Consider the following 72,089-nt stretch of genomic DNA (forward strand, 5'->3'; position numbering starts at 1 on the left):
CCAACCCTGGCAGTTCATAGCAGGGTGATAAAATGCCCACCTCTGCCACTGCTCCCAGAGGGAACCACTAGCCTATCCTGTGGGGCAGAACTACTTGAGTTTTTCAACCCGCAACCTCTGACTACTCTCTAATAGTGAACTGTTCTTTTGGCTTCCAGACTAATGCATGCATACTTTCCTGTTACAGTTAAGAAATGAATGCTCAATTTGATACAACTGTATAATAAACCAATAAAGATGTCTTTATTTTTAATGCTAAAATAAAAGTACTGTTCAGATGCATACATACCACATGCTTCTTGCACCTGCGCCAATCCAGCACCATGGGTTTGTCCATTCAGTTCTCAGTCTGTGATGGCTGCAAAAAACATAACAGAACAGAATACCATTATGAATACCAATCCTGACTATATCCATCTGTGGGGTACCCCCAGTCCCACATTCCTTGATGCAATGATCACGGTTATCCCTCTTCCTCATCTGGAGGTCTCTGTAGTGATTTGTACATTGTTCACCAGTGTGGGGATACCAGTAGCACCTGTCAAAACCCGGGCATAACTATTCCATACCTTTGACTTGTAATCTGAGCCTCAATAGACCATCTTCAAAAACATGGGCCCATGTTCAATCACTAGGAGTCCAACAAACATTTTGGACTCCTGGATACCCCATCTTTGAGCACAGAATCACAAAACCTCTCCATGAATGCCTGCCATGCCTACCACAGATCAAGACCAATGTAGAATGATGTTTTCCCAGCAATTACAGGTATTGCACTTACTGAGAGTGCACACTTTTTGGTTTTAAACATTTGAAAGTGTTGTGCATCCCTTACCATTGCACATATACAGTAGGCAAGGGTGGCACTGCTGGCCAATGTATTTACGCAATGACCGACAGTCTTAATTGACTGCATCCCATCTGATTTATGTTTGTTGCTGTCTGGGTCCTGTCTGCTACCTGATGGGCCATTAGACCAGTTTGTGCACTGCAGCTGTGCATGCAAACCAGATAAAAATAGCCAAACATGTTTGTGCTAAGCTACACATCGTGCAAACAGTGTCCCCTCAAAAAATAAATAAATAAAATAAAAATAAAAAAAAAATAAATAAAAATTAGAAAGAGTTGAAATGAAGAAAATCAATCTGTGGCATACACAGTAGAAATTGTTAGTATACATGAGATATGTCTATATAGGTCTGGATCCCAACTCTCACTCCAATGCACCTTCAGAAAACAGGGTGGGTGCCTTATCCATCTTTGTCACACAAATAGCTTTGCAACAAAGAAATAAAGTAATTCCTTATACAACCAAGAGGAAAAAAACTAAATGAAATCTCCAACCAAACTACAACTTTCAATGAGTGACATCCCAAACCTCCTTTAACTGAGGCATATGGGATATATGCAAATGACCCCTATGAGCATCAGGTGTTTCAGCTATATGGTGATTCTGATTGCCCATGACTTTTACATTTGAAGTTGTTTTAATGGACAATATCAGGCCAATAAAGCCAAAGCACACTAGCTATGGATATGCCTGTAGCACATACACAACCAAGTGCAACTGAATGTACACTGAATGTACATAAACTGTTATTTGTAAATTTATTACATTAAATATATTTGAATGTAGTACACTTAGTGATCACACAACCTGTTAGATGATTATTCCTTGCAAATATACAGCTCTGTCTTACCTTTCTGTGTTTCTTGGTCATTCCTCAGTTATCTGACCAGTACTCAGAGACTTGCAGTGTGTAAGCCAGTCTATATCATTTACCTTAAAATGTGTGAGGATATTAATTAGGAATACTATCATATGCAGTTTCCATCAAATGAAGGGCAGGTTTGATGGCAGAAAGAAGCATAGACTGCTCTTTGGGGGGACAAAGATGATCTCCTGTTATGTCACATGCAAGGGTACACTGTTCTTTTGAGGGGGTGGACCTGGGCTGAGCTACTGTTATGGCACAAACATGGACATGTTGTTCTTGTTACTCTCCTTGTTTTGCATCCTGCCTGTCTGATCTTGTAAGGGTTGTGAAATTGGAAAATGCAATGTGTCTCTTTACTTTCTAACTTATCTCTGTTATTTCCCATTACAAATATATGGAGCTAAACTAAGGGCATACAATGCTCATCAGTGATTATCAGTAATTTGTAGAGATATCAGTGTTTGAATCTTTGATGCCTGAGGCCTTCTCTTTGCTAGTGGATACATACAAGTTGGATAACTCTCTGCTGTCACTTGTTATGTTAATTTCTGTACAAATCTCTTTTACTTGCTTACTGTATCAAGTGATGAAATATAAGGACATGCCATACTATTATTATAAAGTACAATACATGTTCAGGACTTACCTTGTAAATGCAGCAGTTGCCACTGTGTTGGTTCAGAAATGACTGTGATGCAAGCAGTACACAGCCAATACATGAGGAGGCAAAGGCTCTGGCTCTGAGTTGAGGCCGGCAGAGGTTGCAGAGTTCCTGTATTGTGTCCCTCTCCACCCTGTAGCACACTACAATGTCCATGTTGTGTATGTTGTCATAAGTTAATGTGGCCTGAAAACTCTTCTCTGTTTCAGCCTAGGCATATTGACAGCAGCAGCATTACCTGCAACCTGTAGCACATACAAATGGAGTTAAGCAGCAGCAGCAGCTCCTAACATTATGTCTGTGTAGACTTTCTGTGTCTGTACTCCACTACATTTGAAATCCACAGGATAAAACAGCATCAAGTTTACATGGTTGCTTTATAACTTGCTGAATAGCTCCACCAGATTGGTTGATTAGCATGCATTTCAACTGCTTATGCTCTAATGAGCATCTCTGAAACACAGCCTAGACAGATGCAGTCCATTAATAATATATTCCATTATAAACAGGCAAATGTGTAGCTTGCCAAACTGATGGTGAGGAAACTTGCTACATGTTTGCAGGACTTCACAAAAGCAGATTTATTCCAAAGATATCTTTACAGAGAAGTATTGAACTCCTGGAGATATGCTCCCATTTTGTTACCTACATAATGCATTTGCTGGAGTACATTAATGAGTAAAGTGAAGCAAAGGCTTTTACACTTTATCTGTATGCATTTGTAAGAAGTGCACTGATGGTATGGCATTGTTTGTCAAGCCATTTCAGAGGTACACATGATTGACAATACATGAAAGTAGAAACCTGCATGATACATATTTACAATTGTTTCTGGGACAGGTCCTTTGAAAGCACTTTTAGAAATTCAAAGATGTTTTATTAGCAAAATGGTTCATTTGCCTGTTATTTTGGGGGTGGGAGGAGCAAAGAAAAGTTACTGTTATGTCACAAACTACTATGGACTGTTCTTTTGGGGGGGCACAGTTGAGTTATTGCTATGGCACATACAAGGATATGTTGCTCTTGCTACTCTCCTTGTTTTGCATCCTGCCTGTTGTTCATATTTCACATCTGTAGACTGTTTTATGTTTATCTAGTGCCTACTAGTGACTACCTATGTTTACTGTTTTATTTGGAAACAGTTACTTTGTAGTTATGTGATACTTATGTGTATTACCATTCTATTGTGTTTTTGGACACAGATAATGTCAGTGAGGTGGACAGCCACATTCAGTGAAGTGAAGAACAATATCAGGTCAAAAGCTTGTTATTTTTCACATATTGTACTTATTTGACTGCCTGCACTTTTAAAATTGTTTTTTGTTAAATAATTTGTTTAACTGTTGTAGGCTACACACTAAAGTGCGATAGCCTTTTTTGATCATTTGTAGTCATTTAAAGCTATTTTAAGTGTATTTTGTACTGTTTTGCCTTATCTTTTCAAAAAAAAAACTAAAAAAAAATCCTTGTTTCCCGCCTTTCTAAGCTAGTATAGTCCAGTTTTCAGGCTAGTGCTGAATTTAGGGCTGTGTTACAAGTTTCTGAGTTGTCCATACCTTACTTGGATAGAAGGAAGGTTTTCTCTTCACCTGTGAGAGAGGAGAGCTTTGAGCAACCTATCTGTCCCTGGAGGAGTGGTTCAAGCCCAGGAGTTAGTAGTTTATTGGTCATTTTGGGCTAATTTCTATCTCTTTCATTTCCCTGCTATAAAAGCCGCGTTTGCATGGTTTTGTGCACCGGGCAGTGCCGGTTAGCTAGGGTTAAATTATTCCCGGCTCCACTAAGTTTGCTCTTCAGTTTTTCCCTTGAAACTAGTCTAACTCTCAACCTAAGCACTCAAAAAGCATCCTACAGCCCAGCACTTGCTCAGACCTAATAGCAAGCACTAATATACCCTGACACTTAATTGCCCAGCAGGGCAAGGCTCTTTATTCACCCCTCACCAACCAAGCGACTAAGCAGCTCAGCCTATTATTCAGGCATGACCAAAGGGCAATTTCAGGTGTACTCTCCAGTCCAGCTGGTGAATCTGGGTATCCTGAGGCAATGTTACAACTGTCTCATGTACACAGACAACCTTCTCCCCCTACCACAAAACACTAACATATGCGAGAGATGCAGTTATACAGCAAAACTGGAGGCTAAGCTGTATCCACCCAAGACTGGAACAGAAAGTCAAGCTGAGAAGGTTAACACTTACACCACATCTCCAGCCACACATAGACCTACTAAACCAGCACTGGCAAAAAATACACATAAATACACAAAATCATACTCGGAGGCTCTAAATAAAAACCTGCAAAAGCATCAGAGACCTCCAAAGCAGACACCCAAACAACCTGCACCTCCTGTCACAAACCAGACAACACATAAAACACAAAATCAGTGTACCACACAATCACAGCCCTTAAGGTGAATAACATACCTAACACACTAGTAATAGGTGACTCTATAGTCAGGCACACTGATGTCCCTCTCACTAGGCTGGACAAGCAGAAGGTTACTGTTAGCTGCCTGTCAGGAGAAAGAATCCGCCACATAACACAAGCACTCAGGTCACTCCAGAACAAGTACAAATATGACTGTCATTGTTCATGTTGGTGTGAATGACCTGAGACGTACCTCCATGGACTACATGAAAAGAGACATGGAAGAGCTCTATGATCATGTAGCCCAGGCTGGTATGACCCTGACCCTGAGTAGCATTCTGCCCTCACCAAGAATGATACCTCAGTATAAAGAAAAAATTATAAATTTCAACAATTGGACAAACTTCTGGTGTCATACAAAGGGGATCCAGTGTCTGTTAGGCTGGGACGACATGCTCGACAAGCCTCGTTGCTTCACAACAGATGGCTTGCACCTGTCACCCCTAGGCTTTCGAATACTGGCCAAGGCTCTTGCTGGCTCCATAGTGCCTTTTTAGGCAAGGCTCAAAAGTCAACCCCACCTTCATAAACAGCACAATTAACAAAAAACTGAGGGTTATGCTACTCAACGCCAGGAGTTTAAATCTCAAAATGCACATGCTCAAAGCACTCCTCAATATGGAGAATGTCGACATTTATGCAGTGACTGAAACCTGGTTCAAGGCTCCAGAGAACACCCCAGAACTACCGGGCTACAACTCGTACCACACATTTTGGCCAAAGAACATGGACCGAAACACAAATGGAGGAGGTGTATCCATATTCATCAAGGATACCTGCACCTCCAGGTTAGTGGAGCAGCTTGATACCTCTGAGATCATCCATGTTCAACTAACATCAGGAAAATCTGCAATGCAAATTGTGGCCTGCTGCAGATCACCCTCTATGACCCAGGACCACCACTCTACCTTTCTAGAGACACTGAAAAACATGAAGGTCCTACTGAACACCTATATTGGGTGATTTCAATTACCCTACCATTAACTGGGAAAACTACCCAAGTACAAACTCCCAGGCCCAGCGCTTCCTGGAATTCATCAACTCAAATACCCTAGATCAGCTGGTAAACTCCCCTACCAGAGGTGAAAACCTATTGGACCTGGTCATCACAAACATGGGCGACAGGAGGTCAATCTGTCAATGGTTAGATCAGAACATAAACTAATCACTCTGGATCTCCACACCCCGCCACCAAACCAACTAAGGAAACCACAGTAAAACACTTTTCTAAAGCAAACTTCACCTTACTTAAGGCAGTAAGTTTTACGGCCCCCACGCTATAGGATAATGCTGCCTTAGATGCAGAAACCTTTACAAATGCACGCTAGGATGCATGAATTGTGCCATCCATAGCAAAACCAAGACTCATTCCTCTAAGAGAAGGAAACCAGTCTGGTGGACTCCTGCTATAAACAGGCTATACAATAGAAGGAAGAAACTAGTTCAGGAAAAAAGGAAATCTCAAGAAGGAAAGACATCCTTGATCAGTATCAGTAAGAAACTAAAGTCCCTCATAAAATCATCCAAGGCTAACTTCAAAAGAAAAATAGCCAAGGATTCAAAAAATAACCACAAATCCTTCTTTAGCTATGTTAAGAATCTAAGTGGCAACTCACAGATATGCACTGAACTAGTGTAAAATAGCACACAATATACTGTACCTACTGATATTGCCAACATCCTAGCAGATAGATTCAGTGCAAACTTCACCCCCCTCTCACCCTCAAAAGGGCCCACAACAATACCGGAAAAGTGTAGTATCCCAGAAATCACAGACGCTCAGGTGAAAACAGTCCTTTCAAAAGCCAAAAGCACAGCATCAATGGGGCCAGATGGTGTCCCAGGCTGCTTCTTGCATGAACTGCAGAACAAACTAACCCCCCACCTAAACACGCTGTTCAACCTCAGCCTCTCCACAGGCTACATGCCCATAGAATGGTGCACAGCAATGGTTATTCCACTCCACAAAGGAGGGGCCACAACTGACCCCGGTAACTCTTGCCCCATAAGCCTAACTAGCCTGGTCTGCAAGGCTATGGAGTGCATTATCATGGAACTCATTAACAAAGACATTGGGAACCTACGAACACTTGAACCGACCCAGTTCGGCTTTGTTATGGGCAGATCATGTCTACTAAACCTGGTTGACTTCTTTGAGACAGTCACCAAGGCCATAGATGAGGGAAAGGTTTTTCACACAGCCTACCTTGACCTCGCCAAGGCTTTTGACACCATTCCTCACTTGGGTATTACAGAAAAACTCACCAGCCTGAACATAAACCCCTACGTCATGAGATGGGTTGCCAACTGGCTTACAGACAGAACTTTCATGGTAAGAATAGCGGGCTCCAGGTCCGACTCTAAACCAGTTACAAGTGGTGTCCTGCAAGGCTTAGCCCTGGGACTCCTACTGTTCAGCATATACTTCTCAGAAGTACAGGCAAACACAGGCGGACTTTGGCTAACCAAGTTCACCGATGACTGCAAACTGGGAGCCGTAATTGACTCTTCAGCTGATACTGACATCCTCCAAAAGGGCCTTACTGAGATGGACACCTGGTGTCAAAGTCATGGCCTCAAGCTAAATGCTAAAAAATGCATAGTCATCCCATTTGGGAAAAACAAAACACCCAGAAATTACCACATAGGTGGCAGGCCCCTGAATACAGAAGAGGTAATAAGAAATCTGGGGACCCAGGTAGATAGTAATCTCTCCTTTGACAATCATATTGCCAAAGTAGTTAGGAAATCCTTCTATGTGGCCCATCTAATTACTAAAGGGTTCACATCTAGAAATAAAGAAGTTATAGTGTCCCTCTACTCATCACTCATCAGACCCATCATAGAGTACAATGCCCCATTTGGGATGTACCTCACAAGACACTTCCAACAGCTGGAGAGACCACAAAAGTACCTCACCAAGAGGATTACTGGCCTCAAACAAATGTCCTATGCAGTCTGAATGAAAAAAACTCCGGCTGTACTCAGTGGCATATCACTTACTCAGAGGTGATCTCTGCCTGACTTACAAAGCCATGTCCAACTTAGAATTGATGGACATGCTCCACCTAAAGAAATCCAAGTCACTGCAAGCCACATGCTCTAGTGAGCTAAACCTTGCCACAACAATAAATAGAACATGCTGGAGGGATAGATTCCTTTCACAGAGACTCCCCATGCTTTGGAACAAAATTCCAAACAACATTAGGCAGAGCACCTCATTAATACTCATCAAGAAAAGCCTTGACGAGTGGATGGGTAACAGAAAATATACCCCTGGGATCACTTCATTGGCTCTGCATGACAGAAGATCAATTAATTAATCATTGGGGTGGTGAAAGCCGACACACTCTGGGTAGGCTTATAAATGCCATCAGTCAGATAGTCTAGTACCTACCTATGAACCTATTAACCTATCATTGTTGATGCTCTCCATCAACATGGGACATTTCTGCTGGGAAGGGATGGCCCAATATGAATGAAAGGCTACAAGTATGGCAGCAGATTGTTGCCAACATAAATTCTGTGAGTGGCCACAGCCAAACATATGAACAGATACACCACAGGGCCCCTGACATGACTACCTCTTCATGGAGGCAAGCAGCTGCTGTTGCCTGAGATCAAAGGGTAACTGGGGGAGTGCCTGCTACAAAACCAGCTCTTATCCCCAATGAAGAGTTCCTGGCAAATATCTTCCAACTTGAGAGCTCACAGGAGAGTGGATTACAGCATGTCCTTGATGTGGGCGCCACTCCTTCTGAGTCCCAGGAGGAGCTTTCAGGTAGACTTTCTTAAACGACCAGTTAAATACTATTGTATAGTAAAACGACTGAAATAAAATTACTTCTGTGTCACGTCTTTTTTTGGGGGGATTGAAGATTGCTACAGTGATAAGCTCAGTTTGTAGTTGTCAGCCACATTCTTGTTGAACATACAGTTACTTTAGATATAGAGGAGTACATATAGTACCCCCTGTCTTACTGTTAAATGTAATGATGTTGCACTTACCTCTTACTTAACTTATTTCAGGACGGTAAGGAATCCAGCAATGTATGCCTCCTGCAGATGGTAAGCCAAATAAATTTATTTCAGTACTGCAGGTCAATTTAGAGAAATATCATAATGTATAATTTTAGGCCTATTGTGTGTACTGCTGTACTGTCTGTAATAGTGGCAGCACTGTTAGTTATTTAGCATATATTTCACCATAGGTTCATAGGTTGGTACTAGGCTATCAGCCCTAGGGCCTATACAAGCCTAGCCATAACAATTCCCTGGCTATTTCTTCCCACACTATTTACTTCCCTGGACCCCTGTCTAACAGGGCGACTGATGTGATCCCTGGGGTGAATTTCCTTTCTCCCATCCAATCATCAAGGTTCCTTTTGAAGAGGGCCAAAGAGGCACTCTGCTTGACATGTATGGGCAATCTATTCCAGAGTCTGGGAGTCTCTGGGTCAGGAACCTATCCCTCCGGCATGTTTTGTTTATTGTGATGACAAGGTTTAGATCCCTGGAGCGTGTGGCTCTGAGGGATTGGGATTTCTTTAAGTGTAGCATGTCCAACAGCTCAGGGTTTGACATGGCCTTGTATGTTAAGCAGAGATCGCCTCTGAGTAGACGATATGCAACAGAGTATAGCTGGAGTTTTTTAAGGTGGTCAGTGTAGGGCATCTACTTTAGGCCTGTGATTCTTTTAGTGAGGTATTTCTGCAGCCTTTCCAAATGGGGCATTGTATTCTATAATGGGTCTAATGAGGGATGAGTACAGTGGGACAATTACCTCCTTTTTTCTGGATGAAAAGCCCTTAGTGATGAGGTGTGCCACATAGAAGGATTTCCTGACTGTTGTGGTAATGTGGTTATCGAAGATGAGACCACTGTCCACCTGTGTCCCTAAGTCTCTTATCACACTTTCAGTGTTTAGTGTACTGCCACCTATGTGGTAATTCAAGGATACATGTTTTTTCCCAAAGGGGATAACTATACATTTCTTGGCACTGAGCTTGAGCCCATGGCTCTGGCACCAAGCATCTGTTTCTGTAAGGCCCTTTTGTAGAGTATCCACATAATTTGGGGATTCAATAATGGCTCCCAGTTTGCAGTCATCTGCGAACTTTGTTAGCCAGAGTCCCTTAGTGTTGGCCTGTACTTCAGAGAAGTAGATGCCAAACAAGAGCAGTCCCAGGAGTGAACCCTGAGGTACTCCACTTGCCACTTGTCTGGAGGTGGATTTGGAGTCAGCTACTTTTATAGTGTGGGTACTATCAGTAAGCCAGTTAGCAACCCATTGGGTGACGTAGGGATTAATGCCCAGCTTAGCAAGATTATCTATGATTCCAGAGTGGGGGATGGTGTCAAAGGCCTTGGCAAGGTCTAGATAGGCTGTGTGGACCACCTTACCCTTGTCCATGGCTCTGGAGACTGATTCGAAGAAGTCAATCAGGTTCAGGAGACAAGATCGGCCCTTCACGAACCCAAACTGGGTGGGGTCCAGTGTTTGAAGGTTGCCAATGTCTTTGTTTATAAGTTCCATGATAATACTCTCCATGGCTTTGCAGATAAGGCTTGTTAGACTAATGGGACAGTAGTTTCCGGGATCCAAGGTGGATCCACCCTTGTGAAGTGGGATAACTGTAGCTCTGCACTACTTAGTGGGCACGAAACCTGAGGTGAGGCTATGATTAAACATGACACTTAGGTGAAGTGCCAGTTCATATTGTAGTTCATGTAGTACACAGCCCAGGATGTAGTGCAGGTATTAATGTATGCCTGTGTTTCTTCCTTTTTAGCACAGGTGATTTGATCATGATGGTGGGAGTGTGGGCCCTGTGCCATCTGAATTCAGTGTCTCATCAGACACTGATGATGATGGTAGCATAACTGAGGCACAGTCGGGGGTGCAGAAGTCGAATCTGACACAGAGGTTGACATCCAACCACCACCTTCATTTTCCCTGGATACAGCCTGTAAGCTTAGGCTTACCAAGCCCACTGAGCCCACAGATATTGGACTGGTGGAGGGTGAGGACATTGATCAGAAAAGTGTGGCTACTGTGGCTTCAGTGCATGCTGACTCTGGCTGTAGCCAAAGTGTAGGCAAGGTGCCATGCAGGAGGGTTGATAGCGGTGCTTGGAAGGGGCTTGCTGTCCTTTTTCACCTGTTGCAGATGTCTCTTCCTTGTCACTCACTGTATATTTAGGGCCATCATGGAGGCACAGGCACATTCAGAAAGGTGCTCCAGACAAATGCTCAAATTTTCAGATGTGGCACATTCTGACATATGCAACTACCTCCATCATGTTGCTGATTCACTGGATTCGATAAATGGCACATTGGAACAAGGGGTGTCTGTGATGGACTGAGTAGTGTCTGTCATGGAATGAGCAGTGTCTGTGATAGAACATCAGCTGGGAGGGGAAAGGCATCCTTGTGGGCATAGGTCAGTCACAACATCTGCTGATAGCCAAAGTGGCCATGACCAATCACACTCCTGTAGTGGCAGTACTTACACTGGTCCATCAGTGAGGGTGCTGTCCAAACCCAGATGTGTTAGGCCATCGGATCATGGTCCTGGGTGTTCCCATGAAGGGAGCTCATCCAGCAGACATCAGTCACATTCAGGTAGAAACACTGCATCTGACCTTGGGAGTGGAGGTGCCAGTGCAACTCCTTGCAAAGGCAGTTTTCGTGGTTGGGGTGACACCGGTGAACTGCCAGCTCTACCATGCATGGCTGTCACCTGTCTAACATATCAAGATGTAGAGCGAGCACAGAGCTTGGCTGTGTCCTTGCAGGCTATCACATGCCACTGTCACATGGAGGACTCCTACATACACACACAAAAGTTGACATGGTTCAGCCTGTCTGCTTCCCTTTCTTATGTGCATTCACCAACCTTTTGTGTCAGCCTAGGCCTCCTGCCCTCCCACACAACACCCTGAGCAAGTGATGATAACTGACATTTCCCTGTTTTCTCTCTTTTGGATATAGGGATACAAAAGGTTTGTGTCTTATGCACGGGGTGCATAACTACATTAGTGCCTAGTATATCTCCATTTGTGTTATTGAACTGATAATTGTACCTGTCATTTGTATTTGCCTTGCCAAGTTAAACAGTGGATAGCATTGTCATGTCAGCACTTTCTAGTGTATTTTCTTGAAAAGGTTGTGAAGTTAGGAACTGCAATGTGTCTCATTACTTTCTAACTTTTCTCTTTAATAATTTTCCACTATACACACACACACACACACACACACACACACACACACACACACACACACACACACACACACACATATATATATATATATAGTGCACATCATAAGACATGCCATCACATTCAGATCTCAGGATTGTATGACAGCACTGTAGTCAAATCTCAACAGAACAGTAATACAGTATAATGCTCTCTTTTGCATGAACCTTACCAGATACATGCAGCAGCTGGACAGACCACAACGCTTTCTCACCAAGATAACACAAGAACTACTAACCATGACATGATGTATGTGGATAGATTAAAAGACATGTCACTGTAATCTGTCTGGTATCAGATTACATTGTAAATATTATTCTAAGAGTCTTAGTTTTGGTTTATGCACTTGGGCTTCAGGCCAGTTATTTTACATTAAAAAGACTTGTAGTTTACATTCTTGTGGGAGGAGAGGGTAGCCTCTGTCCTTCTGAGCTGCAAATTGCTGGTTGAAGGCTTATTGTACCTGTTGTTCTAAGTATCTTTGTTCTGGTTTAAGCACTTGGGTTCCAAACCAGTTAATTTACATTGGGAAAACTTGTGGTCAAAACTTTTGTGGCAGGAGAGTGCAACCTACACCCTTCTAAGCTGGGAATTGCTGGTGAAGGCTTATTGTGCCTGTTATTCTAAGAGTCTTTGTTCTGGTTTAAGCATTTGGGCTCCAGACCAGTTATTTCACACTAGGAAGGTTTGTGGTATACGCTCTTGTGGGAGTATTCTGCTGAATTGCTGCTTTATTGAAACACTTTTTTTTTTTTGCTTTTGTGACTGAGATTATCTGCACTTTGAATTCCTATCTATACAGTTAGTGTCATTTGAGCACTAAAACCAGCCATCTTATGTTAAGAAGGCCCCTGTACCCTTGTGATAGAAGTGTGTAGCCAAGCACTCATCTGAGTTGGGAACTCCTGGAATAAGGCTTAGTGTTGGACTTTCCCTTTGGTTGCTTTTTTAAAATCATTTAACTTTGCTTGTATTTCAGCATTGTGTTTGGGTGGGTTTGATCTCAGTTTACTGAAGCTGCTCAGAGATTGCACTGCTGCCCTGCAAACAACTGAGCTGTGCATTGTGAACCACTGATGCAGTTGTCTATCCCTAACCCTCCATAGAATAACAGCTTTTTGTTAGTCTTACAGCAAAACCTGGTCCCTCTAGCCAACTCCCCACTAGTTACTACAGTATATACCTACCATAATGGATGGACAGTTCCCCACCATTTTTCCAGTCAGCCTGATTGACGTGCATCCTGAGGCAATGTAGCAATTGCCTCATGTATACTGACAATAAGTTACTTCTAAATCAACATGTGAGAGTTGTAACTATACCCAAAATTTGGAACCAGTTCTCTTACACAACAATAAATCAGATATCAAACAGGTTGTTAGCACACACACTTCACCTCCTGCACATAACAAGTTCACAACACACAAACCCACATACATGGAGATACTCATCAGAAGCCTACCTAAAGATCAGAGACCTCCCAAGCGCAAACCTACTGCACACATTGCAGACCCAACAGAATCCACTACACATAATAATAACACACACAACAGTGTCTCAGACAATAAGCCCCTAAGGCAAAACACCTCAAAACCAAATGTTTTGGTCATAAGTGATGCCATAGTGAGACACACAGATGTCTCCCTTACCAGGCTGGATAAGGAGAAGGTCATGGTCAGCTGCCTGTCAGGTGCCAGGATCCATCACATCATGCACACTCAAGTCTCTAAACAACAAGAACTGTTATGACTCTGTCATAGTCCATGTTGGAGTGAATGACCTTCGATGTACCTCACTGGACTATATGAAGAGAGACATGACTGAGCTATCAGATTGTGTCCCAGGCAGGTATATCCCTAGCCTAAGCAGAATTCTACCTTCACCCAAGATGATGCATCAATATAAACAAAAAATGATTGACTTCAGCAATTGGCTTAGCTTCTGGTGTCAATACCTGGGGATCCAGTATATGTCAGCCTGGTAATATATGGTCAACAGACCACACTGCTTGGCCAGAGATGGTCTTTACCTGTCATTTCTTGGCTTTTGGTTACTGGTAAATGTACTTTCCTCCCCCAAAGTGCCTTTTTTAGACAATGTCATAACAACAAAATTCCTGATGTAAAAATATTCACTAGAGACAAACTCAAGGTTGTGCTGCTTAATGCAAGGAGTCTAAATTAGAAACTCTAATCACTGGAAGCACTCCTTACCTTGGAAGATGCTGTGGTCTGTGCAGTCACAGAGACATGGTTCAAGGCCGCAGAGAGCCCCCTGGCCATGCAAGCCTACAATGCTTTCCACAAGTTCAGACCTCAAAATGAGCATGAAAGAACCAAAGGCAGAGGTGTATCCATCTTCATTAAAGACAAATACACCTCAAGACTGGTCAAACAGTATGACTCTCTAGAGCTACTCTAAGTCCAACTAACTGTAGGTAAAATCCTCTTCCATATCATTGTTAGCTATAGGTCCCTCACCATGAACCACAAGAACCACTCTGACTACCTGGACCTAATTGAGTCACTCACTATACACCTTGGCCATGGGTGATTTCAACTATCCTTCTGTTGACTGGGAGTCATATATGAGCACAGACACACTCACCTTAAGGTTCCTGGACTTTGTTAATACAAATGATCTGGAACAGATAGTCTGCACCCCCACAAGGGGCTCAAATGTCCTAGACTTAGTACTCACCAACATAGGAGGTCTCTGCACTACTCCCTGTGTATTGCCCTCTCTGGTAAGGTCTGATCATAATTCAGTCTTGTTTGAATTAACCCCCCTCAAGAGCAAAAAGGATGAAACATTTCTCCAAAGCAAACTATACCCACCTAAGCATTGGCATAAATAGTTTCAAACTCCCTGCTACTGCTGTAAAAAATGACTGCTACACAGATATGTACACAAATGCCCTTTGTAAACACCTGTACAAATGTATAGACTTGGTTGTACCTGAATGGATCAAAACAAGGTCCTCACAAAAAACAAAAAACAGTGGGCATCAAGCATAAATAGGTTATACAACAAGAGGACAAATCTAATGCCTAAGAACAAGAGGGAACTGACTCAGCAGAGAAATTACACCCTCCACAGCTGGAACAAGCAAATTAGATAAATTATAAAATATTTTAAAGCCAATTATAAATATAAACTAGCATTACTAGCTAAGGATAATCACAAAGCATTATTTAGCTATGTTACAACTCTAAAAGAGAAGGCCCAGCTTTGTGCCAAACTACTAGTGGATGGTACCCCTCATACTAACCCTGAGGACATTGCAAAACTTCTAGCAGGCATATTTGGTGTAAACTCCCCCCTCCATCCCCACCCAACATACCCAAAGCATATCTATCACCAGTTCTCTACCTAGTATCTCCAAAGAGCAGGGCATAACTGCACTCTACATGGTGAAAAACACAGCCTGTATGGGACCGGATAGCATCCCAGGCTGCCTACTAAATGGTCTACATCAGGACCTAATGGAACCACTTGGCACTCTCTTCAACCACATTCTAAGTACTGGCTTTGTCCCACCAGAGTGGAAAATAGCAACAGTAATTCCCTTGCACAAAGGGGGTCAAAAAAACAACACTGGGAACTATTAACCCATAAGCCTAACCAGCCTTATCTGCAAGGCCATGGGGAGAATCATAATGGACTTTATCAACAAAGACATAGGTGAACTTCAAACTCTTGACCAAGCCCACTTTGGCTTTGTTAATGGTAGATCATGCTTATTAAACCTGGTGGACTTCTTCAAGAATGTCACCAAAGCCCTGGATGAAGGCAAAACAGTAAATACAGTCAATATTGACTTAGCCAAGGCTTTCTTCCACTCAGGCATCATTGAGAAGCTCACCCAGCTGGGAATTAACCCATATGTTACTAGATGAGTGGCCAACAGGCTTGCCAACAGAATGCATGTAGTCAAAGTTGGGGATTCTCCTCTACCAGCAGACCATTTATGACTGGTGTATCACAAGGATCTGTACTGGGCCCCCTACTGTTTGGAATCTATTTCTCAGAAGTCCAGGAAAAATAAATGGCCTGTGGCTTACCTAGTGTGCAGATGACTTCAGACTGGGTGCAATCATTGAGTCCCTCAATGATGCTGATGTACTAAAAAAGGGCTTACACAGGCAAGTGACTGGTGCCAAAGCCACGGACTTAATCAACTCAAAAAATGCATTATAATCCCTTTCAGCAAAGGGGAAATCCCTGCAAATTACGATATTAACAGTACCCCCTTAGCTCAAACCTTGTGGTGAGAAATTTGGGAACACAGGTTGAAGCAAGCTTAACTTCACTCACCATGTGTCCACAGTGGTAAGAAAGGTCTTCTATGTTGCATATCTCATAAGTAAGGGTATCACATCCAGATCTAAGGATGTTATAACTCCCCTGTACTCATCCATCATCAAACCACTAATAGAGTACAGTGCTTCCTTCTGTATGTACCTCACCAGACACCTGCAGCAGTTTGAAAGACCTCAGAAGTTTCTCACCTAGAAAATTCAAGGCCTTCAACACATGACCTACATGGACAAACTGAAGGCCCTGTCACTTAAATCTGTGTATTATAGGGTACTGAGAGACGACTTGTGCCTGGCCTACAGAGCAGTCTCGAACCCTGCCCTAATGAAAATGCTGCACATCCACAAGCCACATGGGACAAGATTCACTCATTCTAGGGATCTTAACCTAGCCTGCAATGTTAATGCTGCAGAGACAGATATATCTATCTCGCAGAGACTGCTACTCCTCTGGAACAAACTCTCAATTCACGTAAAATAGAGCTCCTCAATGACACTGTTTAAGCATAACTTAGACAACTAAATGGGAGACTGTAAATTTACCCTGGGGTTGTCATCTACATCCCTCTTGGTTAAGGGCAGTCAGTGCTGATCATAGACCTGCACTGCAAATATAGGCCATAAAACTTGGTCAATAAGGGAACAAAGGTATAACATGGCTAGGCTTATAAAGGCCCCAGGGCCAATACCCTTGAAATCTCCTATAAACCTATGATCCTAAAGTGACATCTGCTTGGGCTCCAGGCCAGTGTCTGATCATGTCCTGGTGGGATGACTGCATATGCAATAATCTGAAATATCCAGTGACATCAGCATTGTCTGTTGAGCATATAGTAATAACAGTGTCCCACATGCTGGTTTAAAATGCTCTCTATAATGTCAAGTAGCAGCACACACACAAAGTTGACTGGAGTGAGAATAGAACCCCTACCCATCTAAGCACACAGACTACAAAACACAGCACCTTACATAAGCGCCACGGCACAAATCTGACTTTTACATGGCTGCAGGTCAACTTATAGTGGATGTGGATGACATCAGCAGACCATGTGGAAGATAACTGATTAGGAGGGCTGCATGAAATGGATTTGTAGGCTTGTGCAAGTACCAAAATACTGGCAAGCCATTCCACTGGAGAAGTAACTGTAGGATAGCACATTTACTCTGCTGAGTAGAGATGCACACACACATGATTTTGATTGCAGTGAGACCAGAACCCTGCCTAAGTGCACAGACTATAGAACACAGTAATTTAGACAAGTGCCACAGCCTATGTCTGACTATTATATGGCTACAGGTCAACTTATAGTGGATGACATCAGCAGTGCATATTATAAAGAAGACATTGGGAGCTCTGCCTGAAATGGATGTGTAGGCAGGTGCAAATATCAAAATACAGTCAATGTAATGGATTGGGGCAGTAACTGGAGGATACACACTTGTTCTGTCTAGACACACACAGTTGACTGTAGTGAGAATAAAACCCCTACCTATCTAAGTACTCAGACTTCAGTACTTCACACAAGTGCCATGACACAAGTCTGACTTTTATTTGGCTGCAGGTAAACTTATAGTAGATGACATCAGCAGGCCATGTAGGTGCAACAGGTTGGGAGGCCTGTACAGGTATATAGATTTGTAGGTTCATATGAGCCAAATAGCATAACAGCACTAGGCTGTGTAGAAGCCTAGCTATGTAAAAACACAAATGCCCTTATTGAGCATAGAAAGATGTTTGAGTTTAGCAGAGCAAGATTGTCAGCACCACCAACTGGCCCTTTTCATGAGGGAGCACACGTTATATATTAGTCTTTGTAGTGTGGTTGATATATATGTGCAAAAATACTGAGATCCAAGGGTTGTACTGCCTGGGGGAGGGGGACAGCACATGTATGTATTGTGAATATATGAGGTATAGTTAGAATCTGCCCTCAATTTGCAATGCTCCAGATGTACTTTTATGTCATACAAAGGAAATGGACAATAAACACCAATAAGAAAGCCTCACATATACAGTTCCATAGTGCAGTGAGCAGCGGATTTGCCCAATGGTTAACAAAGTGTACGTGTGTGCGAGTTATACCTATTTGTGCTTAGGTAAGCAATGCACAAACATGAGCCACATTGCTAACATCTGCTAAGCAGAATGCAACAGTGACAAGCAATTGCATGTATTGGCAGTTGTGTATGTGCTTTTTGCAAATGTTAAAGCCATGCTGATCAAGGTAGCATGAATGCATTTACAGGACTATAGCACACAGTATACCCACAGTCATACATTTGATCATAAATGTAATAAAACATAGATTACTCTATCAGTAAAAGTAATACTATATGGAATATGCTGTATTCGATCCCAGGACCATGTGTGCGGCAGTCCTACACTTACACTGCTGCCAGAAGAATGTTGAGGGAACAGTTGTCTATGTTACACTTCATTGCTGTAAACTGCAATGTCACAGCAGTAAAACAAAGATGGCACTCTCTGTACTAGAACCCAGTACCACCTGTACTCTAGGCCAGGTTTTCATGAGGTCCAAGGGCATTAATTGAATGTATCCTGTTTACATTTTTGTCTGTCTGCTTCCAAGGTGGTCCACACCACTTCACACAAACCAGATTAACACAGCCATTCCTCGCTTCCACTGTTTGCACTATGCAATGCATCACACAAAAAGTGCAATTAAAAATGAGAAGAATAAGAAAAAATAACTTAGTAATGGACACATATACATAAAATAAATGTTTGCTGTCACATGTTAAGGAACTTTCTATACAAATCCATCACTATTTACTTCATTGCTGCACCAAGTTAAGAAATACAAGGATATGCCATAATATTATTAAAGAATACATTTTAGGTTCAGGACTTACCTTGCAAATGCATCAGTTGACACAATTTTATTTCAAGCCTAAAATTTCCTTGTCTCTTCTCCCATGGTATTGAAGTATTCAGGAAAAAACAGAATGTAGGCTACATGGATGCTTTATACTCGTTGAATAGCTCCACTGTACTGAAAATGACCTGATTATGCTGTAATTAGCACCTTTGAAAAACATCTGCTGCTTTACTGAATATATCAACTCTGGTGATGCTCATTAGTGCTCAATGTGCACATATAAAAATAGGGGCAACTAAGAAATAGTACAAAAAAGGCAATACTTATGGATAAAAAGAACTATTACTGTAAACTACAGCAAACACATCAGAACAATCCCCAAAAATGTTGGTCTAGTATAAACAAACTCCTATCCCCAGGACACTCTTTAGGCAGATCCTCATACAAACACTAGCCAGTCAGCTAATCCCAGACAACTCAAGCCTTCTCACCACAACATTAGCTTCACTATCAACATTTAAACTGCAACCCATCTCTACTACTCTCATCTGTAAACTCATCCAAAAACGTAAGACTTACACACCTTCTGCTGGCCAAATACCATCAGAATACTTGCAAAAAGCAGCTAAGGTAATTGCATACCCTGTATCCATCCTCATTAACAGAACCATTAAGGAAGGAACCATTCCAGACATTTGGAAAATCTCAAGGTGGCAATTCAAATGATTACTCTAACTACAGGCCAATAGCTCTATTATCTCCTTTAGCCAAAATAATGGAAAAATGCATTCACCGACAACTACTACATCATTTATCTCAACATAACATTCTAGCAAACTGCCAACATGGCTTTAGGCCATCACACAGTACCACAACTGCCCTACTATCTTTTATAGATACCATCAACAGAAACAGCAATAACAATAACCTCTCATCTGCTCTCTTTATTGACCTCTCAAAAGCTTTTATAGCTACCATCAATAGAAACCGCAATAACAATAACCTCTCATCTGCTCTCTTTATTGACCTCTCAAAAGCTTTTGACATGGTCAACCATGCCCTTCTCATCAACATTTTAGAATCCCTTTCCTTTGACTGTCAGACTATTAAATGGTTTAGGTCCTACCTTAGCAATAGGCAACAAGCAGTTCTCTGGCAAAACAACATATCATCCCATCAGCCAGTTACCCTCGGAGTCCCTCAAGGATCCAGTCTAGGACCACTTCTCTTTTCACTATTTATTAATGACCTCCACATAGCAATCCCTTAAGCCACCTGCATACAATACGCAGATGATTCTACACTAGTATGCACAGTAAACTCCCCTTCAGAACTACATTCTCTAACCCAGAAAGTATTTAACATAGTAGAAACATGGTTTACAAATAGATGCCTCCTTCTCAATGCTAAAAAAGCTAAGATCCTTTTCTTTACACCCACAAACAAATTCTCACCCATAAATTTCTCTGTTTTTTCCAATAATGGCACTATTATACTTCCTGACACAACCACTAAACTGTTAGGAATAACTATTGACAATAACCTTACTTTTGACAGCCATATAAATAATACTATTAAAACTGTCTCATACCTTTCCTAACTCCTATAGCTAGAACCACAATTGCACTTAATCTCAATGCCACCTATATATACTAACCTAAAGAAAAATAATCTTACCAAACTAACAAATTCCTATAATTCCATCACCAGATTTGCCACTGGCAACCCCTTTAGAACTCACCACTGTCTGAATCTAAGGCAACTAGGCTGGCTTGAATTTCAAAACCAACTGATACTACCCCAACTCACCATTGCCCACAAGATCTTCTACCAACCCAACAGCACTCCTATACTTTCCAATCTCATCCTCCCTTACATAAATATGAATTCCCTGTGCTCTTCTAAGAAACTGCTTGCTTGCATATGCAAGGCTAACATCTTTTTCTAATACAGTGGGAAGAAAATGGAACCTACAGCCCAATGAACTAACATTACTTTCTTCCTTGCCTCTTGCAGCAACCCTGACTAACCATTTCCTTTTACTATTTATAGCTCCCTTTACTACTAATTCCTACTATTCTCGCTTAAATTACTAACACTCTTAATGCATTCTTACATGCTAATTCCTTGTAAGATAGACTAACTGATGCTTCCAAATTAATATGCCAACAAACTCTCTCTAGTATAAGTATTAAACGTATTAGAGTAACTTCCTACTCTATCATATTATTACTTGCTTTTTATTTCTAGGTAGTATTTCTTGTTGTACTTTTATTATAATCTTTTCTGTTAATTTCTAATTTTTAAATCTTTAAATTTTTAATTTTTAATTTTTAAATTTTTAGTTCTACCTCTACTGAAAATGGAAATATATCCAGTTAGACTAGCCCGGTTAACAAATGTAAAATAAAATAAATAAAATAAAATAAATAAATATGCATGGCTGTATGCACTGATGCTGAAATAGGGTTAATGCAGGTGATCTTATTACTTTTTTCCATTCCTGTGATATCATGCAAACATGCAGCTCAAAAAGTGAAGGGAAGGTTGTAGACCCTATACTAGAACCCTTCTATACCCCAGCCCTACACATACACATGCTGCCACAGGAATAGTTATGTGACAAGCATGTTGTAAGCACCACATTGCACAAACAATGACAAACATTAGAAAATAATTTTAACTTAAGGTAGACAGAGATGATACATTTTAACAAACAATAAAGAGGAGGAAGCAGAACTTGTGAATTGTGCACTGCTTACATGCACTTTTACACTTCCCAGACCTACATGTACACCTGTGTAAGTGTAACCTGACACCCCCGATGTCATCATTCACTGTTGCCATGCATTGAACACAAACACTGTGGAAGTGCCTACATGAAGTGAACATCCATACATGGTTACAATGTTTTGCTATTCAGCATTTCTAATGAGTTTTGACTTCATTTGCATCTTCACTGAGCTGACAGCCCTGAATCTACAAGGTTGATAACCCCATGTTTCACACTCAAGTGAGAGTTTTACTTCTGTATACAGTGGATATAAAAAGTGTACACACCTCTGTTAAAATGCCAGTTTTTTGTGATATAAAAAATGAGACCACAATAAATCATTTCAAAAGTTTCCCCACCTTTAATGTGACCTATAACCTGTATAATTCAATTGAAAAACAAACAAATCTGTTGGGGGAATAAATATAAAAAATAAAAAATGTCCAATAAGCTGGTTGTATAAGTGTGCTCATCCTTAAACTAATACTGGGGTGGGGGAGCAAAGCTGCATTTACTGTATGTCATGGCACTTAAGAAGGAACTGTTGTTATTGTTAATCTAATTTTCTAGCATTCACCATGTCTGATAATGTCATAATATGTGTGGGGTTACACGTTATGATCAGTTTTTTACAAATCTATGGACTTTTACTTGGACTTGTTTCCATGTAGACTCTTTTCCGTGGGTGTATTCAGAAAACTTTCAAATACATGGGCAACACGAGCATGGAGTCTACACTGTTGCTTTACTTTTTGTTGAATCACTCCACTGTGTTGATTTGCTTCATTAGCATGCAATTCAGCTACTTATGCTGTAATTTGCATGCCAGGGAAGTGTCAGTATTTGTGCATGGGTGTGCACCACTAAACAGAGTTTATTGAATCTAAAACTATTTGCAGCCATGTGCTCCTTGCACTGCAATGTGAACATAGTCAAAAATGACCACATAGGTTTTATTGAATCCCCCCTATTTTTATATGTGCTCTTCTCTCTGGGAGGTTATTTGTACACCAATGAAGATCTTGGCAGTAAATGTGCTAGATATATGAACCATGTTTGTAATCCTTAATTCTCTGAAAATCAGTGGAGGATCATGCATTTTATATAGTTTACTGATTTTTTTTTTCATAGTTGTGTGATACATCATTTTACCTCAGTGGCTTTCATTTCATACTATGTATGTATCACATATGTATATTATTAACTACAATTGCAGCCAATACTTTGTCAAATTAATATTTACTGTTTTAATACAATGTATATTGTTTCTTACCTTTGGTTGAAGCAGATCACATTCACTCCCTCATATGCTGAGAAAAATCACAAAGATTCTTTAATTTTGATTCTTGCAAAAAAATAGACATACATTTCAGGAAATATATTTACAGAGCGTCAGGTAAAAAGTCTGAAAAGGCACAAATAACTATCTGTAAAACGTCATCCCTTGTAAATTATTTAGACTTTCATCACAAGGTGAGGAAGGATTTTAATTTATTTAATTAGTAATTATTCATTGGTACTAAGCTAGAAATATAGATGTTTAATATCATGGTTTGGCTAGTTCTTACACAGCTCACAGCTATCTATTCCCATTACTACTGAAGAGATGGATTGACCCAGTATCTAGAATACTGTTTTCTACTGTTTCTTCTTTGGGAAAGAGGTGTCATCTCCACAAATCATGAAACAGTTTGGCTAATGTCATTAATGCAGGTGGTTGGAAAAGTACTGGACTGATAAAATGCATGTCTTACACTGGTAAATGCTCTTGTTATATGCTACATACACATGCATACTAAATCTTCATATACTGAAATAGAAATTAAGCACCTAAGATGAGGATGATGATGGTGATTATTATTATTATTGCCTATTTTTGCATTAGTAGACTTGGGTATCTTACATAATTATAAGTTTGTGAAGTTTTTATACTGTAGGCTTACACAATCATAAATCCACAAATTCTTCTGTATACTGTCACATTCAAGTATAGCACTTCATGTGAAATATGCATTTCATTCCTAAGGCATATGAAAGCTATAATACGCTCAGAAAATGTAACTTTCTATTCAGAAGGGAAATGCAGATGTGAACTATTTTGTAGTAAAGCTGTAGCAAGTGAAGAAAAATATAAACAATTCCCTAGAAGATAACCATGAAAAAGTATTGTTGCACTTACCTTTATAGAAAATATATAATATTTAAAACCTCATATGGGACTTATCACCAAAAATATGTAACTATGGGAACAGGGCATCTTCCAAAATTCAAAAGTGAAGCTACAAGAAATCCTATGTCATTCTCATATAACTATAAAGAGAAACTGTTAACTACAGAGATCCTGGATGATTATCTCCCTGGAGCAGACACAGAGAGAAAGAATTCTCTGTAAAAATTTTGAAGATTCTATTTTGATCTTGAAAGCTAGTGAGAGAAAGGACAAATACATCTTTACCCAAAATTCCATAAGATCTTGGTTAGCTGATTGTTAGAGATTGCATGCCATTTATTTAGAACTTTTATTTAAAATGTTTTGTAAGATTATTTCTGTTTGCATATTATTATACTTTATTTTATTTGTTTTGAATACATTGTTGTGATATCCATTTTTAAATGCATATGGCTGGAAATTTATTTTCTAATGAGCTTAAGTTTTTTTTTTGCATTGCACTGTAACAATTATTTTTTTTTTTAAAATGCATGTGGTTGGAAATGCATTTACTTATTAGCTTAATTTTTTTTGCACTGAACTGGCACAATTAACTGTTTGTTATTAACTTATAAAAGAACAACTGCTCAGAGCAAAGTTCTATCATTGAGCTATTTAAAGGGTAGTTTGTTCTAATGGTTCTTTATAAATACATGAAAACATACTCAGTGGCTCTAAATAAAAATCTGCAAAAGCAACAGAGACCTCCAAAGCAGACATCCAAGCAACCTCCACCCCCCCCCAACACAAACCATGAAACACGTACTTCACAAAACCAGTGTGCCACACAATCACAGCCCTTAAGGCAAAATAACATACTCAACACACTAGTAATAGGTGAATCTATAGTCAGGCACACTGACGTCCCACTCACTAGGCTGAACGAGGAGAAGGTTACTGTTAACTGCCTGTCGGCTGCCATGATCTGCCAAGTAACACAGGCACTCAGGTCACTCCAGAACAAGTACAAATATGACTCTGTCATTGTCCGTGTTGGTGTGAATGACCTGAGCCATACCTCCCTGGACTACATGGAAAAAGACATGGAAGAGCTCTCTGATCACATAGCCCAGGCCAGTATGACCCTGACCCTGAGTAGCTTCCTGCCCTCACCAAGAATAATACCATGGTATAGAGAAAAAATTAATAATTTCAACAATTGGCTAAGCTTCTGGTGTCATTCAAAGGGGATCCAATGTCTGTCAGCCTGGGATGACATGCTCAACAAGCCATGCTGCTTTGCTAGAGATGGCTTGCACCGGTCATCCTTAGGCTTTCGAATACTGGCCAAGGCTCTTGCCACCCCCACAATGCCTTTTTTAGGCAAGGCTCAAAAGACAAACCCACCGTCGTAAATAGCAAAAGCAACAAAAAACTGAGGGTAATGCTACTCAATGCCAGAAGTCTAGACCTCAAAATGCATGCACTTGAGGCACTCCTCAGTATGGAGAAAATCGATATATGTGCAGTAACAGAAACCTGGTTTAAGACTCCAGAGAGCACCCCAGCACTACCAGGCTACAGCTCATACCATACATTTCGGCCACAAAACCCGGAACGAAATACAAAAGGCGGGGGAGTATCCATATTTATCAAGGATACCCACACCTCCAGGTTAGTGGCACAGCACGATGGTTCAGAGATCATCCACGTGCAACTAACAATGGGCAAAACTGCTATTCAAATTATAGCTTGATACAGATCACACACCATCTCCCAGGACCCCCAATCTGCATTCCTGGAAACACTGGGAAACATAAAGGTCCTACCAAACACCCTGCTACTGGATGATTTCAATTACCCAAACATTAACTGGGAGAACTACTGAAGTACAAACTCCCTTGCCCAACATTTCCTAGAATTTATAAACTCAAATACCCTGGATCAACTGGTCAACTCCCTCACAACAGGTGACAACATATTGGACTTGGTCATTACCGACATGGGCGACTGGTATTCCAACTCCTCGCTGGTTAGATCTGACCATAAACTAATCACTCTGAATATCCACAATCCGCCACCACCACCAGTCAAAGAAACCACAGTGAAAAACGTTTCAAAAGCAAACTTCACATTACTTAAGACCGAGGTGGGAAGTTTCAAAGCCCCCATGCTAAAGGATAACGCTGTCCAAGCTGCAAAATCCTTTACTAATGCACTCTACGGGCACCTACAAGAATGCATGGATCATGCTATCCCAAACAAAACCAAGATTCACTCCTCCAAGAAAAGGAAACCAGTCTGGTGGACCCCTGCCATAAACAAGCTATACAATAGAAGGAGGAAACTAGTACAGAAAAATAGTAAAATCCCAAAAGGGAAGACATCCCTGATCAGTATCAGCAAGAAACTACGTTTCCTCATAAAATCATCCAAGGCTGGCATTGAAAGAAAAATTGCCATGGACTCCAAAGATAACCACAAGGCATTCTTTAGCTATGTCAAGAATCTAAGTGGCAATTCTCAGATCTGCTCAGAGTTAGTGTAGAATGGCACAAAATACACTGAATCGACCGATATAGCCAACATCCTGGCAGACAGGTTCAGTGCAAACTTCACCCCCTCTCACCCCCAAAAGGGTCCATAACTATACCAGAAGAATGTAGTGCACCTGAAATCATAGACACTCAGGTTAAAACAACCCTCTCCAAAGCCAAAACCACAGCATCAATGGGACCGGATGGTGTCCCAGGCTGCATCCTACATGAGCTCAAAGATGAACTAACCCCTCACCTAAGCACACTGTTTAAACTCAGCCTCTCCATAGGCTATGTACCCACAGAGTGGCGCATAGCAACGGTTATTCTGCTCCACAAAGATGGAGCCACAATGGACCCAGGGATCTATCACCCTATAAGCCTGACTGGCTTGGTCTGTAAAGCTATGGAGCGCATCATCATGGATCTCATTAACAGAAGCATTGGAAACCTCCAAACACTGGACCCTACCCAGCATGGCTTTGTTAAGGGCAGATCATGCCTCCTAAACCTGGTGGACTTCTTTGAGACAGTTACCAAGGCTATAGACGAGGGAAAGATGGTCCACGCAACCTACCTAAACCTCGCAAAGGCTTTTGACACCATTCTCCACTCAGGTATTATAGACAAGCTCACCAGCCTGAACATAAACCCCTATGCCATGAGATGGGTTGCCAAATGGCTCACGGACAGAACCCACATGGTAAGAGTTGCGGGAGCTAGGTCTGACTCTAAACCGGTTACAAGTGGCATTCCCCAGGGCTCAGTCCCAGGACCCCTCCTGTTCGGCATATACTTCTCAAAGTTACAGGCAAGCACAGGAGGACTATGGCTGACCAAGTTCGCAGACGACTGCAAACTAGGGACTATAATTGACTCTCTGGCTGACACAGACATCCTCCAAAAGGGTCTCACTGAGACAGATACCTGGTGTCAAAGCCATGGCCTCAAGCTAAATGCCAAAAAGTGCATAGTCATCCCCTTTGGAAAAAACAAAGTAACCACAAACTACCACATAGGTGGTAGCCCCCTAAATATGGAAGACGTAATAAGGGATCTGGGGACCCAAATAGATAGTAACCTCTCCTTTGATAATCACATTGCCAAAGTAGTTAGAAAAGCCTTCTATGTGGCCCACCTAATCACAAAAGGGTTTGCATCCAGATCGAAAGAGGTCATTGGGCCCCTCTATGCATCACTCATCAGACCCATCTTAGAGTACAATGCCCCATTTGGGATGTACCTTACAAGACACCTGCGACAACTGGAAAGACCACAGAAGTACCTCACCAAGAGGATCACTGGCCTCAAGCAGATGCCCTATCCAGCTTGACTGAAGAAACTCCAGCAGTACTCAGTTGCATACCGCCTACTCAGAAGTGATCTCTGCCTGACATACAAGGCCATGTCCAACCCAGAATTGATGGACATGCTCCACCTAAAGAAAACCATATCCCCTTGAGCCACACACTTCAGGGAACTAAACCTCACCACAACAATAAATAGGACATGCTGGAGGGATAGAATCCTGTCCCAGAGACTTCCCATGCTCTGGAACAAGATTCCAGTCTACATTAGGCATAGCTCCTCGCTAACCTTCTTCAAGAGAAACCTTGACGAGCGGATGAGAAACAGAAAGTTTACCCCAGGGATCACTTCAATGGCTCTGCTGGACAGAGGCACAGGGAACTAATCTAAGGGGGCGGCGAAAGCAAACACATTCTGGCTAGGCTTATAAATGCCTTTGGGAAGATAGCCTAGTACCTACCTATGAACCTATGGTCTGGCTGTTGTTAGCATTACCCCAAATTGGGAGATGGATGTTGGTTTAGTACACTTATTTTCCATTTTTCTGGAAAATATAGTGTGTGTGTATGTGTGTGTGTGTGTGTATGTATGCGTGTGCTCATATATATGTTTGTGTGCAAGTTTCAATTGCAATTGGTAAGATTACACTATAAGGAATGGGGCTCAGTCCAATGAGGGTGAAATCTTGAGCAGCCAAGGGTTATACTTCTGATATGCAACTGCAATATGTGTGTCATTATGTTTATTTTCTGTTTGTTAATGTAAGTAATGTATTGCCTGTTGCATTGTCATTATCTTTATTTTTGGTGAAGATTTAACTCCTTTGCTGTTGGTTGAGGTGCAACAGACATTAACAAAATGATTGATGCAGATTGTTGTACTTAATATAAATAAATACGACTGTTTTAAATTACTGCTGAAGCATACAGGAAAAAGTTTAGAGAACACAGAAGAACAAGAAAGGCAGATGGCAGCGTGATTTAATTTAAAAAATACATGCTTACACTACTGTGTATATGGGGAAAAAGGGGTGATCTCTATTTAGCCAGCAGGGCACAACAGAAAAGAATGAGGTACTCTCAATACCTACAGTATAAAGTAATTAATAGCGCAGTGGAAACCAAAGCATGTTGAGCAGGCAAAGGAGGAAATTGTTGGCTTGACAACGTAATGTAAAGGTCTTGCAAGAAAGTGCTTCCATTGTAACTTACTGTAGTCTGTGTGGTCTAAATGATTATAGTGACTGGATGGGGAATAAAACCACATGAGGGATTTAGTAGTAGTAGCAATACAAAGGGCAGAGTGTTGCTTGAAAATACAGATTCTTCATTTGCCATAGGGGAGGGTAAAGAAACCATTGCTTGCTAATAGGGATACTGCATTGAACAGTACTGCTACCAAGTGTGCAGTTGTTAGAAAAGAAAATGATTTGCCCGTGAGTCCACTCCAGATAGACACTAGCAGGGAAACTTTTTCAGATTCCATTGGTTAGGGTTCATTTGGACTGGGAGCAGGACGGAGTGAGACATGCGCAGGTGGCACTGTTGGATGTTATCTCAGCAGATGCTCTTATAGGCAATGTCTTTGGTGACACTTTACCATGTTTACATGCAATTAGATGCATCTAAGCATGGAGACAATCATATGGGGAAGGTATCACGGAGGGACCCAGCCAATAACTGTAACTCCAACAGAGGCTGATAAAGTGGCCATTTCAGGGAAAAAGCTCTGTAGTAGCAACAAGCCTGAGCCAAACTTATCAAAAGAAGCCAGATTTTTTTTTCTGGAAGGAGTTATGGAAGGGGAACATAGTTTGGTTTGTAATTGTATGTCTAAATCTGAGACACAGCTGTCAAAAAATACAAGACTTCCATTTGAAGCAAACCTTGGAAGGATCACTAAGATAGAGTTGAGGCAGGCACAGATCTCAGATTCTACATTGCAGGACTTGAAGAAGGTAGCCAAAGAGACTTATGATGTTCAGGAATAGAGGGGTCTGTGTACAATGGGATATTATACTGAGAATGGACTCCTGAAAGAGAAGTAGACAAAAGTGCTTTAACACTTAGGCATTCCAAGGACTTTTGCAGGGCACTTCTGGCTGTAGGCCATGGCATTCTTTTTGATAGGCCATCTGGGCATAAAGTGTACAAAAAGGAAGCTTATGTAGAAAGAATTCTGCAAGGAATTGCATGAGCTATGGTAGGGTACAGTAAGACATGTCAGTAGTGTCAAACAGTTGGAAAGGCAAGAGATAAGGCCAAAGCTACTTTAGTGCCATTACCTGTAACTGCGGAATCATTTCAGAGGGTACACAAATATATTGTGTGGCCTTTTAGTGCCCCAAATACCACAGATAAGAGGTATATCTTGGCATGGTAGATTATGCTGCTACGTACCCTAAGGCAGTGGCTTTCTCCTCTGCTGCGGCAGAAAAGGTGACAAATATGTTACAAATTTTTAGCAGGGTGGGTTTTCCCCCAGGAAATACTGAGGGACATAAGGGCTAATGTCGTTTCAGACCTGCTGACTTTTTTGAGGATGGATTTTGGGATAAAGCAGTTAAAAATAATACCTTACCATTGTCAAACAAAGGATTTCATAAACAGGTTTAAATTTACTCTTAAAACCATACTAAGTTCATAGTACCAAAATACAAAAGTAACCACCCCTTTCAGTCCATCTTGCTGTTTTAAAAATAGTAACTCTCCACTAAACCTTAACTTTTTAAACAGGTAAAACTCAAGTTACCTACTTTCATATCTAACTTCTCTAGTGCACACTGCAGAGTGCATTCTTTTCAATCTTACCTTTAAGCATCCCTGTTACTAGCACTTTCTCTAATACCTAAAAAGATCATCTCTACTTGACTCCAAGTAGACTTTTCTCTATCTGTTAAACCTAGCACTTGCTCCTACAGTACTTATTACCTTGATACGGCACTCTTATAGATAGCACCCCAAAAGGCAAACCCCCATTTCGTCACCCACATCCCCGGAATCTCTTTTAAAGTTTTTGTCTAGTCCTTCTAGCATGTCGAGGGATCAGTTGCTAGTGTCCTCTCCTGCTCAGCTGGTGAACCTGGGAATATTGAGGCAATGTTACAATTGCCTCATGTACACAGACAACCCTCTCCTCCTCCCACAAAACACAAATGCGAGAGATGCAACTATACGGCCAAACTGGAGGCTGAGCTCTCTCAACATAGGACTGGCAAGACCAGTCAGGAGGAGAAGGTTACCACACACACTATAGACCCAGTCTCACATAGTACCATCACAACCTCAAATCATACACATAAACACACAAAGACATACTCGGCTCTGATCAAAAATCTACCAAAACAGCAGAGGCCACCAAAGCAGACACCCAAACAACCACCACCTCAGAACACAACACCTGCAACACATAGACCTCACAGTCAGAGTGTCAAACAGTCACAGCCCTTAAGGCCAAACACAATGCCAGACACACTAGTCATTGGTGACTCCATAGTCAGACACACTGCACCAGACTGAGTAAGGAGAAGGTCACAGTAAGCTGCCTGTTGGGCGCTAGAATCCGCCACATAACGCAAGCACTCAGGTCTCTCAACAGCAGGTACAAATACGACTCAGTCATTGTCCACGCTGGTGTAAACGACCTGGACTACATGAAAAGAGACATTGAGGAGCTCTCTGATTATGTAGCCCAGGCAGGTATGACCCTGACCTTGAGCAGTATCCTACCTTCACCAAGAATGATGCCACAATACAGAGATAAGATGATCAGCTTTAACAATTGGCTTAAACTCTGGTGTCATTCAAAGGGGATCAATGTCTGTCTGCCTGGGATGACATGCTGGACAAGCCACGCGCACCTGTCACCCTGGGATTCGGATATTGGCAAAGGCTCTTGCCACCCCCATAGTGCCTTTTAGGCAAGGCTCAAATTCTAAACCTACCACCCTAGAACACAAAAGGAAAAAAACTAAGGGTAATGCTGCTCAATGCCAGAAGTCTAAATCTCAAAATGCAGAGGCCCTTCTCAGTATGGAGAACATCGATGTCTGTGCAGTGACAGAAACCTGGTTCAAGGCTCCTGAGAGCACCCCAGCACTATCAGGTTTTACCTCTTATCAGCCCCAAAATCCGGACAATACCAAGAAAGGAGGGTATCCATATTCATCAAAGACACCCACACCTCAAGACTGGTGGCAAACGATGCATCGGAGACCATCCAGGTGCAATTAACCATAGGCAAGACTGCTCTGCAAATTGTAGCATGTTACAGGCCACCCTCACAAACTCAGGAACCTCACATGGCCTTCCTGAAAACACTAGAGGGATAAATGTATCACCAAACACCATCATACTAGGTGACTTCAATTACCCTAATATAGACTGGGAACACTACTCAAGCCCAAACACCCTAGCCCAAAAGTTCCTGGAATTCATAAACTCAAATGCCATGGAACAACTAGTCACCATCCCCACAAGAGGAGAAAACATACTTGATCTCATCATCACGAACATGGGAGCACAATGTTCAACACCGGAAGTATACCCCTCACTGGTGAGATCAGATCACAAACTAATCTCGCTGGAGGTCCTCATCCCACCCCCCCCTGAAATAAAAAAACCACAATAAAGAACTTGACTTTACACTTCTAAAGACTAGTGTGGTCTCCTTTAAGGGAAAACAGTACTCAAGCCGCTGAATCACTTACAAATGCCTTCTACCAGCACCTGCAGGACTGCATGGATAAGGCAATCCCAAGCAAAACAAAGACTCTTTGTACCAAAGGCAAGCGTCCAGTCTGGTGGACCCCAGCCATAAACAAACTCTACAACAAAAGGAGGAAGCTACTACAAGATAGAGCAAAATCCTTAAAAGGTAAGACACCCTTGATCACTATAAGTAAAAAACTAAGAGCTCTCATAAAATCATCCAAAGGAAATTTTGAGAGAAAAATAGCTAAAGACTCAAAAGACAATCATAAGGCCTTCTTTAGCTATGTTAGAAACCTGGGAGGAAACTCCCAGATATGCTCAGAACTAGTTCAAAATGATGTGAAGATTACTGATCCTACAGACATTGCCAACATACTGGCTGACAGGTTCAGTGCAAACTTCTCCCCTCCAAAAGGAGAGATATCTATACCAAGTGATTGCAGCCCCCAAACATCTCCAAAGTGAGAACTGCTCTCTCCAAAGCAAAAACACAGCATCCATGGGACCTGATGGTGTCCCCGGCTGTGTGCTCCACGAACTCAACGAGGAATTAAACCCACAGCTAGGACAGCTGTTTAATCATAGTCTTACCTCTGGATACTGCAACTGTGGTCCCACTTCACAAAGGCGGTGCCTCCACCGACCCTGAAATTACCGGCCCATTAGCTTGACAAGCCTTATCTGCAAAGCCATGGAGAGGATCATAATGGACCTCATAAATAAAGACATAGGAATTTGCAGACTTTGGATCCATCCCAGTTTGGCTTTGTCAAAGGCAGATCATGCCTTCTAAACTTGGTTGACTTTTAAACAGTCACCAAAGCCATTGATGAGGGAAAGGCAGTCCATACAGCCTACCTCGATCTGGATACAATACCCCACTCGGGTATCATTGAAAAACTCATCAGCTTAAATGTTAACCCATACATCACAAGATGGGTTGCAAACTGGCTGAGTGACAGAACCCACAGGGTCAGAGTTGCTGGCGCCATGTCAGACTCAAAGCCTGTCACAAGTGGTGTACCACAGGGCTCAGTCCTGGGCCCACTCTTGTTTGGCATCTACTTTTCCAAGTACAAGCAAACACAGGAGGGTTATGGCTGACAAAGTTTGCAGATGACTGCAAACTGGGCCATAGTAGAAAACACATCTGACACAGATATCCTTCAGAAGGGTCTCGCAGAAACGGAAAACTGGTGCCAGAGCCATGGCCTAAAGTTAAATGCCAAAAAATGCATAGTCATACCCTTCGGGAAAAACAAGGTTACCCCTAGCTACCAAATAGGTGGCAATCCACTGAGCACAGAAGAAGTTATCAGGGACCTGGGGACCCAGGTTGATAGTAGTCTGTCATTCGACACCCATGTAGCTAAAGTAGTTAGGAAGACCTTCTACATTGCCCACCTTATCATGAAGGGATTCTCATCTAGATCAAGGGAGGTCATAGTCTCCCTATACTCATCACTCATCAGACCAATGATTGAGTACAATGCCCCATTCGGAATGTATCTGACCCGACACTTGCAGCAGCTGGAGAGGCCACAAAGTTCCTCACCAAAAGGATAAAGGGTCTCAAACATCTGTCCTATGCTGCCCGACTGAAAGAACTCCAGCTCTATTCAGTCTCAGAGGTGACCTTTGCCTAACATACAAGGCCATGTCAAACCCAGATTTGATGAATATGCTTCACCTCAAAAATCTAGATCCGTCAGAGCCACAAGGGCGGAGACTTAAACCTCGACACGGCTATTAATAGGGCGTGCTGGAGGGATAGATTCATCACCCAAAGACTCCCTATGCTGTGGAATAAAATCCCGGTATATGTGAGGCAGAGCACCTCGCTGGCCTTGTTCAAGAGAAATCTTGACCAATGGATGGGAGATCGCAGATATACCCCAGGGATTACCTCAGTGTCACTGCTCAACAGAGGCACAGCAAAATAATGGGTATAGTTCCCCATACTAAAGGGGTGGCATAAGCCACAAAACTATGGGCTAGGCTTGTAAATGCCCTCAGGCAGATAGCCTAGTATGAACCTATGAACCTATGAACCTAAGAGTATTTGCAGATTGGTTTAAGCAAGGGTGAGACATTACCCACCCTTGTTTTTTGTTTACAGGGGGTGCCTCGGGAATTCAAAGGTTTTTGACCATTTGAGTTATTTTATGGTCACAGGGAGATGGGGGGTCTCTGGGATGGATTTAATCCATGGTGAGTGGAAGGGTGACTCTGTTTGCCATAACAAGTTTGCTGGAGAGTATGTGCTGAGTTTCAGGGCTAGGTTTAGGGAGACAATATGGAAGGTACTACACTATCTAGTTCAAGCACAACTACAGTGCCAGTTTGGTGTGATAGGCCAGTAATAACCTAGGAGGATACAACTAGACAAAAAGGTAAGGGCACTCATTCCTGTTCAACAGACTAATCTGCAGGCCCAAATTAGATGGACCTGGCCGAATTAAGCTATTGTTACATATATAAAATACTGTCTAGTACAAGACTGCAGCACAAGCAGTACTGTAACTGACTTACACAAGACCTTTGTTACAATTGACCAGCACTTTTCTTAGTGCTATATTGATAAATGTGAGCACCTATACTTTCATCTTGTGACAAAAGGCAAGGCTGACAGCTGTACTCACTATTGTTTGCGGCTGTAGTTGAGTCTGTTTTAGTCTTCCTGTAGTGTTGCTTGCAAGAGATGGGCATTGATGTTCTAATTTCAGAAATATCTGCTCACCTCCTGGTTTGCAAATGACTGCCTGATTTAGCTAGCTCACCACAACAATCACTTAATAAATATAACTTAGGTCTTTGGTCGTCTTTCAGACTGGGCAAGTCTGGTGTTGAAGTAAGAGATAACAGTCATATCTGTGTTTAATCAAGCTGGCTTTAGGTCTCTGTCCACCTTGATTCTGCTCCATAAAAAAATCACTGAAACTTTCTATCATGGTGTAAAGCTTCATTTCAAACTGTCTAAAATATGGGAGTTAAATGCTAAACCTCTAATTAACGAAATCATGGACAAGGTTAGCATGAGAAAAAAACCTTACTTTCAGTTCCTTAGCAAACTGTAAACTGTGAAAATGGTCATTCTTCCAAAAACCTTACATCTTATTTACCATCTTACTTGTGACATCTTTTCAGTTTTATTTGTGAAGACAAAATACCCCAAATTAGTAGGAAAACAATGTTTATTTTTGCATCTAAAGGAGGTCTTAGACTGCCTGGTTGTTACTATTATGCTAAAGCAGCTATTGGGTACAGCTATGTTTGATCCAGACTGACATTTTCGCTCATATGGCTCATGATGGAATTTGAAGTCTTTCTTTTGGATTATATTTTTAAAGCTACTTGTTACTTCTTGTGTTGTTTATTACACGTTCGTTAATGCTGCCATTTATTTTGTTATGTTATGTAAGTCCAGTTATGTTTGGGATTAGCAAGATAGTCAACCCAGCTTGGTATTTTGTTATTACTTAATTTTGCTAGGTTAGGTTGATTCTGATAATATATGTATATATTCTGATAATATATGTATTTCCTTATAAAATATGTTGTATTGTGTGATGTATAATTTAAAAAAAAAAGCTGCTTCCCATTGGAACTGGAGTGAACTTAAATTTGGTGTGAGAAACAGGGAACAGCTGTTAAAAGTCAATCATATCCATCATCATGATACTCATAAATATGATCATCACAGTGGCTCTTCAAAGAGGGAAAGCTATGATGTCTTCTATACTGAGATTGTTTTGGGACTTTGATAAAAGTCATATCAAAACTTTTAAAGATATTTCAGACACTCGTAGGGTGATCAAACTGAGTTTGTGGCAATGCTTACATCTTAGTGCAATCACCAAAAAAATATAAAATGGATACCATTAATAGTGAGTCAACATATGATTTTCTAGTCCAAATGAGCAGTACAAGGACCACTTTCTTCTCTGCCATTTAGAAGATGAAGTATTTTTACTAAGTAGAACTATCTAAAGCTAACTCAGAGTTAGGTCATTTTAGGACAATGTAGGAAACCTGTAGCAGATATGACCGATATTTTTACACTGAACAATTTGAAAATTCTTCAGTACGGTTGCAGACGAGAGGCTGGGCTCACAATTACACATGTCTCTCAACTATCCAGATTTTTGCCTCAAATTTTTGGTCTATTCCTTATAAAAGTTTTGTTTTTCTAGCAAATTAATGGGATTGATGCCACTAAATGATGACATATATCTGAGTTTCAGACTTCATATCCTTTAGAAAATGCATGCTGATGCAAAGCCAGTTACTCTAACAACTTTCTCAGTTTATAAGAGCAATAATTAAAATCTGTCCCTGATTTAGGACCTTTGTCCTCCCCAGTATTTTTGGTTTTGCCCCGATTTCTTGATCTAAAGAGTTAAGAAGTATGCACCTGTTGCATGTGTGATTCTCCCAGTGCTGATATTCTGCATATGATGTGATCTTCTACAGAAATCAGACAACACATTGGTTACCCTTATTAATTGTATTAATTGGACTGTCAGAATGAAACTATCAGGGAACTGAAATGCATTGTTGTTCATTGGGGATATTATTTTCCTGAATGCAAGCTATCCTGAATGTTTTATATCTGGATCAGAGCCGTCTTCATAACTTCATAATACTATTACAACTACTATATCCTACTTAGGTTGAAAAAAAATCTGTACAGTGCTAAGTCAGTTTGGGGGCATGTCCACTGTTAAAGCAGGGATTACCCAGCTTATAAAGCATCATAACTAGCAGCCAAGCAGACAAGCTCCATGCGCAATGCCTTGGTCCTTCTACTACTCATCAGCCTTAGTATAGCCTCAGTCCATTTTAGAGGAATCTACCTGTATAGGTTCATAGGTAAGTACCAGGCAAGCTACTCTTGTGGGCCATTTTAAGCCTAGTCAATTTCCCTTTCAAAGGTCAGAAGCAATTCCTGCAACTTGCGTCTGTGAGGTAAACACCTTAACCATTACACCAACTCCAAATTCCAAAAAACGAATCAAACTCTGTACCCTTAAATCAAGAGGCACCTCATTAAGAGCTTAGAGCCTTAATCTCTGCATTAACTGCCAGTATGATAAACTCCTGGCTATAATCAGACAAGTTAGTACATGGGTTCCACTCAAGGCCACTTTGTGTTTCTGGAATGCCTTTTAAAAAGCCACTGAGTAGATAATTTTGTATGGCTTATCCCTATGACTAAAATCTATATGAGAATGGTTATAGTACTATGATGAGGCACAAGCTTCCTATATTATTCCTCTGTCTTAAAAAATGCTCTCTCTCCTGTTTTTATTATAGCAGAGTTAGGCCATGCCTGGTAACCTCCACTTTGAAAGGGTATGTCCAGCTCTGCCACACCAACTAGATGATCTGGGTAAGCATGTCTCGAATATGTTGTACAGATTCCTGAAATAGCAATATCATCTGTGGAGGTAAGCTCATGGTCACCAGCTCCTGCGAGAATCTGATCTTCTGAAATACTAATGAGATATTCATCAGCTGAAAAGGCATCTGAGTGAATTCATACAGCCTATTACAGGTAAGTAACACACACACTGCCTTCTCACTTCCTGGGGGTGTCAAGGGTCCATGCCAGTAACTTCTAGTTAAGTCAGTAGTGGTCAGATACTTTGCCCAGCTCAGCTACTCTGATACTTTTGCTGTCCTGAGCATGATTTGCATTTCCTTCTAAGTGACTATTTTATTTCCTATAGTCTACATAGAACATGGAGTTTCTGGTTTTGTTCGGCACTAACACCACCAGTGAGATACCAGGGACAATTGTATTTCGGGATTGCCCCTGCAGCTCTTTCCCTGGTATCTCACTGGTGGTGTTAGTGTCATCTATTAACTCACTTTCCAAAAGATGGTAGAGTGCCTCTGATGCCTAGTTGGTAGACTACCTCTAATGCCTTGGTCTTTGCTACAGCAACTGATCTCTTAGCCTCTTTGTTAGTCAACCAGTGTTCCTTCCAAGCCTGATCTGTCTTTTCTATCTCCCACTTTTTCCTGCACTCCTTCTTTCTTTTGATGACTTCCTAGACTTCTGCATTCCACCACCAATTTTCCTTATGTACCTTATTTCCATACCTGACTTGGCCGCATATCTGTTCTGTAGTCCTGACACATGCTGCTTTAAGATGCTGCCATTCTTGTCCATCTCCATGTATTTTCTCTTCTTCTTGAGGCACTAGAACCCTCATTACTTCCTTTAACTGTAGTGCTTTCTCTCCAGTCATAAATTCAACCTAGTCTCTGTTGACCTTAGTGCCTTCTATGACCACTCCTTGCAGCTGATTATGGCAACCAGTAGTTTATGCTGTTGGCCAACTGTTTCACTGGGGTTGACTTTGCAATCACTGATTTCACCCCAGTGCCTTTCCTTACTAGGAGGAAGTCTACCTGAGTTGCATGTTGGCCACTCTTGTATGTGATCTTGCAACTGTCTTTCTTGCTGAACCATGTGGTGGTCACCATCAAGTCATTTGCCAGAGAGAAGTCTAGAATGGTCTCTCTTTATTTATTTCTGTTGCCCCACCCAAGTGGACCCACGCAGTCCTCATATCTTGTTCTATCTGTCCCAATATGTGCATTCAAGTCACCCATTATCAAAATCATAACTGTCCAGATTTACCTAGTAGGTCCTGCAACTGCTGTCTGAATGCCTCACTACCACAACCCTGCTTGTGAGGCATAGGCTGAGATTATGAATACTGCTCTATCATTAGGTTGGAGTCTGATTGCCATGAGCCTGTTAATAATTCTGATTACATCCCTCATTGTCTTCTGAAGCATCTCCCTCACCACAATTCCCACACTCTTTCTACTCTGTCTTTTTCTTGAGTAGTAAACTCTGGATCGCAGCCAAGTGTTTTGGCTGCACTACCCTTCCATCTTGTCTTTTGGACAAATAGGATGTCAAATTACCTTTATCATCATGCCATCCACTTCCAAGCTTCATAGTCTATGTTCTTGTTTGGCAGGTTGATTGGTTTTACATCCAGCTGTCACACAATAGAGGTATCCCTAATCTATCCCTAAAGCTGGAAAGCTGGGCAACTGGACACCGGCCAGTAGCTTATTGACCCAGGGCTATTGGGCTTTTAGGGGCACATAGACCCCTTTCGTTGTTGTAGGTCAGAGGAGGCTGGGTCCTCAATTATCACCAGCAAATACCCATTTGTTGGCAGTGAAGATGACCAAATCACCTAGAGCCATATTTCACACTGTTGAGTAGATTATCCTGCATACAGTCTGGGATCCGTGTTCTACTATCTTGAGGATACTGCTCACCACAGTAGATGAACAGAGTGGTTGGTCTGTACAACTCTTCCCCCATAGGCACTGTGTAGAGCCTCTGCTGCCAGCCACAGCTCCATTCTTGGGTGACTTTGAGATGGAAACTCAGCCTGTTTTAGCTGCTCTCCCTTCAACATTCAGATTTCTGTAAGAAATAAAAGCAATGGATGCATCACTATTACATTGTTTGTATATAGCAGCTTTGGAATTCCTCTCTGATTCCATATTCTCTGATGCCTTTCTTCTTTTCCATTGAGCATGCCCTACCTTCCTAGTATCCAGGTTAGTCTCTGTTGATACTGGGATCAGTGATCTTCACCAGTTAACAAATTCAAAATAAATAAAATTAAATTAAAATATTAGAGCCTTTTCTGTACTCCTATGATCTTATTCCTGTTGCCTCAACCATGTGGACTCAGGCAATAGTCATATCCTATTCTACCTATCCTAATATAAGCATTCAGGTTACTAAATATCAAGACCAACTGATTTTCTCCCACTTTGGATATGAGGCCATGCATCTGCTGCCTGAATGCCTCCCACTAATCACCTCTGAGTGGGTTCTGAATACCTTTCTCTTCTGTTTCCTGCACTCTCTTGAGAGATGACCTCTGTCTAGCCTACAAAACCTCAAAGCATCGACCTGGATGAATAGATGAGCAATTGTAAACACAATCTAGGTCTGTCATTTGAAGCCATCACTGAAAGGGGTCAAAACTAGACATAAATTAAATTGGGTATTGTGGCTAGGCTACTAAAGGTCCTCTCTGAATCAATAACATAGTAATGGCCTAAGAACCCATGGAGAAAAAGAGAGAGGAGGGAGGGGAGAGAAATAGAGAGAGAGCCTGATAGTGCTAGCAAGAGAGTTTCTATAATTTCCTGCTGGCGCATGTAAAGAGAGACAGAACTGCCTATAAGAACTTTTCAGGCTTTATTTTTATCCTGAAAGTGACTGACAGCTAAGGGACATTATATCTTTATTTAAAATTAATATCTAGACTAGCTGATAGAGTTTGTTGCATTTACTCTGTCTGTTCACAACTTTTATTTTAAATTTGTTGTGCAAGATTATTCATGTTTGCATATTAATTTTCAGGCAAAATGCTTCATTGTTTTTATTTCAAGTAAAATTTTTGGTACTCAATTTTAAATGCTTGTGGATGGTGATTCATTTGTTTATGATCTTAAAGGTGTGTGCACTGAACTCATGACTGTATACCTGTCTATCTGTTTGTTTGACCATTTCGGCACTAACTACATTGCTAGCCTGGTAATAAGGAGCACTTTGCTAGCTCTGATCCTTAATTAGATGAAGATAGGTTAGCATTTGAAGGGAGGAAGGGCAAGTATGTGGATAAAACTGAGAAGAAAGGAAATCTGACAGCAAGACTGGGAATCAGTTAAATATGTTTTGAACTGCAGGCATTGTGTACTACTGTATCTATGATGTATTAGGGGAAAGCCTTAAGACTTCAATCCATTCATAGTTTTTCAACTACATCACTAATGCCTTTAGTTTTAAGGCTCACACCACTATTTTAAGAAAAGGTTATACTCCCAATTTCCCCATTTTATCAGAAGTTGGAGAGTGGTCTAGGTCCAGTACTTTCTTAACCCAGCAGCTTTTATCCATTATTGTGGTCTGAGGAAAGATTTTGCATGGCCTTGTTGCTCATAACACTGTAAATAAGTTTGATGGTATGAGGTGGAAAACCCAACATCTTATGCATTCAACTGATAAATGCATCTAAGTAATGAAGTATATAATGAGAGCCTAATTTTTTTTTTTGCTGAAGAAGGAGGGGATTTTATTGCACAAACTTCACCAATACTACAGTCTAAGTTGGTTTCTTACCTTCAAAACATATAAATATAAAATAATACAGTTCAGAAACATAGTAGATCTGACAGGTCCATAATTTTAGTCCACTTTTGGTAAAAATATGCTTGTTAAGCACCTAGCTGTCATCAGAAAGATAATGAATAAGCTTTTTTTAAGTACCTCTAAATGTTGTTAAGGTTGAGTCTCACTCTAGGGATGATCAGGGACACTTTCAGCAGCCAAACAGCAGCAGCAGAAAGTAAAACAGATTTTTAAAACTGCTAGAACTTCACTCTTACATGCTTACAAACAAAAAAGTATGGTAGAATGAAGTGTCTAACAGTTTTTAAAGCTCTTTGTTTCTCAGAGGGATGCATTGTTTCTGTGTGATTCCTGTTTGGCAGTGTTAGATTGTTTTTGTGGCTTTCAAAGGGCTTTGAAAGCCAGTGAAACACTTTGTGTTCCTACAATTTTTGTTTTTCTGTAACTGGTATTACATGGAGTAGATAAAACTCTATGCAGTACAAAGAATAATCATCAGGTCTCACAAGTCATAACCCTTTATTGCGTGGTCTCAACACGGATACCAAGATTCAAAGGTTCATAGGTTCATATGCATTTACTAGGCTAACAATCACAAGGTGCTTTTTAATCCCAGCCATGCATCCCAAATCTCTGGCAAGTTCTGATACCCTTGATAAGTGTAAGCTGGGGCCTGTGAGGTGAACCATTTACAGGTTACCTGTGTCCATTATACCTTTGTCCATTAGAGACATAGGTGGCAAATTAGGAATAAACTTTTGGTTTCCCATCCAGTTGTCCAAGTTGCACTTGAATTGGGTTAGGGAGGAACTCTGCTTTACATAGATAGGGAGCCTATTTCATAGACAGGGTAGTCTCTGGGATACATACCTATCTCTGCAGCAGGTCCTATTTATATCACAGGCAAGGTTTAAGTCTTTAGACCGGGTAATTCTGGCGCTGCTTGTTTTGTGAATATGCAGAAGCTCCATCAGAGTGTGGTCTGACAATGCCCTGTATGGCAGGCATAGATCTCCCCTCAAAAGCCTGTAAGAGATAGAATACAGGGACAGGGCCTTGAGGCAGTCTGCATAGGACATTTTACTTTTGCCTTGTATTCCTTTAGTGAGGAACCTCTGTGGATGTTGTAGTTGTTGGATATGACTTGTTAGGTACATATCAAAGGAGGCATTGTACTCAATGATAAGTCTGATGAATGCCAAATACAGTGGAATGATGACTTCCTTGGACTTAGATGCCATACCTTTGTTTATTAGTTGTGCAACATAGAATGATTTCCTCACCACTGTAGACACATGATGGTCAAAGGCTAGATTACTATCTATGTGTGTCGCTAAGTCCCTGACTACTGGGTCAACTCTAAGGGATGTGTTGTCAATATGATACTTACCAGGGATGACTTCCCAAGGATACTATTGTGCATTTCTTGGCATTTAGTTTTAGTCCGTGGATCTGACACTAGTTGTTTGTCTATGTCAATCCCTCCTGGAGAACATTTGTGTCAGTGTGAGATTCAATGACAGCTCCTAATTTGCAATCATCTGCACATTTAGTCAACCAGAGACCACTGAAATTGGCCTTGACTTCTGAGAAGTAAAAGACAAAAAGGAGACTGATCCCTAAAGGACTCCACTTGTGATTGGCTTCTTTGTAGACATGGACTTCCCAATTCTAACTTCCTCAGTCCTGTCTGTGAGGCAGTTGGATATCCACCAGGTGACATATAGGCTTGTACCTAACCTCTTGAGTTTGTCAACAATACCGGAGTGGGGTATTGTGTCAAATGCCTTGGCCAGGTCAAGGTAGGCAGTGTGAATGATTTTGCCCTCATACATTGATTTAGTGACCTTCTCAAAGAAATCTATTAGGTTCAGTAGGCATGATCTGCCCTTGACCTGTTTAGCTTTATTCTCAAGGTGAATTTCTTGGCATCCATGTCTCAGACAGATAATAAGCAGTTTATGATTAGAGACACAATCAAAATTCTCTGTTATGCATCTTGCCCCACCATCCCACCAGTATTCACCCATTATCACTACACTAGCCAATACAGTCACCTGATGAGCAAGGTATGCACTAAATTTTGATGCATACTACAGATGAACACTGTGGGTGTTCTAGCAATTTAAACCTACCCTTCACTAAAGACAAACTTTCTTTGTAAGTATTAGCATCTTCAGCTGGAAGGTGACTGGATAAGTAACAGATTATGCATAGTGTAGAGCTGTAGAATGTGTCTTAAGTTTTGTGCTTTCTGAATGGCCGCAGAGGTTATGAGATAGTTAAATGTTCTAGATCGAGGTTAAAATGTCTTTTCAAAAATTCAAAAATGTGGCATTAATGTTATAATCTCTTATTACTAATTGGTTGGTAGGAATGAAAGTGTGTGTATATGTCTGTGTATGTGTGTGTGTGTGTGTGTGTGTGTGTGTGTGTGTGTGTGTGTGTGTGTGTGTGTGTGTGTGTGTGTGTGTGTGTGAGTGTGTTAGCACTATACATTATCAAATTATCAGATGTCACAACAGTACATATGCATGTCAAATCATGGTTCCAGTAGAATTATCTTTATCAGCCCTGACAGGAGAAGTTCCTTCTGCATTATTATCCTATGCATGTGGGCACGATGTAAAGGAATGACTAACCAACTTGTAGGTCCTACAAAATTATTTTGCAGAAAAATGCACATTGCGATTGCAGTAGCATCACTTCTACTCTCTCGTCTCTATTGCAGATTTAAAACAGAAATTAGATACTATCCATAACTAATAAAAATTAGAACTATAATCCAACTTGTGTCATGAAATGTTAATTGTGTTTCTGAGAAATTCACATGAAAGTTCTATATCACATTGCCTGGAAGGTGTATTATTAAACAATATAACAGTAAGAAAATCATTTAAGCATTTGTGTTATTCAGGTCAATGCAGTGTAAATTGGATTTTGTGGTTTACAATGAATGGAAAATCTTGGAAACCTACAAATGAAGGGTCAGCACTTAAAATCAGAGCAACTTATTGTTAAAGTAGTTAAACAATGCACAAAGAAGTTGGGTGCTGCACCAAAGTCCAGCTTACGATATAAAGCCAAAATGAAACAAAGAACGTCGCTGGACACTGCTGCTCCTTATTAAAATGTTTATTCAGTACAAACAGAGTCAATAAAAGTGGTAAGCGCTTTCAGGACTACTCCCTTCCTCAGACAAAATTACACATGCAAACAATACTCCATTTAAAAAACAACTCACCCAATAAAATTCAAGTAAAATTCAATAAAAGACCCGCCTATTCTGAAGTGTGGGTCTTATTGGTACTGCTTCATTCAAGCCAGGTGCTCTTGTAGCCATTAATTCAACAATCCACTTTGATTCTGATAATTCAGTTTTATGCTTCAAATCACCCCCCCTATTGGTAAGCCTAATGTTAACAACAGCCCTGAACAAAAAACTATGTGTGGGAAACTCTTCTATATGCCTACTGAGTGCATTATGTGGATCTTTATTCCTAATGCTTGACATATGTTGAAAGATCCTAGTTTTAAACATTTGATTTGTCTTTCCCACATAAAAACAAGGGCAGTGTTCACATTCTGCCAGGTAAACCAAATCAGTGGTGTTGCACGTTGCCTTACCTTTTAAAATAAACTGCCTACCAGTTACAGGGTGAGTGAATACTGAATTCTTGTTGTTAATATGGCCACATGCTTTACATCTCCTTCAGGGTACTGTCCCTGCCGAAATTAGGGAGACTGGTCCACTGTTAATGGGTTTTTCTCCACATAGTATATCTTTAAGGTTTTTATTCCATCTATACCTAAAACAGGGTCCTTGTCCTACTACATTGTGCAAATTCACATCACTGGTCAAAATATTCCAGTTTTTTCGAACAATGTGACATATGTCCCCTATATTACTACTATATGTGAAAGACACCTGTGGTGCTTTAAATGTTGTAGTCCTATCCCTTACTTCACTTTCAACTATACCCGTACGTTTTAACCAAGGTCGATATTTATTACCCCTATGACCCTTACTGTCACTAATAACTTTATTAACCTTCTCGCTCTGATACCCCCTATCTTGCAGGCAACCTTTAAGTGTCACTAACTCTTTCTCAAAATCTTCATCATCTAAACAGATCCTGGAGATCCTACTGACCTGTCCTTGCACTATGTTAGAGTACGTATATCGTGGATGCATGCTATCATATGGGAGTAAACTATTTTTCCAACATTCCTTTTTAAACAACTTGGATTTAAAGCCTTCCCCTTCTTGTATTATATTCACATCCAAAAAGTCTATACATTCTGTAGAGGCTTTCATGTTAAATCTAAAGATTAAGAAATTAAAAGAAGGTTAATAAAGTTATTAGTGACAGTAAGGGTCCTAGGGGTAATAAATATCGACCTTGGTTAAAACATACGGGTATAGTTGAAAGTGAAGTAAGGGATATGACTACAACATTTAAAGCACCACAGGTGTCTTTCACATATAGTAGTAATATAGGGGACATATGTCACATTGTCCGAAAAAACTGGAATATTTTGACCAGTGATTTGAATTTGCACAATGTAGTAGGACAAGGACCCTGTTTTAGGTATAGATGGAATAAAAACCTTAAAGATATACTATGTGGAGAAAAACCCATTAACAGTGGACCAGTCTCCCTAATTTCGGCAGGGACAGTACCCTGCAGGAGATGTAAAGCATGTGGCCATATTAACAACAAGAATTCAGTATTCACTCACCCTGTAACTGGTAGGCAGTTTATTTTAAAAGGTAAGGCAACGTGCAACACCACTGATTTGGTTTACCTGGCAGAATGTGAACACTGCCCTTGTTTTTATGTGGGAAAGATGAATCAAATATTTAAAACTAGGATCTTTCAACATATGTCAAGCATTAGGAATAAAGATCCACATAATGCACCCAGTAGGCATATAGAAGAGTTTCCCACACATAGTTTTTTGTTCAGGGCTGTTGTTAACATTAGGCTTACCAATAGGGGGGGTGATTTGAAGCATAAAACTGAATTATCAGAATCAAAGTGGATTGTTGAATTAATGGCTACAAGAGCACCTGGCTTGAATGAAGCAGTACCAATAAGCCACACTTCAGAATAGGCGGTCTTTATTGAATTTTACTTGAATTTTATTGGGTGAGTTGTTTTTTAAATGGAGTATTGTTTGCATGTGTAATTTTGTCTGAGGAAGGGAGTAGTCCTGAAAGCGCTTACCACTTTTATTGACTCTGTTTGTACTGAATAAACATTTTAATAAGGAGCAGCAGTGTCCAGCGACGTTCTTTGTTTCATTTTGGCTTTATATCGTAAGCTGGACTTTGGTGCAGCACCCAACTTCTTTGTGCATTGTTGTTATATTGGATTGGTGCTGTACATGCTATGGAAGGACAGGTTAATGGTGAGATACAATGCTCAACACAACAGCAGATGCCTGGAGGAGAGATTGTTAAATGGAGTTACGATATATACTCAGAGAAGGCTAATCCGCTTTTGAATTTGGGGTTTGAACATCAGAGAGATGGCACCACAGTACATCAAACACCTATGCTGGTAGACAGAACACTTGATGACTTGATGAGAGACTTGTCATATAAAGTTAATAAACTGCAGCGTCTGCAATGGCAGAATTTCCACTTTGAAGCATGCATAGAGTATGGTATTGTCCCTAGGGGGATGAGAATTCTATGCATGCCATCGCAAGGAGATCGCTATCCAGATCTCTTAGCAAAATGGCAAACATTGAATCTGAGCACGAGTTTCAAGTATATGGAACTTTTAGTTGAACATTTCACCCCAGAAGTTGAGAGCCTTAAGAGAGAGATAACGGAACTACAACACAGGCTAGAAGGTAACTACACTGATTATAGGAGCACAGAACGCATCAATCAGGTGTATGTTACCTTTATGGCCAGTGATGAAAGAATCAAGAAACAGAAATTGGGCAAAATAAAAAAAGATTACGAAGATTTCTCGAATGGGAATATCTTTGTATGGCCCAGGTTTCGAGATACGCCAGCCAATGACAATTCACGTAGAGGGGAGAATATACGTCAACAAGCTAGAGTGAACCAGCAAGTTAGAATGAACCGACGGGCGAGTGCTGTTGAAGAACAGCAAACACGATTGATTGAAGCACCATCAAATGCAGAGAAAAATGGATGTGTGAGGGGTGTTATGCCTTCAGTTAAGCTGACATCTGTAACTATGGAACCACAACTAGATGTGTCGACGCATAATTCAGATAAATACGAGGAACCTGAAATGATTATTGGTAACACAATTTCCACGCAGTCTTCTGATGCCCTGAATAGAATTCCCGCCATAGCGACCACTTCAGCGGGATTACAGCAAGAGGGTAATACCACAGGAGCTATGGGAGCACGACCGAAGGAGCAGCGGGGAAAGCAACATTTTTTGGAAATGTTGCCCGCCCCCGTGAAAAAGAAGGGGGCATGGAAGAGATCTTCGAGCGAAGATCGAGTGGCGGACAGGAAAAGGAAGTTATTGGACTGACTGACTATAGCTTGGATCATGGTATTGTTTATAATTTATCTAGCTATGTCTTGAATGAAGAAGAATTGATGATTTTGAACAGAGGGTTAACGTTTATACCCAGTAACAACAGTGTTTTTAATGAGGTTATGATGGATGTCATGTTATTTTGTCGTAATCTAACCTTAAGGATGTTGTATGGTTTACAGAATGATTACAGTTTAACCCTAAAGAAACCTAGTGTTTATGTCCCCCCCACTCACACCCACTATGAACTTGTTTCTTAGAAGCTGTGAGAATGATCTTATAGAATACTTTAAGCAAGGCAGCTTTAGTAAATTTTATAATTTGACACAGAAGCAGAAGGAAAGTTTGGATAATTTAAGCAAAAATAGGGAAATTATAATAAAGCCAGCAGACAAGGGAGGGGCGGTGGTCATCCTTGATGCAAATTGGTACAACTGTAGGCTGAAACAACTTTTAGCAGATGAAAAAATATACATATGCATCAATCCCTTGGGAGTGAAAAGAGTGGTTGATAGAGTTCATACAGCTCTGAAAGCCCTACATTTTGACATGAAAATTAATGATGAGGTGTTTGACTTCTTATGGATAGAAAATGCTATAACTCCCATTTTCAAAGCCCTCCCAAAGATACATAAATCTCTGGAAAACCCACCCCTTAGACCGATAGTTTCGGAGAGGGGGTGGGTGACTGAGAACATTTCGATATGGGTGGAACATCATCTTAGACCCTATGTAGACAGTGTGGACAACATATTGAAGGACATGGGAGACTTTTTGAAAAAATTAGGTAATGTTGAGAAAGGCACATACAACAGTACTAAATTGTTGATGGTACATTAGATGTTAACAATTTATTTACAGTAATAGATAATAGTTATGGCATAGAGAATGTAGGCACCTTAATGTTGGATTCAGGGGCTACAGGTGACAAGATTAGTTTAGTGAAAACATTGTTAGGTTTAGTTTTGGAAAATAATGTTTTTATAGGGGGTGATTCTATGTATAGACAGGCACAGGGGGTGGCGATGGGCACCCCCTGTGCCAACACGTATGCTAACCTTGTACTATCACAGTGGGAGAAAGTATTTGTATTGAATAATGAAACTTGGCGAAGTCATCTGAAAATGTATGTACGTTTCATGGATGACGTTTTTATCTTATGGGATGGGAGTTTAGATACATTGCAACAATTTGTAGACCATCTACATTCCACAACCACATTTTTTAGATTTACCATGAAAGCCTCTACAGAATGTATAGACTTTTTGGATGTGAATATAATACAAGAAGGGGAAGGCTTTAAATCCAAGTTGTTTAAAAAGGAATGTTGGAAAAATAGTTTACTCCCATATGATAGCATGCATCCACGATATACGTACTCTAACATAGTGCAAGGACAGGTCAGTAGGATCTCCAGGATCTGTTTAGATGATGAAGATTTTGAGAAAGAGTTAGTGACACTTAAAGGTTGCCTGCAAGATAGGGGGTATCAGAGCGAGAAGGTTAATAAAGTTATTAGTGACAGTAAGGGTCATAGGGGTAATAAATATCGACCTTGGTTAAAACATACGGGTATAGTTGAAAGTGAAGTAAGGGATAGGACTACAACATTTAAAGCACCACAGGTGTCTTTCACATATAGTAGTAATATAGGGGACATATGTCACATTGTCCGAAAAAAATGGAATATTTTGACCAGTGATGTGAATTTGCACAATGTAGTAGGACAAGGACCCTGTTTTAGGTATAGATGGAATAAAAACCTTAAAGATATACTATGTGGAGAAAAACCCATTAACAGTGGACCAGTCTCCCTAATTTCGGCAGGGACAGTACCCTGCAGGAGATGTAAAGCATGTGGCCATATTAACAACAAGAAGTCAGTATTCACTCACCCTGTAACTGGTAGGCAGTTTATTTTAAAAGGTAAGGCAACGTGCAATACCACTGATTTGGTTTACCTGGCAGAATCTGAACACTGCCCTTGTTTTTATGTGGGAAAGACGAATCAAATGTTTAAAACTAGGATCTTTCAACATATGTCAAGCAATAGGAATAAAGATCCACATAATGCACTCAGTAGGCATATAGAAGAGTTTCCCACACATAGTTTTTTGTTCAGGGCTGTTGTTAACATTAGGCTTACCAAATAGGGGGGTGATTTGAAGCATAAAACTGAATTATCAGAATCAAAGTGGATTGTTGAATTAATGGCTACAAGAGCACCTGGCTTGAATGAAGCAGTACCAATAAGACCCACACTTCAGAATAGGTGGGTCTTTTATTGAATTTTACTTGAATTTTATTGGGTGAGTTGTTTTTTAAATGGAGTATTGTTTGCATGTGTAATTTTGTCTGAGGAAGGGAGTAGTCCCGAAAGCGCTTACCACTTTTATTGACTCTGTTTGTACTGAATAAACATTTTAATAAGGAGCAGCAGTGTTCAGCGACGTTCTTTGTTTCATCAAAGTAGTTAAACAAGCAATTGCTGGTGTTAATTACTTTTTTATATGCCCTAGGGCAGCTGAATATCACAGAGATGCTGCTACCACTGAAAAAAATACATATATAATGCTGCAGACAAGTTAGCAAGTTCAATTAATATGTGTATTCCAATAAAGGTTTCCCTTGGTTTTGTGACAAAGCCTCCCTGGGAAGCTCAGTTATGTTTTTTTTTTCTCAAGCAACTCAAAAACAAATTTATTTTGATTCTTGCATATACAACATAATATATATATAGATCTATATATATATATATATATATATATATATATATATATATATATATATGTTGTACATTGAAAGAAAATCTATCTACATTAATTTAAGTTTTGATTAGCAAAATCAGTGCTCAGGAATAGCTTTAGATGCCAAGGTTAATTTCCAGTCTATTTAAGAATGTATAGGACTCCTAAGGAATAGGAATAGGAATCGTATGGCAGGAAGTGGAGCATCAGGCATGACTAGTCTAAATAAAGATCTGCCTAAGCAGCAGAGACCTCCAAAGCAGACACCCAAGCAACCGCTACCCCAAAACAAAACACATGCAACGCATAGCTCACAAAGCCAGTGTGCCGAACAGTCACAGCCCTTAAGGCTAAACAACACACTTGATACACTTGTAATAGGTGACTCTATCATCAGGCACACTGACGTCCCGCTCACCAGGCTGAACAAGGAGAAGGTCATGGTGAGCAGCCTGTCGGCTAGGAGGATCCACCACATAACACAAGCACTCAGGTCACTCCAAGGCAAGTACAAATATGACTCAGTCATTGTCCATGCTGGTGTGAATGACCTGAGACGTACCTCCCTGGACTACATGAAAAGAGACATAGAGGAGCTCTCTGAGAATGTAGCCCGAGCCGGTATGACCCTGACCTTGAGTAGCATCTTACCCTCACCAAGAATGATGCCACAATATGAAGACAAGATGATCAATTTCAACAATTGGCTTAAGTATTGGTGTCATTCAAAGGGGATGCAATGCCTGTCAGCCTGGGATGATATGCTCGACAAGCCATGATGCTTCACTAAGGATGGCTTGCACCTGTCACCCCTGGGCTTTCGGATATTGGCAAAGGCTCTTGCTACCCCTATAGTGCCTTTTTTAGGCAAAGCTCAAAAGACAAACCCACCTCCATAGGTATCACAAGGGATAAGAAACTAAGAGTAATGCTACTCAATGCCAGAAGTCTAAACCTCAAGATGCATGCACTCGAAACTCTCCTTAGCATGGAGAACATAGATATCTGTGCAGTAACAGAAACTTGGTTCAGGGCTCCCGAGAGCACCCCAGCACTACCAGGTTATACCTCATACCATGCTTTTCGGCCCCAAAACTTGGACCGAACTACAAAAGGAGGGGGAGTATCAATATTCATCAAAGATACCCACACCTCCAGGTTGGTGGCACAGCACGAAGCATCAGAGACTATCCATGTGCAACTAACAGTGGGTAAAACTGCCTTCCAGTTTATAGCCTGCTACAGACCACCCTCCCAAACCCAGGAACCACACTCGGCCTTCCTGAGAACACTGGAAAATATGAAAGGCTCTCCAAACACCATTATATTGGGCGACTTCAACTACCCAAACATAGACTGGGAGCATTACTCTAGCTCCAACACCCTAGCCCAAAGGTTCCTAGAATTCATAAACTCATATGCTATGGAACAACTTGTTACCACTCCTACAAGAGGGGAAAACATACTGGACCTGATCATCACCAACATGGGGACTCTATGCTCCAGACCAGAAGTGTATCCCTCATTGGTAAGATCAGACTATAAACTAATCCAACTGGATATTCACATCCCGACCCCACCCCCTGCCCAGAAAACCACACTGAAAAACTTCTCTAAAGCAAATTTCACACTCCTCAAAACTGAGGTGGAATCCTTCAAAGCCCCCGGGCCTGTGGAAAATACGGCCCAGACCGCAGAATCCTTTATAAATGCATTCTATGAACACCTTCAGGAATGCATGGATCATGCAATCCCAAATAAAACCAAGACCCAATCCTCCAAAGGCAGACGTCCTGTCTGGTGGACCCCAGCCATAAACAAACTATACAATAGAAGGAGGAAGCTACTACATGATAGAGCAAAATCCCAAAAAGGGAAGGCATCTCTGATCAGTATTAGCAAAAAACTACAGGCACTCATAAAATCGTCTAAGGCCAGCTTTGAGAGAAAAATTGCACAGGACACTAAGGATAATCACAAGGCTTTCTATAGTTATGTTAGGAACCTGGGTGGGAATTCCCAGATATGCTCAGAGTTAGTCCAAAATGAAAAAAATACAATGAACCCACAGACATTGCCAACATCCTAGCTGACAAATTCAGTGCAAACTTCTCCCCCCCTCCCCACCAAAAGGGCAAATATCTATCCCAGCAGAGTTCTGCCCCCCTGACATCTCAGATGCTCAGGTAAGAGCCACCCTCTCGAAAGCAAAAAACACAGCATCAATGGGACCAGACGGTGTCCCGGGCTGCATCCTACATGAACTCCAAGAAGAGCTAAACCCAAACATAAAACTACTGTTCAATCTCAGCCTTACTACAGGATATGTACCCAAAGAGTGGCATACAGCAATAGTGGTTCCTCTCCACAAACGTGGTGCCTCAACGGACCCTGGAAACTATCGCCCCATAAGCCTGACTAGCTTGGTCTGCAAAGCTATGGAAAGGATCATTATGGACCTCATAAATAAAGATATTGGGGACCTACAGACACTGGATCCTACCCAGTTTGGCTTTGTTAAGGGCAGATCCTGCCTCTTAAACCTGGTCGACTTCTTTGAAACCGTCACCAAGGCCATTGACGAAGGGAAGGTGGTCCACACAGCCTACCTGAACCTCGCAAAAGCCTTCGATACAATACCCCACTCGGGCATTATAGATAAGCTCACCAGCTTAAATATAAACCCCTATGTCACTAGATGGGTTGCAAACTGGCTCAAGGACAGAACCCACATGGTTAAAATTGCTGGAGCCATGTCAGACTCCAAACCAGTTACAAGTGGCATCCCACAAGGCTCATTCCTGGGACCTCTCTTGTTCGGTATATATTTCTCGGAGGTACAGGCCAACACGGAAGGACTGTGGCTGACCAAGTTCGCAGATGACTGCAAACTGGGCACCATAATCGACTCTCCAGCTGACACAAGCATCCTCCAAAAGGGCCTCATAGAAACAGACAACTGGTGCCAGAGCCATGGCCTCAAGCTAAACGCCAAAAAGTGTATAGTCATCCCCTTTGCCAAAAACAAAGTGCCCACAAATTACCACATAGGTGGTAATCCATTAAGTACAGAAGAGGTAATTAGGGACCTGGGGACCCAAGTTGATAGCAATCTCTCATTTGACAACCACGTGGCCAAAGTGGTTAGAAAAACATTTTATATAGCCCACATAATCATGAAGGGATTCACATCTAGATCAGGGGAGGTCATCGTGCCTCTTTACTCATCCCTCATCAGGCCCATAATTGAGTACAATGCCCCTTTTGGGATGTACCTTACCAAACACCTGCAGCAACTGGAAAGACCCCAAAAGTACCTCACCAAGAGGATCAAAGGGCTCAAACAGATGCCATATGCTGCCTGGTTAAAGAAACTCCAGCTCTACTCAGTGGCATACCGCCTGCTCAGAGGCGATCTGTGCCTGACGTATAAAGCCATGTCCAACCCGGAATTAAGGGACATGCTGCACCTCAAAAAATCCAAATCCCATCGAGCTACGCACTTGAGAGACTTGAACCTCAGCACTGAAATAAATAGGACATGCTGGAGGGACAGATTCATAACCCAGAAGCTCCCTTCACTCTGGAATAAAATCCCAGTCCAGGTTAGGCAGAGTCCCTCATTGACTCTCTTCAAGAGGAATCTTGATGAGTGGATGGGAGATCATAGGTTTACCCCGGGTATCACTTCTGTGTCACTGTTAGACAGAGGCACAGTATACTAACCTCGAAAAAGGGCATAGCAAAATTAATTTAAAATATGTGGCGAAAGCCAAACATACTCTGGCTAGGCTTATAAATGCCCTAGGGCAGATAGTCTAGTATGACCCTATGAACCTATATATAACACACCAGATCAAGAAATAGCAAAATGGACAAAGAAATACTGCACCTCATTTTCAGGAGATAGTGCTGACACCCCCCAGGTATTACTGTGTCACTGAACTTATGGCTTTCTTTGGGTGGAGGGGTGTTGTAATACTGGGCTCATACTCCAGATGAAGATAGTGGGCACTGGTGATAGGGTTATATCTGACATTCCATTACTGCCATGTTAGCAGGCACCAGACTGCACACTAGTGGAAAAGTGAAAAGTATGGAAAGATCTTTATCCATAAAGAACCTGAATTGTACTCATTGTTCAGTTGTACTCTAGGTAAACACGACAACTGCAGTGCTTGAATAGTCACTTAGTCTAGAGAAAGCCATGCCAGGTGGTGGTATAAAGATACCTGTGTAGCTGCTTACATATGGAGAAAATAGTGACTGTTTAATAAGTGTGAGAAACAGTTGTGACATTCATAGGTTCATAGGTTCATAGGTGTGTACTAGGCTAATGGCCCTGGAGCCTTTACAAGCCTAGCCCATAGAAGTGCTCTGGCATCATGCCACCCAATGTTAGTTCCCAGTGCCTCTATCAAGTAGAGCCACTGGAATGATCTCCAGGGTGAACTTTCTTTTTCCTATTAAACTTATCAAGATTTCTCTTGAAGAGGGCCAGTGAGGTGCTCTGCTTGACATGTATGGAAAGTCTGTTCCAGAGCATGGGTAGTCTCTGGGTTATGAAACTGTACCTCCAGCATTTTCTGTTGATTGTGGTAATGAGGTTGAGGTCTCTGGAGCATGTAGTACAGAGGGATTTGGATTTCTTTAGATGTAGCATTCCTAACAGAGCTGGGTCAGACATGGCTTTGCAAGTCAAGCAGAGATCGCCTCTTAGTAGACGATATGAGACAGAGAATAGCTGGAGTTTTTTTGAGTCTGTCCATGCAAGACATGTGTTTAAGGCCTAGGTTCTTCTTCATGAGGTACTTTTGTGGCCTTTCCATCTGTTGCATGTGTCCAGTGAGGTACATGCCAAATGGGGCATTATACTTGATGATTGGCCTAATGAGCGAAGAGTAGAGAGAGAGAGAGATGATGACCTCTTTCTTCCTGGATACAAAACCCTTCATAAGGAGATGTGCCACATAGAAGGCCTTTCTGACCACTGTGGCAATGTGGTGGTCGAAGAAGAGGTTGCTATCAACCTGTGTCCTCAGATCTTGTATAAAACCTTCATTGTTCAGTGGGCACCCATTGATGTGGTAATTAGTGGGAACTGAGTTTTACCAAAGGGGACGATGACACATTTTTTGGCATTAAGCTTAAGGCCATGGTTTCGACATCAGTCATTGGTCTCAGTGAGGCCTTTCTGTAGGATGTCTACATCACTTGGGGAGTTAATAATGGCTCCCAGCTTGCAGTCGTCTGTGAACTTGGTCAGCTAGAGTCCCTCCATGTTAGCCTGGACTTCTAAGAAATAGATGCCAAACAGGAGAGGACCCAAAACTGATCCCTGTGGGACTCCAGTCGTGACTGGTCAGCAGTCTGACTTGGAGTCCACTACTTTCACACTGTGCATTCTGTCTGTGAGACAATTTGCAACCCACCTAGTGATATAGGGGTTGATGCCTAGTTCCTGAGTGAGGAATGGTATCAAAGACCTTGGCCAGATCGAGGTAGGCTGTATGAACTGCCTTGCCCTCATCCGCATCTCTAGTGACTGACTCAAATAAGTCAACCAGGTTGAGCAGGCATGATCTACCTTTCACAAAACCAAATTGCGTGGGATCTAGAGTTTGGAGGATTCCCTATATCCTGGTTAATTAGGTCTATGATGATGTGCTCCATAGCCTTACATATCAGACTCATTGGGGCAATGGGGTGATAATTCCTAGGGTCTGTAGTCGCTCCCACTTTATGAAGAAGGATGATTGTAGCAGTGTGTCATTTGGCATGGACAAAGCTTGAGGTGAGGCTGTGATTGAACAGTGCACACAGATGTGGTGCCAGCTCTCTTTGTAGTTCATGTAGAACACAGCCAGGGATATTGTCAGGTACCATGGAAGCTGTATTCTTGGCCTTGGACAATGCAGCTTTAACCTGTGCTGCAGTAATATTGGGTACCTGGCATTCCTTCGGTATTGTGATTGGTCCTTTAAGGGGGGAGAGAGGGGTAAGGCTGGCACTGAATCTATCAGTCAGTATGTTGTCAATATCTGTTCACTCAGTATAGGAGGTACCATTGTGCAGTAACTCAAAGCAGACCTGGGTATTGCTGTGGAGATCCTTGATATAACTATAGAAGGCTTTGTGATTGTTTTTAGTGTCTGCTGCAATTCTGCCTTCATAGCTGGCTTTAAAGGTTTTGATGAGGGATCTCAACTTTTTGATGAGGCTAATATGGGAGTTTTACCAGTCTTGGGACTTCCTTTTTCTGCAACAGTTTTTTCCTTCTGTTGTAGAGTTTATTAATGGCAGGGGACCACCAGATTGGCTTCCTTTTTTGAAGGAGAGCATCTTGGTAGTGTTTGGTATGGCTAGTTCCATGCATTTATGTATGTGTCTGTACAGTGCATTGGTGTATGATTCAGCAGTCATGCATGTATTTTCCATTGACATGGGTGCCATGATGTTAGCCACCTCTGTTTCTAGGAGCCCAAAGTCAGCTTTTGGAGAAGTTTTTCGTGGTGGTTACCTTTGAAGGGGGGTGTGGGTGAGGTGTGTATTTCCACAGTGATTAGTTTGTGGTCAGATATAACCAGGGAGGAATTGACTATTTGTGTAGAGCAATGGTAGCCCATGTTAGTAATAACCAGGTCAAGGATGCTGCTTCCTCTAGTGGGCTTAAGAATAAGCTGGTCCAGGCATTGGAATTGATGAATTCCAGGAAGCGTTGGGCCAGTGTATTGGTGCTTGAGTAGTTTTCCCAGTTGATGGAGGGGTAGTTGAAGTCTCCTAGTATGAGAGTGTTGGGTTGGACCTTGATAGATTCCAGGGTGCTTAGAAATGTGGAGTAAGAGTCTAGAGACATGGTTGGGGACCTATAGCAGGCTATGACCTGGATTGCAGTCTTACCCAATGTTAGTTGTACCTGAAGTATCTTAGATGCTTTATGCTGGGCTACTAGTCTTGAGGTGTGCATATCCTTTATGAATATGGAGACACCACCACCTTTGGAGCTTCGGTCCATGTTCTGGGGCCGAAAGGTGTGGAATGAGTTATAGCCTGGTAGTGCACGGCTGCTTTCTACTTCTTTAAACAAGGTCTCTGTTACAGCACAAATGTTGATGTTCTCCATTTTGAGGAGTGCTTCGAGCAAGTGTATCTTGAGATTTGGAATTCTAGCATTGAGCAGCATGACCCTCAGAATGCATTTATTTATAGCTGTTATGGTGGTAATTTGGTCTTTGGAACATCGCTTAAAAAAAGCACTATAGGGGTGGCAAGAGCCTTAGCCAGTATCAGGAAACCTAAGGGTGACAAATGCAGGCCATCTCTAGCAAATGAGTGCAGTGCGGAAAAAAAAAATCAAAATCAGCAACAGGATAAAAAAGTCAAATTAAACAGCAGTTTGAAATCCAAGATAATAAAATTAAATAAAATATTGCAGGACAAAAGATCAGAGTGGCAAATAAAGTACGTTGATAATTAAATAAAGGCAAATCCTCCAACATGAGCTATCTTGTTCTTAGAGTGAAGACACTCTTCTTCAAGAAGCTCAAAACAATTTCTTTGTAATCTAGTGTTTAGTGTTTATAGTGACAGACTCTGATAATGAATATTCAGTTTCACTCATCACTTTTGTGGGCTGTGTCTGATGCCAATATTGTATAAATGGTTTGCTTTAAAGTGTTTACTTGTTCATATACATATACATACACACTTACTTTTGTTAATTAGGCAATTAGCATGTTTATGTTGCAACCTTCAAAGCAACACACACATGCAAGCCAAGAAGTTACCTTTCTTACAGACTTGCAAAAATGTTATACTGTTTCTATGAGTGGGTGATTCCCTTCTAAAATAAAGACAAACAATAAGTAATATCATCAACTTGCATAACATGAAGGTCCAAAAATTGAATATTCAGAAATTTTCACCTACAGGAAAAGGGTATGCATTTAAACATTTGTAGTTTTGTTCATCAGATAAACTCACAGAAAACTACTGTGCTCATTGCATTAATATAAAGGAAGGATCGACAACATAAATTTTATTGCAACAGCTTTCTTGAATTCTTATTTTGTATTTCAGCCCTTTATTTCTGCTAAATAGTGTATATTCTATGCTATGTTGCCTAATGTTTTAAATTTCTTCAGGCACATAATAAGCTTTGTAGGACATTGTTTTTGGTTCCTGTGAATCTACTAGTCTACCACACTTGCCCTTATGTATAGGTGCATGAGTAGTTTTCCCACTTGATGGAGGGGTAGTTGAAGTCACCTATTATGAGAGTGTTGGGTTGTACCCTACATCACCATGTAGGAAGGGTCTCTCCTTTCGAGGAGGTAATACCTCATCAGTTAACAAAGCCATTTATTCTTGGCTGGGGGAAGTGAGAGTCATCTGTAATTTGGACACCAGTTTTGACTGCTGAGGTTTTCTTGAATGCAGAAAACATCTTCACTCCCATGAGTTTCAGCCATAATAAGCAGTGAACACTACACTGGTCTATATGTGCATTGCATACTCATTGTTCCACATTTATATCACAGCCCCAACAAGTACTGCTGCACACTGTTCCCATAGTTTCCCTTAATCCTGGGGACTGGTCCCTCAAACTCTCTCATGAGTCACTTCTAGTGTTAGAGCTTCTCTGTAATCTTGAAAGGTAAGCTTATATGTGCATCACACTCCAATCTCCCTAGCCTGTAGTGAGTGCTCCATACTTCTGTGCCAAGCAGTTGGTCATCCATGCAGAACACTTACCACCAAATAGCAGAGTCTTTGACATTGCAGTTATACTTAAGATCTATTACTGACAGTTTTGTCTACTGCCTTATAATCTCTAAACCTTCCATTATGTTTAGTATTATCTCATCTATAATAGTATGCACAGAAGCCCTAACATGATATTTCTGTTGATTTTTATTAAATTCATCTTCTTATCAAATGGTTAATGTCCTTGATGTATTAATTTCCACATATGTGCTGTACCTGTACACTAGAACATTCTCAGTATGGTGTGTATGTATTTCATCTTGCTGTTTTGAGTTTTATTTTCCTATACTTCCATTAGTGCAATATGAAATCTTGAGGCATCTTAGGTCAAGAATGGGTAATAAAATAACCATAGTCTTGATGTTTTGAAAAAAAAAAACTTTTACTGATGGAAGAAACAAAACAGAGCTGTTTCACTCCAAATATAAGTGAGCATACGAATAGCAAATTGAATGAACCAAACAATTGCTGGAATGTATTTTGTTGCAGTGTCCTTTTGACTTTTATACAGGCTGTGGGCTTGTTTCAGTTGCTCACAACTCACCTGATTCATAACTAAAAAGAATATAGTTCATGTAGTACAACTGAATGCAAAACACAGTCCCTTAAAAGTTCAATAATTTTTCTCTAAAGCAGAAGTGAACAAGGTTTCCCAGTATATAGCAGGTTTAAACATATAGTAGAGGGCCGATTATCTGAACTAATTGGGACATAGGGTAGTTCAGATAATAAAACTGGATAATGAAACAAATAATTGAATTGGATAAAAAAACTTCTACAATCTTGTTTTTTCTGCATGCAGGAATACACTTTTCCACCATTCAGTGATTTCAGTGGGCAGTAAAAATATTTTTCACACACGAGATGGCTACAAGCTCAAAAAACATGCTCAAGCGAATACGTATAATGTTTACATATTAAGACTTTATGATTTTTCCACCCAAAAACTTTGGAAGGTTGGTTTGGATAATTCACATTTTGGATAATCGATGTTCAGATAATCAGCTGTCTACTGTAAATTATAAACTTAATTTACAGGTTTCTACTCATCAGCAAGCACAGTCCCTTCGCTTATCAGGCCCCATAAACAGTCGATTATGGCAAAGCCAGCAGTACTTAAAAATATATACTCCAGCCAGGTTTAGATTCACAAGGCTCCCCAGACACTAGCACTCCCCAGTTCTAAGGTACAAGCTAGCATGCCTTAAAATCCATGGCATAAAATACTGAACCCCTGTGATTCAATAAAGCCTACACTATGTATACATTTTTCTGTGTGAACAGACAACACAAGCATAACTCGCACCGTCTTCCTCCTAATTTTAGTTTTCCTACTGATTTTCTTGCCGCTTTAAATACTGACAGGGATTCATAAAGGTAGCATAATCTTTATGAGTGACTAGAAAGCAAAAAAAATGTAGTAGGGATGTTCTTGAATACAGATCGTGTACACTAAGTGTAGGTGTTATTGAATCTGGCTTCTCTTATTTTCCATAGAAACAAATTAATGTTTACACAAGTCACTCATTCTTATTCCCAAGAGGAGGATTTTTCCCATGTTTTAGTTACCTTTAACCATGGGTGTATCCTACTTTAACTTCTAACAGTAATTAACACTTTTTGTTTCAGCAGACACTTAGGGATCTCAGGCCAAACCAGACCAAATCAAGGCTTTCTAAATCATGCTTTATCTACACTCCAGCCAGGGAATGTGTTACAGTAGCTAGATAAACAGCAATGTTTTAATACCACAAATCATCCTTTCAAAGGATCCACCTATCTTGCAAGTGTATTCAGCATCAGAATAAAGGACAGATTCTTAATAGTCTGCCTACCATGTCAGGTGACCTCTTACACTGCAGGCCCTCTACTTAGTTCCATTCCCCAGAGTGATGTCAATCTAAGGGGACAAATTATGTAGGACAACTATTCTTCACTGTGCTGAGAATACATCCTGCAAAATTTTATACTATACAAAGAATTGGTAATGAGATTCAGGTGCATTCTACATTAATGAACATCATTACCCAATTCTTGTCAAGTACAACACATTACAAGTCCTATGAGTTGCCACTAATGCAACCTGATGCTGCCTGATGCTTTAGCACCACCTGTATGTTAGCCACAATATTGCAGACATAGCAGCTAAAAAGTGTCATGTCTGCATTACTATGATTGTAATGCATCAAACTGCTTGTGTTGTATTTTTAAATGTGTTAAATAAAATATTTTACTTTTAATGTCATATGTCTGAAGAAAATGGATGATAAAAACAAGTTTTATAAAATGCTCATGCATGTAGAGTTGTTATGAGTGCCCCTGTGTGATAACCTTAGTGCTGCAGGTAGGAAATCATGTCACCATTTAAAAATATAATATCAAAACAAGCTATGGATGCTATCATAAAGTTCTAATTTTTAAAAGAAGTAGCTCTGTCACTGGCTTAACAGGCAGCACAACCATGTTTGGTACTAGAAGATTAGAATACAGTATGCTCTATTCCTACTCCAGGTGACTGGATTAATTTTCAAATGGCTGACACTGCAGTGCTGTATTTGGGAGGTGCTGAACTCCTGAGTGTGTTGACCTTCTGATGGCATGCTCAAACTGAAGTCCAGGCTACTTGAGTTGGCAGCAGCTCAAGTGAATGTAAAAGATCCCACAGCACTTATCGGAAAGACATAAATAAAATTAACACAAATAACTACCGTTTTAGTAAGTTTGCACTATAAACAAAAGAAGAGAGGCATAGCAGTCTTATGGAAAAACTCAGTCTTAATCCTAAAAATTTTAAATACATATTATGACAAAGCAGGGATGTTCTGTTTAGTAACAATATCCATAAATTATTAGATATATATTCTAGTAAACATTTATTGGATACCTGCATTAGGTGTCAAAGTAGCTAAGAGGCATTTAGAAGACACTGTACACAATGTTAAAGGGGAAATAATCCTATCAGGAGACTTTAATTGTGTAATGAATGATGAAGACACTGATGATAGAAACACACAAAAGAAAACAACAAATTCTAAGGTGCTAACTGATTTTACTGAAACTTTTAATATTGTTGACATTAATAAATATGATGATCCTACTACATTATTCTTTATACATTACTCTCATCAGCATGGCACACATTCAAAAATAGACAGAGTGTACATATCAACAGATCTAACTGCACTTGGATAAAGTCAAAGTAGTTCCATGTCCATTGTCAGACCATAATGCGATTACTTTTGATTTAGATTTAAATACAAAACAAAGAATAACTGTAACTAGAATTCCTTCATACATAACAAACTTAAAGGATTTTAAATAATTTTATGTTAAATAGATAGAAACATTTTTACACAAAAATCTTACTGAAGGCATGTTAGAGATATATAGTTGGGACTCCTTTAAGTCATATTTATATGGTAAAGCATTAACTTGGTTTAAAAACAAGAAAGGGCAATGGGATAAAGACTTACTGAAATTCTAAGCAAGAGTTGATACACTAAATCTAGACATTCAGAAGGGAAAGTCAATTTTAATAAGTGAATTAGATGACATAAATAAAAAAATATTTAGAGAGTATACATCATAAGACAGTGATACATTTAGAGAAGATCAAACTATGTTCAAATTCAATGAACCCCAGAAATCAGAAAATAATAGCAAATAAAACTAAAAAGATCATAAAAGCTAATTAAATAAAGGAAATATACATTCTAGATACCAGAAAGAAAGCATCAGACTTAGAAGGGATATTAGAAGCCTTTAAATTATACTTTCATAAAGTTAGTACCCGAAAGAAAATAATAGAACCTCAAAACATGTTAAAGTATTTTTTTAGAAAACATATCAAAACCAAACTAACAGATGATCATATGAAATTAATAGACAAATAACCATGACTGAACTTAAATCCAAAATTAAAAATTTAAAGCACCTGGCATAGATAATATGATATAATATAGTGCCTTTGATTCTGTCCACTGGGATTATTTATGGTCAGTTCTAAAAGAACATGGATTTTCTCAAAAATTCAAGCTATTCATTAAATCATTTTATGAAAAATCCTTAGCATATATAAAGATTGGATCATGATTTTCTATTTTATTTTAGAAATTACTAAATGTACTAAACAGGGATGCCCCTTGTCTCCATTATTATATGCCTTGGTAATCAAACCTTCTGCAAATTATATTTGGATGAATAATAATATTAAGGGTATACAAACTTGACAATAGTGTGGAAATGAAGGTTCAGTTGTTTGCAGATGATATTTTGTTAACCTTAAAAGATGATAACACCTCTCTAAAAACACTATTAAATTTAATTGGACACTTTTAGAAATTCTCTGGCCTTAAATTTAATGAAAATAAGACACATATATTACTTATACATTCTAATAAGAAAAGCATAGATAAGGACTTTGCGAAATGCATAGCTGCTGAAAATAAAATAAAATACCTAGGGGTTACATTAACAGATGAGCTAGATAAGGCAATAACAATAAACTACTTTAATATTTTAAATAACATTAAAACACTCATTCAAAAATGGAATAAATACTTTTTCACAATGGAGGACAAGCATCATGTAATTAAAACTATAAAAATTTGGCAGGACCACCACAGCTGATAGAACTGTTCTTTAATAAAAATATAAATACATAAAACAAGATAAGCTCTTTCGCATTGTGTATTCAATGTTTTTTCAGATCATACAAAATAGTCACTGAATGTGTGCTTAATAACAAAGCAGTCAACCAATAATTCAAATGTTTCACTTAAATCTAGCCAACCACAATTCTACTTTAATTTGCATCCTTTTAGGCTGGTTTTAAAGTAACACACCCATTAAGACCAGGGTATCTATCAGCCTGCATTTTTTAAATCCATTTAAGTTCAGCAGTCTCTGTGACATTAACTAAATCATCCCCTCTATTATTCATATGTATACATTGAAGTACCCTAAAGGTAAAACTGTGACTTCTATTGTCTTTAACATGTTTAGCCAAGGCATTGTTTTCATTGCCTATTCTGATATCATATAAGTGTGCAAAAAATCTGTCTTTCAGTTTCTTGTTGGTCTTACCAACATAGAAACTGCAGCAAGAATGACAAGTGGCTAAATAAATGACATGTTGTGTACAACAGTCAGCATAAAACATAGGCTGAAAAATAAAATTAAGACAGGGGTGTCTGAAGGTCTGTTCCTTAGTAATAACAGAATAGGCCCTAGTACCTTGACACATATAGGTACTTTTTCTATCTGAATGGGGGGTCTAGTACCTCTACAAGCTGGCGGCTGACCACTGCATAATTGTCTCTTCAGATTCAAACAGTTCTTGTATAAAAAAACAAGGTCTGTGTCCAACTATTTCAGCTGTTTTAGAATCAGTCATTAAGAGTCTCCAATTCTTCTGTATAATATCACAAAGTGGACCTGAATCACTGGTATATCTAATACCAAATCTAAGTTTGTGGATATGTTGTGAGGATAGAGTATTCCTTTTAACTACAATTTCTCTGAAAGAAGTATGCTGCTGCAGTAGTTCTTCACTCATCATATACTGATTATTTGTTTCTATTTAACATATTCCTTTTATAGCCCCTCCATGAAAAAAGGCCCATCATATTATCTATGTTAGTCTCAAAGACATTATCATCCATGCATAGTCTTGACACCCTCATAAACTGACTTCTTACAATATTTGGATAAATAAATCTGGGACGCATACTGCCATAGGTTAATAAAGCATTCTTCCAACATTCTTTACAATATAACAAAGTATTAATACTCTCTTTAGAATTAATAGCTAAGTGCACATCCAGAAGGTATATCTCTTTGCCTGAAGTAGACATTGTAAATTTTCAGCCATAAATATGTTTTTTCCAGTGTTACTGGCACGGTGATGCAGCGGTAGCATTGTTGCCTTACAGCAAGAGGTTCTCACATTCGATTCTCAGCTGGAATGCAGGGAGTGCCTTCTGTGTGGAGTCTGCATGTCCTCCCTGCGGTTGGGTGGGCATTCAAAAGACATGCATAAATGGGCGTGCCTTCGTTGAAGGTTGAACGTTGAGCTGGCACCTCGGCGTTCATGAAAATCTACTGCCAATCATTAGCAGACCAGAGTTCCGCTGTGGAGACCCCTAACCGGGAAAAGCCGAAAGACAGCAACAACAACCGGCGAAGGTGCGATCACCGCAATCAGCCAGCAGAGGGCACTTCAAGAGGAAACATTCCAAAGAATGAGCACACGAAACATGAAAGATGAGGAGATGAATACACTGGTGCATAATTTATCTGATTATGCATTAAAACCAGTAGACATATCTGCACTAAACAGGGGATTGAGCTTTATTCCTTCTGTTGCATCTAATGTGAGTGACACTTTACTTGACTTACGGCTATTTTGTCGCAACTTAGCTATTAAATTGATTTTTGATAGTAAGACTGATAATGTGACTGTTTCACGGCTTAAACAGCCTAGTACCTTTGTACTGCAGTTACCTGCACATATACAAACATTTATTAAGATCTATTGTGGTGTTAAACCCTAAAGATTATCATCAACAAATGTTAAAAATGTTGAATGAAGAAGATATATATGCTGTAATTAATAGGGAAAGAGTGCAGATTATTAAGGGGTATATATCTATATATATAAATATATATATATATATATATATATATATATATATATATATATATATATATATATATATATGACACTATATATGAAATATTGATGAATGGGTCAATAGATTAAGCTTATTATGATTTTTCTGTATGTTGCTCATCCAAAAATACCATTGATAAAGGGCCTACCCAAGGTACATAAAAGTTTGATTGACCCTCCACTACACCCAATAGTATCGGGTGAAGGATGGGAGATGCAGGCCTGTTCTATTTATATAGAAAGTAAATTAAAAAGTGTTTTGATTTCTCTTCCTACTATTTTGAAGGATGTAGAACATTTCTTAAGTCAGTTATATGTATTTGCTGAATCCTTTGGCAGTCTGAATGGGCTCCTGCTAGTAACGTTCGATGTTAAAAATCTGTTTGCCTGTATTCCAAATGATTATGGTTTGGATACTTTAAGGGATATTTTGATGAATAAGAGTGAATACACCAATACCACTATTAACAATGTTTGCTGTTTATTAGAACTTGTATTAAACTACAATATATTTATGTATGGAGATGCAATTTATTTACAGAAGTGGGGGGGGTTGCCATGGGCATCTCATGTGCAAACTCCTTTGCGAACTTAATAAAGAGTGCTTGGGAAGAGGCATATGTGTTCACTACCAATTTATACCATCAAAATATTACATTCTATCGTCGTTTTGTTGACGTCTTTTACATATGGGGGAACAGTAGAAGAATTAGTTGCCTTTATTGAGTATATCAATTGTACCACTAATTTTTTTAAATTTCCAATGTCTACTTCAGGCAAAGTGATAGACTTTCTGGATGTGCACTTAGCTATTAATTCTGAAGAGAGTATTACTACTTTGTTATATCCTTAAGAATGTTGGAAGAATGGTTTATTAACCTATGACAGTATGCACCCCAGATTTATTTATCCAAATGTTGCAAGATGTCAGTTTACGAGGGTGTCACGACTATGTATGGATGATAATGTCTTTGAGACTAATATAGATAAAATAATGGGCCTTTTTTCACAGAGGGACTATAAAAGGAATATGCTAAGTAGAAGCAAATAATAAGTATATAATGAGAGAAGAACTAGTGCAGCACCATATTTCTCTCAGAGAAATTGTTGGATTAAAAGGAATATTTTGTCCTCACAACATACTTACAAACTTAGATTTGGTATGAGATATACCAATGATATAGGTCCACTTTGTGATATTATACAGAAGAATTGGAGACTCAACAATTGATGCTAAAACAGCTGAAATAGTTGGACACAGACCTTGTTTCTTATATAAGAACTGTTTGAATCTGAAGAGACAATTATGCAGTAGTCAGCCGCCAGCTTGTAGAGGTATTAGACCCCCCCCTTGGATAGAAAAGGTACCTATATGTGTCAAAGTTATAGGGCCTGTTCTGTTATTACTAAGGAACAGACCTTCAGGCACCCTTGTCTTATTTTTATTTTTTCAACCTAGGTTTTATGCTGACTGTTGTACATAAGTTGTCATTTATTTAGCCACTTGTCAGTCCTTCTGCAGTTTCTATGTTGGTAAGACCAACAAGAAACTGAAATACAGAATTTTTGCACACTTATATGATATCAAAATAGGCAATGAAAACAATGTCTTGGCTAAACAAGTGAAAGACAATAGAAGTCACAGTTTTACCTTTAGGGTACTTCAATGTATACATATGAATAATAGAAGGGGTAATTTAGTTAATGTTACAGAGACTGCTGAACGTAAATGGATTTTAAAACTGTAGGCTGATAGATACCCTGGTCTTAATGGGTGCGTTCCTTTAAAGCCAGCCTTAAAAGGACACAAATTAAAGTATAATTGTGGTTGGCTAGATTAAAGTGAAACATTTGAATTAGTGGTTGACTGCTTTGTTATTAAGTACACATTACATGACTATTTTGTATGATCTGAAGAAGCATTGGCTACGCTATGCGAAAGCGCTTATCTTGCTTTATGTTTTTATATTTCTATTGAAGAACAGTTCTATCAGCTGTAGTGCTCCTGCCAATTTTTTATGGTTTGGCTTCTTATACTGTTAGCTTTGGTCTTTATCAGTTGCTGAAACTATATTTGGATATTGCATTATGTAATTAAAATGATTATTTTTCCAAAAATATTATACTTCATACAAACCTTTTGTATACCTCCTCCCAAATTTTACATAAAATAGTTTAATAAACTAATGCTAAACTTCTTATGATATTCCAATAAACCCAGAATAGCTCTGAATCATCACTTAAATGACTGGGAAGCAGCAGGAATCAGTGTTCCAGATATAAAAATATATGCACTATCATCTAGTATAAAAACAATATCATTATGAGTAAATAATGCTTATTCTGCCAGACGGAAACACATACATGAAACGATATGGCTAAAATCAGGTCTTACATTACCATCACAATAATGAGTAGGTATCAAATAATCTTCTTTGAACATTTGACAGAAAACAAACAGAATTACATTAGTTCTAAACTCAAAAAAGCATATTACAAAGATATAAAACCCTTATTAATAGGAATCCCATCATAAAAAACTTGGTCATTCTTGCTATATCGTATTGCATACATGCAAAATAGCATAACAAACTTTTGATATAGATATAATCAAGACTATTAGAAAGCATGAACTCACTTATTGGCATCAGTTACTAGACTCTGGAAAAGTTTTAACAATGGAATAAATAAGAAACAAATTTGATTTAGGTAATGATCTATGGCTAAGCATACAGGATATAAGACAGTACATTTTAAACAGAAAAGAGACAATGCAATTAACAATCAGACAAAATATACCTAAATTTATAGAACACTTGGTCTTTTCATCAACACAAGCTGCTCATGGAAAAGGTTATTTATTAGACATCTATAAAATGATTAAGAAAACAAAATTAAATCATAAAGAGAATCTTTAGGACTGTTATAAAACAATAAATAATCAATTTCCAAATGACAATGACAAGAAACTTAATACTTCTCTCCACAAAGCAAACATCACTTTCATTGCAGTGAAAACAAAATATAGGACATTGGAGATGTAAAATGAACATGACAGCAGATTGGAGACATGTTTTATGTTTGTAATTTACTTAAACCACTTTGGGATAAAGTTATTTTTTTCTTGTAAATAGTTTTTAATAATAATTTCCATTTGCCTAAGTCTTTGATTTTGTTTAATGCTCCCATACTCCAATGTGTTGCTAGAACAAAGTTTTCACTTTTATGGGCACTACTGGGTATAGCATGCAAAAGCATTACTACACATTGGAAAAGTGAGACTTTGCCCACATTTAAAGAATACAGAAACATTGTACTGTATGCATCATGAATGGAAATAAGAACCATTAAAACGAGAACAGAAAGAACCACATCTTATTACAACTCATGGAAAAAATGTTAATGAACTAATTGAGAGAGATGACTGTAATACCTAATGGAATAAAGTTTTAAATGTAAAAATGTGTAATATCCTTTAAACATAGACACCTTTATAAAACGTTTGTTTGCTTACAGTTTATAGTTGTTGACTGTATATTGTTGTTAACCTGTGTAAATTATGTTTTATTATGCAAAGTTATGAAAGTACATTCAGTTTGTAAAATCAATAAAAACATTTAAGGAAAAAAGAAAGAGTTGAGGTTCTTTATTTTACACAAGATAAAAACACATTAAATATTTACATAGATACAAAATATACAAATTTACAGGTACTTCTGTGGACATTTCTATTTTTTTACTATTTATCATTTTTCTTATTACACCATCATTGTTATTCTTCCATAGTTGATCCTACTCCTTCTTCCACAATCATAATCTAATTTTTACAATCTATCTGCCAAAATACATTTAACAATTAAACTAAATTTAATACACCCCGGGATTCATGAACCTTGCACCAGGCTCACGCATAGCGTAGGCGTTACAACGCCAGATATGGCCACCGAGCGATTCAGGTACAATCCAAATCCACGTGCACTACCGGCGTGCGCCGGATTTGCGCCGCCTCCGGCGTAGGTATGTTAAACACCCCATGTGCGGTGTTGCACCATGCAAATGAAGGCATATAGCGATCCACGAAGTGGCGCAGGCGTAGCATAAGGGCACGGCAATGTAAACCAAAAAAAAATGGTTTACATTTACTCAAACATGACATAGGAGTAACAGAAGGCTGTCAACGTCAGGTATCACACAGTTGCCACATGCCAATGGCGAAAGACACAGAGAATGTCAAAAGAAAACATGCACAACACGTAAACAATGACATAAATGGTATGTCCACAGAAACACACAGCAGAACCCCAGGACATGTCCGCGGAAGGTGCGAAACAATGAAATAATATGACAATGTCATAAAGAGCAGTGTAATACACATCAGCTTCAAAGACACAATACACCATGGTATGCATGGAAAGCCACATCCACGGTGCAAGGGTTGCCAAGGAGTCGCGGCAGTGTTCGGCACGGTAACTATGAATTAGTAGTCAATGCCATGCAAATGAGGCAGATGATACTGAATCGCAAAACCCTCGCCGGCGTAAGGCTGGACCAAACGGCGCAGCGGTAATACACCGAGGAGTGGCTCAGAGGGAATACATGTCAATCGCAGAGGGGTGTGCCACTGTAGGAGGAAGTACATTGGAGCCCAGCAAACATGGGCTGTACATCGCACATCACAGCAGCAGGACCGGCGTGTGGGGAAATAGTTGAGCTGAGAGCACACAATGCGCGCAGAGATGCATATGCACGAGGATGACTACGTTCCCTTAACCCAGTCATGTGACGCCCGCCCCGTCAACAATAATGGATACAGGAAGGTGATGCTGATAATATGAGGAAATGCGGAAGCAGTGAAATTGGAGTAGTAATGAGCAATCAACACCAATCAACCCACGAAGGCCAATTGGCGGCAGCTGACAACTCTGCATACAGAAACCTGCAAAACGGGATAGGGGAGGCATATGAATGCAAAGAAAGTAGGGTAGGTAGCAGAGTGCAAAGAGTGAAGAACCGATACAGCAGAGCCAAGTAGACAGGCAGCATAACGGCGGCGGCAGACAAAATGCACAATATGCTGTGTCCCAGAAACTACACATGACAGGGCTCTGCAGGATGCAAGCCAGGAAATAGTAGGCGCAACGTGCAGAAACAGTAAGGTAAGGTCGAAAGCTAATACAATGCAGGCAAGAGTAATGCAACACCAAAGGCAACAGCGCTGCAGTGCCAATGGTAAAACACGGAAGATAATCCACAGATACGGCCACACAGACACACCCTATGACATCACCGGGTGTACAGCACAACAGTATAAAGTGTGAATGCACACAACACACAGCCGTGTATTCCCAAACGCCGCACTCTAGGTGTAAACACACGGGGAACTTTTAAAATGTACATGTTGGGTGCTGCCGTGGCCGTGATCCATCAGCATGTGTTAGAGACAGACGGAGTTGTGGAGGAGGGTGCCGACAACTACCG

The sequence above is a fragment of the Protopterus annectens genome, chromosome 17.part0 (genome assembly GCF_019279795.1).
Source record: "Protopterus annectens isolate FY-2018-M chromosome 17.part0, PAN1.0, whole genome shotgun sequence".
Classification (NCBI taxonomy): domain Eukaryota; kingdom Metazoa; phylum Chordata; order Ceratodontiformes; family Protopteridae; genus Protopterus; species Protopterus annectens.